The sequence below is a fragment of the Falco biarmicus genome, chromosome 9 (genome assembly GCF_023638135.1).
Source record: "Falco biarmicus isolate bFalBia1 chromosome 9, bFalBia1.pri, whole genome shotgun sequence".
NCBI lineage: Eukaryota > Metazoa > Chordata > Aves > Falconiformes > Falconidae > Falco > Falco biarmicus.
Window position 1 is genome coordinate 30,443,375 of NC_079296.1, and position 72,089 is coordinate 30,515,463.

The 72,089-nt window shown below is 39.7% G+C and overlaps 2 protein-coding genes across 3 annotated transcripts; one reads left to right on the forward strand and one right to left on the reverse strand.

Moving 5' to 3' along the window:
• Positions 1-4,031: 4,031 nt before the first annotated feature.
• Positions 4,032-36,794, reverse strand: TNKS2 (tankyrase 2). Its single transcript, XM_056351364.1, has 27 exons — positions 36,445-36,794; positions 30,673-30,897; positions 29,622-29,717; positions 29,287-29,323; positions 28,890-28,965; positions 27,459-27,553; positions 26,238-26,304; positions 24,188-24,374; positions 23,121-23,242; positions 22,508-22,599; positions 22,338-22,416; positions 21,122-21,293; positions 20,279-20,358; positions 19,709-19,854; positions 19,134-19,299; positions 18,610-18,829; positions 18,100-18,209; positions 17,187-17,375; positions 16,197-16,449; positions 15,500-15,582; positions 14,784-14,904; positions 12,217-12,314; positions 11,487-11,561; positions 10,332-10,437; positions 8,287-8,473; positions 6,565-6,721; positions 4,032-6,277 (listed from the first exon to the last, which is right to left on the reverse strand). The coding sequence occupies exons 1-27, from the start codon at positions 36,644-36,646 to the stop codon at positions 6,215-6,217; spliced, it is 3,504 nt and encodes a 1,167-aa protein (XP_056207339.1). The 5' UTR covers positions 36,647-36,794; the 3' UTR covers positions 4,032-6,214.
• A 24,266-nt stretch (positions 36,795-61,060) lies between these two features.
• PPP1R3C (protein phosphatase 1 regulatory subunit 3C) lies at positions 61,061-65,398 on the forward strand. 2 transcript variants are annotated; one of them, XM_056352565.1, is made up of 2 exons: positions 61,061-61,211; positions 62,856-65,398. In XM_056352565.1, exons 1-2 carry the CDS (start codon positions 61,198-61,200, stop codon positions 63,799-63,801), a joined length of 960 nt encoding a protein of 319 aa, XP_056208540.1. In that variant the 5' UTR covers positions 61,061-61,197; the 3' UTR covers positions 63,802-65,398. The 2 variants fall into 2 exon arrangements, with proteins under 2 accessions (XP_056208540.1, XP_056208541.1); XM_056352566.1 differs by lacking the exon at positions 61,061-61,211 and adding an exon at positions 61,768-62,130.
• Positions 65,399-72,089: the final 6,691 nt, after the last annotated feature.

Consider the following 72,089-nt stretch of genomic DNA (forward strand, 5'->3'; position numbering starts at 1 on the left):
AACGTGCTAGCACCATCTCATCATTCTGCCACTCTGCCTCATTACCAGTATGATTATACAAAGGCTCAGAAGCTTTTAAAGATATTTAAACTGTTTAGGTGGCACAGATAAATAGGACATTGGATAGAAGGTTCATTTTAAAAGCTTTTTATTTCAGGAATTCAGCAATCTGACTCCACCACAGGTATGACCAGCGCTTTTCTCTGGTTTTGTCTCCTTATCAAGACACTCGGTGCCTTTCATTCCAATTTTGCGTAGGCGATTTCAGATCTTCTGGTATACCACTGACCAGATTTTCTCTGTTAACGTGTCTGCTACATCTCTGAGATACCCAATCAATCCCTCCCATCCCCTTTTTTTAAGTCCATTATTTTCTTCAAGTGCTGTCCCTTTAGAAATCCATCTCACTAGCAACATGCTAACCCATTCACCATTTGTAGAGCTCTAGTCCAAACAGCAGAACATTTTCTTCTCTTAAAACCCATGTTTTTGCAGCTTCTAGTGAATTTTCATATTCCTAATCTTTTCAAATAAACTTAGCATTAGTCCCTTTATTTTGAAGTCAAATTTCTTTGTCTGATCACTGGTTTTAGAATCTTTGCATTAAATAGCATTTTCTATACTACCTGCTTCAGGGGCCTCCTTACTACCGGACTATGCTATCTGCAAAACTGCCCTTATTTATATCGTTCTTCAATTATTTATATATCTTTTAGTAACTTACTCTTATGTATGTTCTTTCCCTAAAGTAGTTCTTTCCACAGATCTTGAATTAGACTTTGTTTTATGAAAAGTGGCATTCTAATGATTATTTATTGTTCAAGGTGAAGCCCTTTAATACCAACCCAAAACTAATTTATTTTATTGCATATTTGCAATGCTTCAAAAAAATACTTCCAAATAGAGAACCACTATCTATCAGGCACTGGTCATCATATACAGATTTATTTATTTAAAGATGACATTTTTGGACTGTTTGGTAGTTCAGTCTATTGTTAATTATAACAATACTTAACGTAATGGCTGTCAGCTTCCAATTTGACTACTTCAATAATTAAAAACTATTAGAGACAATATCCCACTCAATTAGGTCACAAATACTATATACGGCTGATTGATTTACTGCTACTCATCTTCACAACAAAATTAACTTTTCTTTTGTTTCTATTTGTTTTACTTACATGGCAATCCTATTTACTCACTTCATTTATTTACCTGCTTGCTTTATTTACCCGCTTATTTATCAGACCAATAAGATCTTCTAGACATGTCTGTTGAGCTGTGACGCCCATTGCCTCAAAAAACTGAATAATTTTCTTGTTGTGAAATAAGCCTCCAAATATATTGCTGGACAATGTCACCTTTTTGAAGAGCACCTAGACAACACAAAACCACACACCAGCAGCCCAGAATCAAGTCCGTTTCTCTGGCTGTTCCTATTAGCTTAACGAATCAGTATTAATCCTTTCACACAGGTACCAACCTAGATCTGTAAAGTGTAGTATCAGCTGACATGAAGCTACTGTTCCAGCTATAAAAAGTGTCAATCCAATGTTCTGAGGCACTAGGGCATTTTCCTCTGCTCCTTAAACAACTTAAATCTATTTTAAATATTAAGTTTTCTAAATACTACTACTATGATCCTTTGAAAACTCTTCATGGTCCTAACTTCAAAACTTGGCACGCAAGCGCTCTCGCAGCCGTGTCACTGCACGCACATTGTGCAATGGCATCGTGCACACTGCGACTGTATCCTGTGAGAAACCACCCCGATTCCCTTCACCATCACCCATTAAGATCCCAGCTGAAACATACTTGAGTTGCAGCTGAATAAACTTAGCAGTTTTACCAAGATTACAGTTAGAGAGATGGATCTGACCTCTACTTCCTTACTTGAATTTTCTGGCTGCAACAAAACCCCCACAACCACCTCCCCATATACATCCTACCACTAGACGGAATCCAGGTAGATGATTTGATGTGACATACTTTAATTTACCGGTATGCTGTCTACTGTGGTTTTTCAGCTTGTTTCTGCTTCAAAACCAATGCTTTTACGAACTATTGTATAGGACGTTTGCCTTCAGTTTTTAAATCCCATTTCTTTTTCTTGCACACATCATTTGCCCGGGCTAACATTAATGTTTTGAATTGGCTGCAACTTCCACCTTCCCAACATGTCTGATGTTCTCAAAAGGAGCTATTCTGAAATCCCTGTAACTGGCTACACATCATGCTGTTTTAACTCAAACAGAAGTTGGGAAGTTGATGTATCATGATTATATTGGCCATCCCTAATAATTATATTAGGTATTTGTACCGTAACTTCTCAGTGCTTGTGGAACCTGCCTGCCTTTCTTTACAGGTTGTTATTAGCTCTCTTACCATCTCTCCCCTCCCATGTGTCTTCTCTCAGTTACCAACCTTGCCCATTTTTAGGGCAGAACATGTTAACTTCAAACCAGTCATCTACATGCTTTTTTTTTTTTTTTTTTTTTTTTTTTTTTTAAACTTGCATTCTGTTCTGGCTGCCTGCAGCTTTTTCTGATCTAGTGAGCCACAGGCAAAGGGAAGAAACCCTTCTGATACTCTCAGCCATACCACTGCTTATGCTTGCTGGAAAGGGGCAAAAAGAGGCACACGCCTCCCTCTACCTGCTCAGCTGTAGCGCTTCCCTTGCTGACACTACCTCTACCTCCTCCTGCAACTTCAGCGGGCGCAGGAAAAGCACAGCTCCAAGAACCGCAGAGGGGCAGACCTCAGTCTGATTTGCCAGTTCACTGAAGGTGAGAAAGCAGTCTTTGCTGTGTTGTTGCATTCGACGAGTACAAATCAAGCCTTTATATTTTTTTTACTGGAAGGCAGAACGCAAGCCACCCATGGGATTCTGTTGTTGTTTCTGCCAAAAGAGAAAAACCTGTTTCATTACATTAAGTTCAGGCGGTAGGCAGGAGAAGGGGAAATGGCTCCTAGGCTGCAGCACCCTAACTGACAATGGTGCTCTGCTGGAAAAGTCACTTTAACTTTTCCTCAGCTTCTTGGTAAATGGAGTGAGAGTGAGCAAGTGTGTGTGTAGCCATGTACACACACAGCGGGGTGTTTAACAAGCAAGTTCATGGTAGAAAAGGCAACAACTCCTTTTATACACAAGTTACTTCCATTAAAAATTAGTGCCCAGATACCTCTTGAACATACACTGTACAGATAATCTTAAGTTTTTAAGTTATATATGACAGAAGAGTCTGGTTAAATTACTAATTTCTAAGAACTAAGGTCTAAGTTATGACTAAAGTTTTTAAGAAGAAACCCTAACATTTTCAATTTGCTTAGTTGCAGCACGCACTTTTATACTAATTGCTTAGTTTAAAAAAAAATAATGCAAATTGAAAGTTAATTTTGATTTTTTACAACCCCAGATAGGTGGAATTTTCAGAAGCAACTTTATGGGAAATTGTAGTCCCAAGATACTTTAATGATTTTCATTATCCTTGATCTTACTAAACATTTGCTTTCCTGCCCTCTAGTGCTCATTTCTATTTAAATCTTGTATACTATACAAGTCTGGTTTTGGAAACCTCCTACCATACACGTGGGTCCTACCGAAATAAAATTATTTCCTTACTGCAATACTACAACTGATCTAAGCAGCACTTCTGTTGTTTCTCATGTATGTATCAAACCTATGCAGTTACCTGAAAGGTAAGACTTTTCAGGTTACTCTTCATTTTACAAAACCAACGTAAGGCAGTTTTCTTTTTCAGTTTTGGACCATATAGTGGAGTTTTAAATACATAAATCAAAGCTTACTTCTGGATTTATTATTAAAATATTTTCAGTGATAGCTAGAGCTGTTTGTTAGCCATGTACCAAACTACAAGTTTCCACAGTATTTACAGTTTTTAATCCACATTAAAAGCTTTTCTATTTAAAGCAATTAATGTTTCCTCTAATGATGTAGTTTGTTATATTATTGTGCATGCGTGCATTTAAAACAATGGGTTGATGTACTACATCTGCAATTACTCCCATGCTACTAGAAAACCAGTGAATTAAATTTATTTAGTGTTAAATGGATATGGAATGTCATACAGTACATGTAAAGACACTTCAAGATGAGTAAAGCAGAACTAATTGCACAAAAGATTAAAGGTTCATCTCAATAGTCAGTATTATCAAATCATTACAGCTTCCATCTTCAGAGTGCAAGGTATGTCATGCAAAAAAACAGCTCAAAAATCCCCAAACAGACAAAACCAGCATTGTGGTACCACTTAAAATGCTATCATACCACAATATTTTACAAGACATTAAGTGATCATTCATAGAGAATGAAGCATTTTAGCAATAACAAAAAAGTTTTAAACATACTTAACAGATTTTGCATGAACACCAATTCCAGCATTACTATACCTAAGGAACAGGCAACATGCTGGGAGAAATAGCTAAAAATCAAAGCCTTGTTTATTCGTAGCCAGTATTACTTTCTGCAAGAGTTATGCAATCCTACTCTTCAGATTCCCCACATAACTGGGTAAGGTTCAATACATTTTTACATAGAGCATAATCACATAACCACCACATCAGCAAGACAATTTCATTATCTTGACCAGTTACTACATTTAAAACCATGGTATGATAACATGCCCTGCAAATAAATTGTCTTCTGGGACAGTTTCCTGTATGTAGAAATAGAAAACAACTAAAATATACTCCTAACCACTTTAACCCCAAATGAACTATAATTTGTATTTACATATTTTTAAAATATGTAGGTAAAAACCGCAGATGGAAGAGAAACAAAATACACAAGAGAGGTATGATAGGGCTGACTGAACTGACCGGTGCATTCAGGAACCCTGAATGAGACTCGAATGGAGGGTTGTACCTTTTGTACTCTTCCCCCATCCAAGCAGACTTACCAGGGCTACCAAAGGCAGCTGCTGTTACGGAAGAGCTGCTCATCCCACTTCAACACTCCTTGCCCAGCTGGCTGAGCACAGGGAGCAGAACCTTGCACCCCAACCAGTTCCACTCAGCCAAAAGCACTGCAGATAAGCACACTTCTAGGCACCTGCTTCAACTACTGCTTGAACGTTAACATGGAAGAAACACAGGAGATGATAGGATGATTTTTAACATTTCCACCTTGCAATACTCATATCCTGAGGGCACCAACAGGTAGATTAATTTACCAAAATAAGCATATAAAAAAGGCCAGTTGTTTGCCCCCATATTAGGAATAAACTATTTAACTTCCTGGCTTAAATGTAAGCAAGAGGAACTCAAGAAAGACCTCCTTGAGGTTAATTTTCCAACTACATTCAAAGAAAATAATTTACTAAAACTGTAACTTACAAGGTCTACTAGCCTTGAAGTGAGGATACAGGTTAACTATACCTATAGTTAAATAACAATTTCAGAAGACATTTTACAGAAATAAAATATGGAACTCTAGAAAGTAGGTGGAAAAACACTTTAGTATTCAGCTGGAACGTTCTATTTTCATAGCCCATCATTCTCAGGAATGTATATTTCATAAATAAAAACACAGAACAAAAATTTGCGTATTCAGTCTGAAGTTGGCTATCTCTAAACCTCTTCAGATAAAATTTGCTTTCTCCCTCACAAAAGAGTGATAAACCCTGAAAGAAATTGGCTTTTCAAATCTGTCGTGCATGAGAAAACACAAATGAACAAACCAACATCTGGAAAAAACATTTTGTACAAGGTTGCAGTTCTAAAACACTTATATTACAAAGCAATGTAAATAAATACCAGGCTAGTACAAAAGCTCTTATTTACAGTTTTACAAATGAAAATGTTTTCAGTGTAAATGCAGTGTTTTAAAGAACACAATATTAGTAAAACGAGTTCCTGTATAGAGATTACAATTTCTGCTAAATTTCAATGCAGTATTGTATAAAACCATAGTTTCAAGTTAATTTTTGTTTATAATTTAGTACAGCCAAACCCCAGTTTATGCCTGGAATGGTATCTGTTAAAGTGCTGAAAAAGAGAACATTTCTGAAATTTTAGAAAAACATACTGTACATTATTAAAGCTTTAATCAAGTCAAATATGGTGTATTTTGTTCACATTTGCTACCACATCACCTGTAGATGAAATTTTTTTATCAACTCATTGTAATTAACAGGATGGCAGCCACTGGTATCTTCCTATCCAAAGTCTGATGGTTTCCCACAAGTAATTTGTCTTAAGCTTCAGTGGTAGCTTCAGGTTTCATGATCTGGTAAGTAATCAAGTATTCTGGATAAGCCTGAAAGAGCAACACACACTTTCTTTATTATGATTTCATTTTCTGGATAGATTCAGAGTGTTTGCTAGAGAGAGGAAAAAAAGCATTTATGCCAAAGAAGAAAAGGCAAAACATCAAAGGTAAATGCCTGGAGCATTCAGGAAACATGGATCCTTTCACCTGCAACCACAGCTGGAGTTTGTTTTAAGACAAAAGCAAGTCCTAGCACCCTGAATGTAAAAAAAAAACCCCAACACATTACATGCCTTCAAAACAAGTCTGAAAAACTAAACCAAAAAGCTATTTACCTGCTCCCCTCTGTAAATGACATATTCTGCCAATGCCAATCCATTTACACTGGGTCGCCCAGTAACTGAATGATGTCCGGGGGGAGAATGAGCCATTTTCATAGCACTGAACTGCAGGAAAGACTTGCCCAGCGTTACACGACAAAACAGCAATTGCCTGTGTTAAAAGGGAAAAAGGACCATGATTACACAATGCTTGTGAAGTTCCAGAAAGATTATCTTCATAATTTTAAACTTTTACTTGAGGAGAACAGAGAACTTTAAAGCCACTTCAGTCTCTCTTTTGTAGTTCACAAAATTCTAAAGTTCTGTTTTGACCAACAAAAGTTATGCTCCCTTCGGACAAGCTCTTTAGCCTGAGGAAGGGGTTGGAAGTAACATCAAAAAATATTTATTTTAATTACTAAAAACAGCATGCCTAACATACTTAAAGATTGTCACTACCTTTTCATGGTCTATTTATTTATTTATTTTTCTGAGGGTGTCGCCCCCATCACTCATACTAACATTGTAATTCACTGGTGTTCTAACACTAGATTCATATCCAACAGCCAAATCAGCATCAAGGCCAAGTGCAAACTCTAGGTCAACACAAAATACCTCATACTAGCATTTGTCAGTATGTTATGTTGTTTTCATTATAAAAAGACAGAACAAGGATACTTAATTCTTTACATATGTACTACTGCAATAGCAATGGAATCTCAGCATTTTTGTAGACTGATGTTATGTACCATTTTGCTCAGCCAAAACTTTTTCTTTCCTAATTCTTCATACAAGACAAATTTTTCAAAACCTCAGAAAGCATGAAAAGACTGACATCCTCTATAACTCTGGATGATTATTCTCTTTAAGAGTGTCAGAAAAGAGTAAACAATATGAAAAAGGGCAGAGGGTCAAGGAAGGATACTAGAAGAATGACCTTATCTATGTCATAGCAATGCAAAAAAAAAAAAAGCACAGAAACACACAAATCATTGTCATATTTGAAATGATGGCCACTACCACAATTAACTCTGTGAAGCAAGAATAACTCTATTCTGAACTGATGGTGTCAGTAAGATAAAAAAGGTGTTCTGCAGGAAAGTGGATTTAAGAACTCAATTAGTGGTGGAGTCTCCACAAATCCACAGCTATATTTCAGAGTGTGAAGCAGAAGGGACATGGGGGCTGACTGTCATAAAGTACGTTCTCCTCAAAGAAGTACAGCATCTGAATATCACTGAATTTCTCCTTTCTCTGTAATAGGCAATGGACTAAACCCTCACATTTCACAGAAGCATCTAGTGCCGGGGTCCTCAAACTTTTTAACCAGGCGCTTCGATGAAGTGGCAGGCAGCCATCTGCGGCTGCTTGGTTTCCCCCCGCTGGGGGTGGGGGGGTTCTGTAAATACCGGGGGCCGGATTGAGGACCCCGGGGGGCCGTATCCGGCCCACAGGCCTAGTTTGAGGACCCCTGATCTAGTGGAACCTCTTCACTCTCTGGCTACCCAAGTGACTTCTACAGTAAGTTAAGGGCAAAGGTTTGGTTGAGCACACTGAAGATGGTTAAAGGTTAAGACTTAAATATCAAAGTTTTCTGAAAGTCTCTTAAGCCCAGCATATAGAGTGCTGAGAAGGTTTGGTTACCAAGCAAATATTTCTTTAGAGAGAGGTTCTGCTTACTTGATGGTCTGTAACACAATGTACAAATGTAAAATCAGATTCTTTTGCAGAACTTACCTGTGGCAAACATAACAAGATCTATCTTTGTGAACTGGACATCCAGTGCCACCTCCAATTCCATACACATATTGATTGCTTTTGGAAGAATTTTCAGCAAAATAAATCCCAGCTCCAAACATGCCGCCTATATAGGCATGTCGCTCATCAAAGCCTTTGTGAATGATTGCATTCACAAATGGGGAGCCTAAGAGAAAGGAAGTAAAGCATAGAAAATACAGTATACAGAAATTTTTGTGTGTGTCACAATTCAATCATCCATTCCCAAATTTTTTTTATACATTTTTCTACACATACAAGGAAATCAATCTCCAGAAATTCTAACCTCAGAATTACACAGCTGATTTGTTAGAGGTATTAAGAAAGAACAGTAGCTGGAAAGTGTACAATTTTAGCAAAGATTTATAAAGGACAGTATCTGAGACAAGTCTTGCTGCAAGAGAAGGCTCTGTGAATCTGCACTCCCTTTGGCAGGGCTTCATTCTAACCAAGATTCACTGAATGCATCACTACGCAAATTCTGTCTTACTCCTAGCACTGAGTAGATTGCATTAAAAAAAGCAATAAATGTAAACCTTTATTTATTTGCACTGGTCATAAAGTTTGGCCTTAAAGAATAATCTGTTCACAGGAGTTGCATTCTGCATCTCAAGACACTTGATACCCATTAAATTTCAAAAAAAGCATGGGGTTTTTTAGGAAGGATTTTTATAATAGAACAAGTCCTATGAGGAATGGCTGAGGGAACCGGGGTTGTTTAATTTGGAGAAAAGGAGGCTGGAGGGAGACCTTATCACTCTCTAGAACTACCTGAAAGGCGGCTATAATGAGATGGGTGTTGGTTTCTTTTCCCCAGGTAAAAAGTGATAGGACAAGAGGAAACAGCTTCAAGTTGCACCAGGGGAGGTGTAGATTGGATGTGAGGAAAAATTTCTTCACTGAAGGGGTTGTCCAGCATTGTAACAGGCTGCCCAGGGAAGTGGCTGAGACCCCATCCTCTGAGGTATTTAAGAGACATGGTGCTTAGGGACATGGTTTAGTGGTGGACTTGGCAGTGTTAGGTTTACAAGTTGGACTTAATGATCTTAAAGGTCTTTTTCAACCTAAATGATTCTATGAAGCAGAAGATTCCAGATGAGGACAAAAAGATTGCTCTTCACCTTCTGCAAGTGGCGTATGTGGTTAAAGACATATGTTAATTCTTAAAAAAAGCTAGAAAAACTAAAGGTTTAAAAAAATAAATAGAAACGCATAAAGCATTAATTGTTTTGTTGCAGGAATAATTCTGTTATTATCTAACTAATTTAAGATTTTCCTTTAAAGACAGGTTATTCCATTAAGAGCCCGTTTCCTCTTACAGAGGTACAGACCACAGTCAAAACCCCAGGATTTAGGTATCTACAAGTTTGGGCAAGCAGTTAATTACAGTGTTAGGGCTGCTTCCAACAGTAGTGTACTACATTGGGAACTATGTAGCATTCATTGTAAGGATGTACTGTGAATTTGCTTCATTTGCTCATCAGGAAAAAACAAGTACCTGTGCACAGTAGAGCTTTCAATTGGCTATAATTTGCTAGTTATAAGCTATCTTTTCTGGAATGATTAACAAGAACTAACTTACCAAATTATAAAAACAAGAAAACAAAAAAATCCCACCCCAAAACAACCCATAGTAGAATAAAGTTTGACCCTTAATTATTTTGGTCATACAGCTGATAAAACAGAATTAGTAACTTAACAGAACTAGTAACTTAACCAAGGAGGAGGCCCACTCCTTAATCTCCATTCATAATTGCTAAAATGTCTTCACTTAGACCTCCGAAGTCTTCTTTGGGCAGAGACAAGGACATGCAAATTTCAGAAGAAAGATGCAGTGCAATATATATGCCATCGTGACATATACAAACACCTGCTCGTATAAAACTTACACAAAACCTAGAACCTATTTCTGCTGAGAAAATTTACTTTGAGCCAGTAGAAGCCCTCCAGTAAAGGTGAAGTTATGATGGTGAAATGAATTCATAAGGTGTATTTCAGTATCTCACCATGAAACAGCATCCTTTCATTAGCATGGTTATGATTCTCTTCAGAGACCTCTTTCCTCCTGTGAGTGTACCTTTCCCATAGTTTCTTGTTGCACACTTTCTGAATCTGAAACAGTCAATACGTAAGTTCCACCCTGAAACTGAAACCTTCCATTTGCTTTACTTGACAGATGTTTAACCTTAGCAGTTACACCGCAGTACATTTAAACTGCTACTTAAACATGAATATTTTCCTTAGAACTCAATGGAACACAAATTCTCTAATTTATCCTGCAGAAGCTGACTCTTGTAGCATAACTTAAGTAAATCATGATTACATGCTTAATTAAGAATCAATTAATTTTAAACATCTGTTGAGCAATACTCCTTAATTTAAATTTAGCAGGTTTAGTCACAATTCTACTTGAGCATCACTCCAAACATAGCTTGATGCCAAACCACTAGTAAAAAGATCATCTAGTAAATTAAGAAGTGTCTTCCATGAAGACTTTTAGAACACTTCTACAAGAAAGTAAATTATGTACTCTCTTCAGAGGTATGCTGGACATTGACAAAACCTTATGTGTGTAGATATATCAGTTCTACTGGGGAAACCAAAACGTCAATTCACAATAAAACTTCATAGTACTTACTTGCAAATCAAAACCTTTATCATTTTAATGAAAATGACCCATTTCTTCTGGGTGAAAAAAAAAAATAATGAATACAAACCAAAATTCCACTAAATTATTTAAAGCAAGGTTGTCTACTGCCTGGTGTTTTAAGCTTCTTTAGCATTATATCAAGCCAAAATAGGTACCCTTACTTCCATGCTTCAAGAGCTTTGCTTTTACTTCTTGATGTTTTTTCCTCTGCCATTCCCTCAACAGAAACCTTCTTTTGTTTCCTATAAAACTTTCTGCAGTTTTCTGTGAGGTCCTTCTATGTCAATTTCTCATGAAATTTCTTAACAACTATGAACCCATAAGCAGTTTTTCCATATAATCTTACTCTTTGAATTTCCCTGGAAGATAATCTTTTTCCTCTATGTCACAGAACAGCACATTTTATCACATCATGGAACTCAACAAACAAACGCAGAACATTTTGTGGACATTTTTAGTTTCAACCAAACTCTAAAGCTGTAACCATCGACCATAAAAATGCAACAGTTACCTTTAAGATGTTGTATCTATTGAACACTCCACCAGCATGCCCTCCGTCTCTGTGCTCTCGGACAGTACTCTGCATCTGAAGATTGAGAATTTTAAGAAGGATCACTTTGTTTCAGAACACATTCAAAACACATATCCTTCATTCAGTCAAATAATCAAAAGAACAACTCTTGTCTTAGAAATATAAAAAAAATAATAAAAAAATAAACTAAAAAAATCACACAAGAAGTTTTTAGGCAGTGACAGTATATTAAGTAAAGCCAAATTTTGTGGATGCACATGGACAGGTTTAATGATTTTTTTTTTTTTTTAAATATCTTGAGTAGTCTATGGTGAAGTTTTCAAATTGAGCAAGATTGTCACTAACCTATTTAGAATATTGTTTCTTCAGAATTTTGTCCTGTGTGATTATGACACTTCGGAAGAAGTGACTTAAAACTGTGTATAACAGACAAGCAACAGGTAGCATAGAATACACATTTTGTTACATTATGTGAAAGAGCTTTTCTATAGAGCAGAGGTTTTAAAAATACTACAAACAGTAATAACCTAAGTGAAAAGTTACGGACATCACCAGCACAGATTGTAAATGGTGCAATTAAAGTTGAAATCTGAAGTACCCTTAATGCAAGTTTTTATTAGGCTTAATGACGTTTATTGCACTATTAAATTGCCTAGCAATACTACTTCATCTTCTTCAGTAAAAATTACAAAAATACTGAGAGGCATACCTCTTCTTCTACTGATTGAAATTCCTTATCTTCAGTGGAAAGATCTATGAGAATAGTTCCACTACCAGAAGTATTTAGAGTCAGGTATGGGTTAAGTCCTGTGAATATAAAAACACAACAGCTTCAGAAACTGCTTTAAGACTGCAGATTTAGAATGTTAACCAGCAAGAGATTTTTCTTTTTAAAAGGACCATTTTCTGAAAACCTAGTTTACAAGATGAAGAGGTTAGCAGCTAAAGAAGGCAGAGATTACCAATTACTTTATTTGCCTCCCATCAGACACATTTTTGTAGATGTCAAAGTACGTTCCTTCAAATCATTTCATTAGTTTCAAGAATACTTTTTCAGCATCTCTGTTTATAACTCCTACCCATACATTACCATGCATACATGTAATATACATGTAATATAAATGAAAAGCACAGCAGTGGGGTCTGGATATGGATCAATCATTCTCTCAACAAGAATAAACATTCCAGACACAGTAACCTATTTGTCTGTGCTTAGCTCGGTATTTTAATGTACATCAGGGAAAGTTTAAGTAAGCAACTGCTTATCTATGAGTTCATTTCAAGTCTAGACAGTGAAACAGTGAGCAACCTGTCCAGTACAGGGTCCATGACTACTGATGGCAATGGCATCATGAACAAGAGAACTGACTTGGAAGTGCTAATTCAGTAGGAATGTTTTTTCCAATGGTCGTGCAGAAAGAGCTGACAAAAGAACTAAGATCATCCGGCAACCTCAAAGGCCTAGCCTGACATGGATAGAGAAGTTTCCTTTAAGTATTCATTCCAAATATGCAAAAAAAACCCCTTGGAATTTTATCAGAATCCATTGTCAATTTACACAAAGACTTCAATCACAACTGGCAAGAAATGGTAATGTAATTACTGGACATAAGAATACAAAGACTGTCTATCAGGTGTCTTTCTGTCCATGGCCTTCCCAGACAACTAGCAGGTGACCAGTTAGATGCTGGGTCTGTCTTAATTATTCTCTAGAAAGGAATAATGCGGGGAAAAGGGGAACTACATATTCATGCACAGTGAGGAGCCTCATATTAGCAGTGTGCAACTGTAACAGTGTCCAGGAACAGCAAACTCTGGCAAGAACGAACCACAATAAAGCTCCTTCACAAAAGCCTGACTAACCTTGAAATAAATGGCTATACTGTGTTCGGGAAAAGATGTCAAAATACCAACAAAACCATATTTGAGTGTATGAGCCCAAAAGGACATGATATAGAAAGTTGACCTAACAACCAAATGACAACAATCCTCCCCACCCCAAAACCACACCCTCGAAAAAAAAAAAAATCAGCTGTTGAAACATTCAGTTTAAGTATTTATGCTTGTGGTTAATGTAACAAATGAAAATGCCAGACTCTTGCTGTCTTGCCATAAAAGGCCTAGAAAGAATGGGGGTGGGAATGGTGAAGGATTTAGATGTTTGACATCCTGTCTATATACAGACTAACTAAAATATGTACAAATATACATATGTTCAAAAATACCTCAGGCCTACTTGGAAGGCAAAACCAGCATATGACTACTGGTTGTGTAAATTCAAGAGCTCAAACAAGACATGAGGCTGAAATGACACCTTGAAGTAACTTTTATTCAAAATACTTAATGAATCTGTCAAAAAAACATCTGACAATTAAGAGAAAACGATAAAGATTTACTTAAACACTTCGTTACTAGAAAAAGGATTATCTTAAGGGTTGGTTAATACTGTTTTAAGAAGCAAAAAATAATCTAAATCTTGGGATAGTGATCATCTCATCACTGTGGAGTGCAGATTTGAGTATGAGAATTTGCAGATGGCATCTCCAGATGGAAAAAAATCCTACCAATTCTAATGAATTTATTACCTTCCTATGAAAAACATCAAAACAATAATAAGTGATGTTTTAATGAGACAAGGAGGAAAAAAAAGTTTGATTTTTTTTTTTTTTGTCTCTTATGCAGTCATAGTTAAATGAAGCATACTGTTCCCAGAATTGTGGTGGTATCAACAGTGCTGCACAACTAGAGAGGCTTTAGCTTAAACTTTAAATACAAGTTGAAGCTGTTAAACAAAGCAATTATGTTAATTTGGCTTCACTGGAAGCACACCAACTGTATTTTTAAAGAAAAGCATAAAAAAAGATTTTCAGCTAGCTTCCCGAGAACATAGTATTCTTCTGCAGAACCCAATGGAAGAGGACATCACAGCCCCTAACCCATCAATAGAGAATGTGCCCTGCTCTCCAGAGTACTCCAAAGTAGATAAATCCTCCCTATCACAAAAAGCTTACTATCATTTTGCACTGTACCCAAGTAAACACGGAACAGTGAGCACAAAGAAAAAATTAGAGAACTGAAAGGCAAGATTCACAGTAATTCACAGCACAAATAAAAGCGCTCATGTTTCAAGTCAGAAGACATTCTTACAATTTGAAGTGCCATTTTCTAGGACAAGTTTAATTATCAGTTCTTTCTAATGAGACACCATTTTGAATAATCCAACATTCACAAAAATGGATTCTATAAAGACAGTGTTACGTAATCTCAAATATATACCTTGTTGTCCAGAAATGAGTCTTTCAACTCCTTTAATGATTTTATGCCTATGGCCATAAGCATTAATTCCAATTTCCTTCAATTCTTTATGTCCCATTTCAACCAATACATCCAGCGTTATCTATAATGAAAGCAACACCTTCTTTTTGTACAACACAGTAAACAAACCAGAACAGCTGTCAATGACAGTGAAAATATATCTCACAGTAGCCAAGATAAAAAGTCTGAAAAGAACATGAACACTGGAGACTTTAGCATTATTATTTGTGTACTTTGCTTCTACCCAGTTGTTTTCTTCAACCTTTTGTCTTCAAATGAATACACTACGAACTACAACTGTGTAACTTGTATTGCTTGCAAGGGTCATGTTTCTGATTGAGAAATACAATTTTCTAGATGTATTCAAGCCAACAGAAACAAAACCAGAAATTACCAATCAACAGTGACTACTTATTTACTCCACCCTTTTATACCACTGAAAGAAAACATACCTACACTCTCAAAGCAATATAGACATTATTGCCCCCAGTTTTTTATATATACTTGTATTTGAGCATTTATATTATATATCAATTTAAAAAATCCAGTTACCTTCCTTTCCTTCATTCCACTCACTTTGAATTTGCTCATTTTAAGTCTCATTACATTACTCTAAACACTCAGTATTTATTCCCTCGCTTTCTAGCAGAGTATGTGGAAATAAATGTAGTGCTTACCTGTTCTCTCTCAAATATGTCAATCAGATGTTCAAGGCCAAGGTTCCGTACAAACTGATTTATGCTAAAATCTACACCTGAAACTGTAAGAAAAACTCAAAATGAACATTCATACCTGTATTATAAAGTAAAGCACACACACCTCACACTGTCCGCGGCAACAAGAAGTGACAGAAATTCCTGGCCTTCTGAAGATGGGGAATTACTAACCAGTGGCAACTATTACTTAATGTACCCTAGTATTGTAAGATTTCCACATCCCCAAAAGCAGTCTTTGTGCTTCCACAAAATAACCAACTAGCTACCAGAAATGCATGTTCAAACAGAAGGTATTTTGACAACTAAAACATCATATAGAAGTAACCTTTTCAAGATCTGATCTAAGAATAGCCTCTTAGAAAAAAGTTTGTAGTAAAATACTGTTTGGTATGGAGCTGAATTTCATTTGACTTCTCTTTTAAAAAAAAAATTACCATCTTGGTTCTGTACACCAAAAAAGCAGTATTTTAAAGAATCTGTAAAGGGAAAGTACTAAGATCTTATACAAGACTTCTGTTTCTTGTTACTGCCAGCATAAGGAACAGGGATACTGCATATGTCATAGTAATTGTGTGCATGTGTGGGAAACTTTACATTTATGTATTCTTTTTACCATATGGTAGAAAATATTAGTCGTTCCTAACTGAGAACGTCTCACCTTCTTTTTTCTCCAGAACAGCAGCTCCCTCTGCACTGTTTGTACCAACAACAGAAGGAAGTTCAGAAAAACTACCAGACAAGTTGTCAAGACTACTTGCAGCAGACAGACTGGATGGACTGGATGGAACAGAAGACAGGGAATCAGCTGTAGAACCTGTAGTCTGGGACACACTTATAACCTGAGGTTTGTAGCAAGTTGGTAATGCAGAGGGAGGCATTGCTGCTGTCAATAATGCGCTGACGTCATCTGCCTAAAGAGCAGAAAACAACTTATTAAAACAGAGGAACACTTTTACATGTTCTTTCCTAGAATGCATCATCATTCTTCCAGACTTCTTAAGTATAATGCAAAATAGAATAAATGCATATTGGGAACATATGCATTTTACAATGCAGTTTACAAATGGCCTTTTGTGCCAACAGCATACATGAAACTAAAAAAAGTTTATAAATAAAAACTGTAATAAAAACAAAACCTAAAACCTCTGGGGGCAGTTAAACAGAATCCACTTCCTAGAAAAACAAACAAAAGCTTCTACTGGCAACAAGAATTTAGGAAACAGAACAGTTACTCTGAGTGTAGCTTTGAATTTTATTATGATACTTAGAAAAAAAAAAAAAACCACCCCAAAACTTTATGCTGCTATGAAGGCTGCTTACATTTTATTGCCACAGTTTTTGTCTTAGTCAAACTCTAAGTACTGAATTAAAAGCATCAAATTACAAGTCTGAATTCCTTTTGTTGGTGTGCGTTTTTTTCCACTCCATCTTGAAACAGGAAGTCTTGAGCAAGAAAATATTTCAAGAAGGTTTATAAAGGTTCTACTGACTTTCTTTACCAGACACATATAAACACCAGAGAAACCACAGTATTTTAATTTTTGCAGAAGTTGCTGTATTACTTTTTGTTTTTAAAGGATAGTTTTTAGATGAGCTGCCACAAATGGTAGGTAAACACAGATTTCCCAAGAAGAACCCCAACACTTACAGTGACCAGGTCCAATGGCGTTTGTCCTTCTTGGTTTTTCAGAGTAGGATCAGCCCCATGTGCCAGTAACAAGGCACAAAGCTGTGTCCTTCCTTTCTGGGCTGCTTCATGCAGAGGTGTGAAAGCCCATTTGTCTGTAGCATTCACACATGCATTATACTTTATAAGTAAAGCTGCTACATCAACGTGCTGGAAAATAAAAACACCCATTAAATTCCAGGGCACCACAATGTATTAAACTGAGAACTATTACTGATACTTGTCTGTAATCCCCATTCTGAATTTTCTTAAAACAATTTACTTCTTAATTATGATAAAAAAGTATTAAAACAAGGTGTTTTCTTCCTCACCTATAACATACCAGTAAAAAGTTAAGATTTCTTGTCTTGTGAAAAAAGGACAGACAACAACAGAATCCCAAATCCAGAGGAATCTGAAGGAAAAAAAGCCTGAATTTGAACTTCCAGTTTGGAAAGTACTCCAACTGTTTTGATTAAAGACTTGATCCAAGCACAAAGATCCAGAAAAGTTCACAAAAAAAGTTAGTGTCTCAACACTAGCCAAATCAGTGAAAATGAGATCTCACTGGTTAAATTTGACTGGCACAGGGCTGCTGACTTTTTATGCATTTGTGTTCAGAAAGCTCAATATGTTAAACTCCAACCATGATTTTATAAATTCAAGAGTCTTCGCATGTATCATGAGCTAACTATGATATCGTGGGGGTTTTTGTTTTGGTTGGGTTTTTTTGGTTTTTTTTGTTTTTTTACATTTTACAAATAACATTACAACTCAATGGCAAAGGCTTTCTAGAGGGTACTGGCTCACAATGCTGTCAATGAAATGTATCACATTTACTTACTTATTTTTTAAATTAATAAACAAAGCCTCAGAGAGTTTGGAAGAGATTTACCCCATAAGATGCCGCATTATGCAAAGGAATCAGCCCTCCTTTATCCTGTGCATTCACATCTGCTCCGTGCTGTAACAGGTACTCTGCAACCTCCAAATTGTTGTAACCAGCTGGAAGGTTGCAAAAGGACAGAATAAATAGAACACATTAAAAAAAGTCTGTAGAGAAGTAATTCCCTTAAATTACTTGAAAGTTAAGGTGTCAATCCCAGTGAAGACAGTGTATTACCTATTAGTGAGGACAGCTTCAACCTATTTAAGAGTCTTTGGTTTTAAAACCTCTGTCAATAAACAATAAAAGATCATCTTTGGCTAGAGACAGTAGGAAGTTAAATTCAGAGTTAACAGTTTAGAAGATAAGTATGTATAAAATACTGACTATTACTCTTTTTATTAAAAGAGAAAATATGGAATCCTCTAGTTGGGGCTATACTTTAAACTTGCTTAGACATAGAAAGTTCAGCCACAGTGTCTAGAGATTTTGAGCAAACCCGTTAGTTAAAACACCGACCTGCTAAATGCAATGGTGTTGAATGCCGTCCTTGTGTGTCCCGACAGTTGACATTGTCAGGTGAACACAGCTTTTTCACTCGGGCCAAACAGCCTTTCTTTGCAGCATCTAGTAGAGCTGCATCTCCTCTAAGAAGGTCTTGAATATCAGTATCACCATCTTTAACAAGGTCTAGAGGAGTATTTCCATCTCTGTTTTTCTTTGTAGGGTCAGCTCCATGCTGTGCACATAAAAAACAGGTGGTAGAGTATGTAAGTAGAATAAACACACTGCATCTCATGCATCTTATGCCTTATTGAGCAAATATTCTGACACTTATTAGAATCCTTCAGGGAGTGCCTTCCATTTACTGTGTGAGAAAGGACAATACAGTTGCTAATAGCATCTCTTTTACTGAAAACATACATTTAACCACGATAATTTAAAACCCACAAAACACAAATCAATTTCTCAAAGAAGTCCAATCACATTTCAAACTGAATAAGAAAGAAAAGAAAGTAACCTCTCTCCAGCATATGTAATACCTGTAACAGGAGTTTGCAAATCTCGTATTTTCCTTTTGCTGCAGCTTCATGCAAGGGAGTGAATTTCCACAAGTCAGCAACATTAACAACTGCACCATGTTTAACCAGCAGTTCTGCAACTTCATAGTGACCGTATGAACAAGCATTATGTAAAGGGACCAGTCCTCTGGAAACAATCAAAAAAAAAAAGAAAAATTCTCTTTTAAAAGTTGGGTCTTTTTTTCAAAGTGATATAAACTTAAAACCCAACCACCTTCAATAATCAAACCGTAACAAAGACTTTATATAGTAGGAATATCTACTGCCAAAGTGGTAAAAATGCCATCAGCAGTGGCACTGAAGAGAATTAAAAACACAGGGCCAGAGAAATTCTTGATGCTCTAGTTTCAAATGCTGCAGAATGCTTTTGTGGATATTCTGAACATTTTCGTTCTAACAGAACGTTCCATAAAAATAAAAAAAAAATAAAATTGAATGTCTGAAGAAAGCTGGGATGCTTATCAGCTAGCAATATTCAAGAGCTGACAGATATCAGCAATTGCAATTGCCAAGAAAATACACATTTGAGTATTTACCCCTTATCTTTTGCATGCACATCAGCTCCATGCTGAAGAAGATACTCGACAACAGATACCCTATTATATCCCGCTGCAAAATGAAGAGGTGTAGACTGACGTCCTTCAATATCTCTGCAGTTCACACTTTGAACTGTACATAGTTTCTGTAAAATCACCACAACAAAACATACATCACTATACACAGTGTTGGCACACTTAATTTAGTCATAGAATGTTGTTATACACATCTGATTTTGAAAAACTGCTTTCATTGAAGTTTTATTTCTTTAGTTATTTTCACATAAAATCTTTACTTTTCCCAGATTGTGTCCCAAGAAAAAAAATAATTAAATACACCCCCCCTCCCAAATCCACACCTCTGACTCATTTACACTTTTTGTGTAAGACAAACTTCTGGAGGTGGTGAACATTACATTTTGTCATCTGTAACATCTGTGCAATACAAAGGTTTTACGACAGGGATCACAATTCCAAAGCAGCCAGTGAAGGGCTGTTTGATTGCTTGTTTTGAGAAATTATAATTTGCGATAGAATTCTCTCTTATTTTTAGGACAAGTTTAAGCTTACTTTTACAGTATCCACATCTCCAGCCTTTGCAGCCTCCAGCAACTGTCTATCTGCATCAGAATTACCTAATGGGATACCTTCTGGAAAATAAATGAGGTTACATGACAGGTAAGTGCGTGCAGTTGAAAGAATTTGTCAAGACAGGAAATCATTTGAGTATTTCAAGGATGTCCCTTAAAAAAAGGGTAACCAATTACAGACAAGTTTTGTCTTTTCTTACTGTCTACAACTGTAGCTATTAGCTCCAACAGTGTTTGCAAAGTTGCCTTCAGCAACACGCTTCCTATCTATTTTGAAGTACTGTGGGACCAACTAAACATTCTTATTTGAGTTTCAGAATACATCACGAAGCTTACCAATCTGTATGATGTCCAAGCCATACTTTTGAAAATCCAGATACCGTGTTGTCTCTGCTCACAAATGCAAAGCAGCTATCTTTGCTTTTAAAACTAATTTTCTACTTAAAAGATTCCCCGCCCCTCCACATCAGGATTTTTCCAGAATTAGTCCAGATGGCTAAAAAGATTCCCCGCCCCTCCACATCAGGATTTTTCCAGAATTAGTCCAGATGGCTAACAGCATGAACGTTCCGAGCATCTCTGACAACCTGTGTAGCTGAACACTAGAAAGTAAATGATACTGTTAACTACACCTAGAGCAGGCACTCTCCTTGTGCATGTGGTTGAAGAGTAAGAATTGCACAACCCAGTACGGCCTTTTGTAGAAAGTACCTTTTTTTTTTTTTTGGACTTGTGTTCACTATTATTTCTTGACACCACTTGAAATAGCAAGTACAATGAAGCACATCACTTAAGAAGTGGATCTTGAATAAATCCGTTTTACCTTGCAGTAGCTGCTGCACACTTTCTGTCCCCATTTGTAAGGCTGTAAAGCCCTGCAGAGACACAATGGAAGGATCACATCCAGAACTCAACAGCAACCGGCAAGTCTGAAGATGACCACAATGTGCTGCTCTATGAAGAGAGGTCTGGCCAAGATTATCCAGCGCGTTAACCTAAAAATAATAACAACACAGACAAGAAACGCTACCATCAAAACTTAATATTAAAGCTGTTTTCATTGCTGACTGGGAGTATTTCACAAGTATTCTTACTTTCATTAAAACAAGATATTCAGCATGTTTCCCAAGGTCATGCCATTTCAAAAGACCAAATTTTAACAAAAGCAGTTCATAAAGTTGTAACTCCATTTACTGAGGAAGAATTGCCCCCTTTTAGAGGCATGTGAATAATCCAGCATAACAAACAAGTTACAGCAATTTTGCCACATACAGAAGCAGGCCATTACTTTGCTCATGGCAGCACAAACAGTGCCAACACATAGTACAGCTTCTACCTGCATTGACTTTTTGTGGTTTTTTGGATTGAGGAGTTCCTATGCGTTTCAGTCAAGGCGTATTTAATTTGTAACTCTGCACCCAAAGGTTATTTGTATTCCCTACTGCTCCGCTGGTTCTGATCACTGATTTGAAAACTTTACGGCAGTCAGGCTGTAAACAAATTTCCGCAAGAGAGAGAGATATGAAACTTTGAGTTTTGGAGGATTCAAGCATTACAGAGAGTATATCCTTTCCACTTTTTGTTTGGTGGAAATTCGAACTAAACACTGTGTAACGATTTAACATTTTGCCTTCATTGTAATTTTTACTGCATGGAAGATCACACAAAGTCTACCTGTTATATAGTTCATTCTAGCTTCCTGCTTTTTGTATATAACCCCTACTTTTTTTCCTTAAGCATTTCATTACTACTGCTGGGCAATGAAGCGCCAAATAAGACACGCTACAAGCTTTCAGTTAACCGCAAGAGGAGCTACGTCAACATTTCTTATAAAATAGGGCCAAAACAACAATGATGCCTCAATGTATAGGGCTGTACTGATGAATTGATGGCCTATGTCTTAAGTATATAAACCTACAACCTTCCAAAATGAATTAATATAGAAAAGTCTGTCTACTCAGCTGTTCATTCTCACAGCATGAAAACCTATATAGCAGGCAAAGCTCAACACACACAAAAGTATAAATAGTAACTCATACCTTAGCTTCATGTTTTACAACTACTTCAACAACATCATTATGAGCCTTTTCTGATGCCACATGCAGAGGAGTCAAGAAGCTTTAAAAAAAAAAAACCAAAAAACAAACTCACAATGTATTTTGCAAAATCTTCTAAACACTTAAAAGAGTATTCCTTTGTAACCACTTACTCTTTTGTTTTTTCATTGATGTTGGCTCCTTTCCTCAGCAGCAATTCACATACTTGTTTTCTCTTAGGATATGGAGATGCAGCAGCACAGTGCTGAGAATATTAAACATCGTAGCGTTAACAACTAGCTAGCAATATATACAGGTTTTGGTGCTTGCTAATCAGCTGGCAGTTAAGAGCTGATTGTGTGCAAAGCCCACAGGAAAAAGAAAAAAAACCACCTCACAAGTAGAAGATTATTAATTTGGGAGATTCCACATGGGCTTTTGGATTGGGCTCTGGTATCTTCCAGAGCTCCCTCTCCACTAATTGCTGGAAACCTTCAAGCTTTACAAACAAAGCTAACATATGTAGCTCGCTGTTGCTTAAAACTAGACTATCCTACAGAAAAACAGTCATATAGACAACCTAAATTAAACAAGTGATTTAGACTAGTCTTAACATAAACCTTAAGAACAAAATATTAGTGTTATTTGTTTAGCTAAAAACTGGATATTCCAGGCTGGTCTTAATTACACTGTTTGACACCGAAATTTTTAGTTCTAAAGTATTAGCTAGTAAGTTTAGGTCAGCCACAATATATGCAAAATAATGACAAAATCCTGAGATATTACCAATGCTGTCTCATGTGTTTGAGGATGTTTGAAGTTCACTGTCTCCAAAGAAAGGTGTTTCTTTATACGAGCCACATCTGATTCTCTTGCAGCCTGCAGCAGTGAGTGACCTTTGAATTCATCTTTAAAAATAAATAAATACATACCAGAAAGTTACACTCCTTCAGTTGAGAAGACGCAAGAGGATTGTTTCTTTCAGTTACATAAAAATACTCATTTTATTCAGTAGACCACGGTGCAGACATTTCCAACTCTGACTTAAGCTTTTACATCACTTGACAGAACTTTTTACCTAAGCCAAAACACTAAAGAAATACACTTTTGTTTCAAAACCAAAGCCAGAGACATCCAAACTGGTTGAAGACCTGTTTCACTCACCACTGTTCTAGGTTCCACTCCTCACGTATGAACCAATTCAAGTATATACACGTCTCTATTTCTGACCTCTTTAGTAAAACCATTTCTAGATGCTAGCATGAAGCCTAATGTAGTATTTACTGATAATTTTTGTACATATCCCAGAAAGTTATTGTTGGACCACTCAAGGTCAGAATTTGATGGCATTCTTTTCAACTACTTGAGTTTTCTGGACAAAAAAAAAAAAAAATCAAAGCCTTTCATTAATTTCTTTGAACTTTCAGCGACTATGGCATACTCAAACATACTCAGCATTCTAAACAGTTACGTTTTTTCTTTTCTTCAAACAAAATACAGCGGAATAAAAATGAGTATTTCAACAGTCTTGATGCAGTGACAGGAGCAAGTATGGAAAATGAAAGTGTACTGGCAAGGTTGTGAGGGAAAGCATGTCTATTTAGCAAAGAAAAGCTACAAAACCCATCACAACCACATGACTATAAAACTGACAATAAAATTATTTTAAATGCCTATATTCAGAAAAATTAGCAATCTCAAATTATAAACAGTGAAATGTACTGTCCAACATTGCACAATTGCTTGGAAAGTGTAAGCAATTTCCAAATCTGGCTTCTGGCAGGTCACTGTCTAGGGAACCTAAGCACACATTACAATCTATAACTGTAGAACTGATCTCACTTTATACTCACATGCTAATCGCTCTTTTAACTGGGGTGTTGGAGCCAAATCAATGGTGCTTTTGTTGTGACAGTTCAACAGTGTTGGGTCAGCACCATAACTTAACAAAAGTGAACATACTTCCACCCTGTTCTTAGAAGCTGCTTCATGCAGAGGGGTGAACTGCCACAGGTCCATCGCATTCACACATGCTCCATGCTTGAAAGGGAAAGCGGTAAAAAAAGTGCAATATCAAAACCAGATCATTAGAAAAAAGACTTCTGTCATTAGTTTCAATGCAGTAGACTTAAAATAATTAAAAAAAAAAAAATAAATCAATGCGTGTATGCAATCTGTATCCAAGACATTCTCTAGATGTTCATTTTCAATATAACACAACATTTCAGCACGCTGCAGTTTTTAATCCTCTAGCATCTCACAGGTACATTCAAAGAACCCAAAGGCCGGCTAGTCTCTTCAGGCTTTCCCCAGCATCTCTAAAAGGAGAGTAGCTCTGCTACAGGTCAGATCAGAGAAAGAGCCTAATTCATACACTCTGAATCACCTTTGATCAAGCTCCTGTTTCTTGTCACTCTAGAGAAAGTCTAGAGTTAACAGTTGCACTAAGATAAACACACGTTCTATCAACACTCTCCAAGATACGAATGCTAGAAAGAGACAGGCACGCAAAAGTTGACTTCAATTCAGAATATGTAATTACAAGGTTCTGCAAGTAATATTCTTGGATGATTAATATCTGCGTAATTATTCTCCAGTAACATTCTGTATGCATCTTGAGTTCTGTCTGTAAGCAATTCTGATAAGACATGCTCCTTCCCATTGCTCCTGTTAAATCCATAGTGCTTTGCAAAAAATAAGTCAAGGTTCACAGAAATATAACAGTTAAGATACACAGTAGTGTCTAGTCAAAAGGCAGAATTTCTTTTACCTAGTACCACAACTGTAAAGATTCACTTTACAATTGGCCTCTCAAGTAACAGAAAAAAAAATATTAACCCCCTGACTATTTATACTTACTATATATGCTTCTTCCAATGATTTTTAAATTTTTGCTAAACAAATAGACACATGGGATCAGTAGGGAGTGAGACATACAGGACAGAACAACAACAGCTATTCTCTGAACATCCAAACATCTAGAGCAGGGGTCCTCAAACTTTTTAAACAGGGGGCCGGCGCGTGGACGAAGTCATCTGCGGCTGCTTGGTTTCCCCCACGAACCCCCAGCGGGGTGTGTGTGTGTGTGTTCTGTAAATACTGGGGGCCAGACTGAGGACCCTGGGGGGCTGTATCTGGCCCGCGGGCCCTAAGTTTGAGGACCCCTGATCTAGAGTTACCTAACAGAACACCCTCAGCTGTTATAATGACCATGTTCTGCTGTAACAGCGGAGAATAGGCATAGTTCAAAAGTCCCCTGCTGCACAACACTCACAGATATATGCAGGCTACACCTTTGAGCCACTACCGTAATATGCATCATATTCTATCTTAAAGATTAACATAACCCAGGTAAGCCACTTCAGTTCTGTGAGTTCGCTTATGTTAGAAAAACTGACACATTTTTCTTTCTTTGGAGTTAAGGCTACAATTCAGGGCCAGAATTGATGTTGTAAAGTTCACTCCCTCAAAAGACTGATTACTCTTTCATTTTATAACATTTACAATCTTTACCAGCATTCTTTTCAAAAACCTTTTAATACGCTGTCTTCTGAAATGCTTTTCTATTGTCAAACTCACAATATTGCTGGTTTTGGTGGATTTTGGGTGAGGGGGGAAGGCTGAGATAAGAAGTACTTACTTGGCAATATAAAAACATTCAACTTTGGAGCAGAAAGAGTTAAAACCAGAAAGCACATTTATAAAGAAAAAGCTTCCTTGCAAGCAGAAGATTCTGTAGCTCCATCTTAATAATCATTAACCAAGATGTACAGCAAAAGCAATCTATCATTCTTTTAAGTTTTGTAATTTCAGTACAATATAAAAAAAATATGCCACTTGCATTACTCTATTATAAACTGTTCTTATTTAGTAATATGCAATTTAATCTCTTCAAAGACCAACCTTTACTAGAAGCTCTGTTACTTCATAATGACCATAGGAACAGGCATTGTGAAGTGGCACCAAATCTCTACATAGGAGAGAAAGGGGAAGAATGATTGTCTTAGTATGTGTATTTCAGTTCCAAATGCTTCTGCAACATTGCAAATGGTACTGTGCTGCACCTTGAACATTTTACACAAATAGTGTCAGAGATGTTCAAATTAAGTTGAGGGGAAACACTAAGCTGGAGAAGAACCCAGAAAATCCTGTCATCATTTTTCAGAACAGTGAATGTTTAAAATAATCGGAAGATGAGAAATTAACTGCACTTACTGCAACAAAATGGTTCCGCTCAGACTTGAAACCCTAAGCAGGAAGAACTATCTGCAGGGGATTTTCAGGACTGACAGTAATTATTTCCTTTTTCACAAGAACACTGCCATAAGATTATCTCCTCCCTTGGAAACTAAACAAGTCTTACTGGCTAATGGTTAAGTAACTGTAAGATATTCTACAGTAACAGCAGAGCTGCAGAGGTTTTAAAGCCAGCTTCATACTCTCTCAAACTTGGAACTTGGGAGCAAGCGAGAAATTGCCCCAAGTGAATTCTTTCACTGGGCTAGTAAGGGAGAAAAGACAAAAGTGAATTCCAACCCCAAGGGGACAATTAAAACTGTCTGATCAGGCAGCTATTTATGTAGCTGTGAAGTGATCCTAGGAAAAAGGAGGAGTAAGATTTTGCTTTCCATAATCTTTCATGTGCCTAAATACATATTTTAAAAATAGGGTTTTCATTATATTTTATGTAACTAAACAAACTTAGTGCATCTGTATTTCACTACACTTCCTGACATAATAACCAAATAAAACCTCTGGGAAACAGATCTTCATTTTTTATCACATTCTTTGCAACAGAAACTTAAAAGTAGAAAGAAAATTAAGACTGCTTCAATCATCAAAATAATGCTGACTTCACAGTGGTGTATGAACATACCTTATTAAACAAGAGATAATAATTTGGCTAGTGATACCTAAAAGGCACATGTTCTATGTTCAGCTCAATTTGGACTCACAAGTCTTAAGCCTTTACACTTTACATTTTTGTCCCAACGGAAAGGTTAAAGATGACGTAATTGTCTCAGGTTAGAAATTCTTCAGCATTAAAATAGTATTACTATCCTTTACTTCATCTCAATTTTAAACAAATTATGTTTATTCCAAACAAAGGAAAAATGAACCTACCCTTTATCCTTTGCATGTACATCAGCCCCATGTTGCAGCAAGAGCTGTACTATTTTTACACGGTTATACCCAGCTGCTAAATGTAAAGGAGTAGACTGAAATGACAGAATGTAGAAGTAATCAGTAACACAAAATCAAGGGTTGATTTTATTTTTTTTTTCAAAACTTGTTAATGGTACTAATTACTGAAATCCTTAAAACACTTGCAACATTAAAAGAGAGTGCTTGAACCAAACATTTGATAACTATGTTCATTGTTTACTGACTACTCTCACAATCATCATAAACACAAATCCTGAATTTACACCATCACCAATACATTCTGGCAACAAAGACCCTCTTAAAGGATTTTTGATGCCTGCAGTCCATTTTTGTCTTTTAGCTTACCATACCTATACTAGCATACTAGCATATTTTGCTAGGACAAACTATGTCCTTCGTGAAAGGGGAAATAAGATGGCTATTAGAAACAATGACTGCTAAATTATAAAGAGGTCTCCCTACCAATAAGTTAGGAAATTATCAAGAGAGATTGTTACGCACATCTGTGAGTGTAGTAAGTTAGTGGGGCATGGGGGAAACAATCTTCTAAATTCTCACACTCTACAGAGCAGTCAGATAATTGCTTTATGATCTTTTCTAGAAAACCCACTCCAGCATTCCCATCAGCAGCATCAAGAGCAGAGCTACAAATTAGTGAAGAGAAATCTTATCCTCTTCATTTAAAAACCCGTCAACTGAACCGGGTCTGTACAGTTCCTAGAGGATGAGTCTCAGAGCTAGAAGATAAGAAAACAGAAATGCATAGGTGTTTTGGAGATCCCAATATCTTACCACAAAATCCTGGACAGGGAAAGTAATTTGAAAAAGAAACTTAAGTGACTGAGTAAATATACTTAATGAGAACAACAAGGACACCACAAACTGATATTCAGTAATATGAACCTTTGGTAGGCTAGGGGCTGAACCCAGGAGACAATCATGATTTTTTAGAATAGAGATTTTGAATATTTTTCACATAGTTTTTTACCAATACTTATAGGAATGAATAGCTCATTCTTGAAACAGCTACGATAACTTGCCTAAGGTATATGGCAAATAAGGGGCCTGTGTGCACCTCTTTGCATTTGCAACAATAATCTATGAAAAGGCCTCCTTCTTCATCACTGCAGATATGAAGGTCAAGCATTAGATCCAACTGAAAAGGTGTCTGTTTATTGCTCCTAGATGGAAATACCTAATTAGTCCTTTTATGATTAAAAACAAACAAAAACCATCAGCCAGCTGCTAGAAAGCTACAATCTTATTTTCTCACATATATTAAAGAAAATAGATAGATTCTATGTTTAACATTCTTAAAAACTGGTCAAACAGTGACGGTAAAACATGTAAGAATGAACTCATTTTAAATGAGGTTTCAAACAAAAATACCTTTCTGCCATCACTTGCATGACAGTTAACATTTAATGGTGTAAGAAGAGACATCATCTTTTCTTCATTTCCACTCCTGAAAAACAAGATATGAAATAAGCAGAAATATTTTTATTCCAGTTTTTAGTAGCTTGTTATGTTTTTATATTTTTCCTTGCTATAATGTTCAGCAGATCTGAAGTAACACATTCACTTCCGTATTGCCAGCATTAAAGGGAAAGCAAAAATGCATTTATGTAACTGGTTTTGTAACTTTATTCACAGATAACAGCCAAAGCTTAGCATCTAGATGGAATGCCAGCTCAGAAGCCTATATATATATACACACACATATACACACATTACATACCATTCTGAAAATATAACTAAATTCCAGATATTTTCCAAACATGCATACCTGGCACTTTCTAAGAGTTCATCTTTCTTGTATTCACCTGGAAGACAAAAGGGAGTTGTTAAATGAGTACCTACATATGTAGTCTGCTACTTATGCTCCTCTTCTAAAATTTTAGAGAACATAAGTGTTAAAAATCTCACAGTCCATTACTGAACTAGCACAATAAACTATTTAATCAGAACACATCCCACAGCTGAGATGATGAAGGCCATATGGGAATTTCTATTTAGAATTACAAAAGACAGAAGCAATATCAGAAAGACAAAAACTAAAATAAAGTGTTACATTAATTTGACTGTTATTAGTCATAATGTAATCTAAAGATTATCGCTTACCAGTCAGCACTGCTTTTGCAGACGGGTCTGCTAAATCCAAAGCTGTTCTTCCATCTGTGTTCCGGATGGTTGGTTCAGCACCATGCTGCAGCAGTACTATAAAATGCCAAAGTTTTCCATGAGACAACAATTCTACAAGACAAGGCTTATGAAATGTATCATTACTGTAAATTGCAAGCAACAAAAGAAACATCCAGTTACTGATCCTAACTTCCCCTCTCAAATTTTTACTGTCAGAATTCCTTAATGTCACCTGCAAACAGTTTAACTAGTGAAACATGCCCAGACACATTTTACAAGAAAAAAGCAGAGCAGAAATCACAGACTGGCAGGAGGCAATCTCAATATCAGTTGAAAGACTGACAGACACTACAAAAACCAGTAGCTACTTCACATCAGCTTCAGAGCATGCTGCCTCAAACCCACGAGTGACTAAGCCCTGAACTGCACACAGCAGTAACAGGCCCTGCATTTTGCACTCATTTTGGGGCCAATCAGACAGTGCTACATATACAACTTTCCAGATCTGCTCCTTAAGAAAGGAGAGCAAACCACACAATCAAAAAATTATTCTTGACATATCTAACTTTCTGCCTTTTCCTAACTCTTAAGAAGTGTGTAGACAAAACAGGTGGTCAATATAATTAAGTTTAGCTCCTATCCTTAACTAATTTAACATGGCTCCTACACATAAAGACAGAATGAATCCATTACTGAAACCAGTTTTGTTCTTTCCACTACACTGTGAGTAGCGGCAGAAGGCAGCAGAAGAATCTAGGCTGAAGTAGAAGAGCATCTAGTTCCATCACATCACTCTAAAGCTCCTTCCTCATTATGTCAATATGAATCTTTATACTTGGGCAATTATCAAAACCAGATCTAAAACCTTGTTTCTTCTAAATCTGGCATATGAATTCAAGTTTATGAAAGATGTGTACATTTAATCCTTATACCAGCCATAGCTTCATAGAGTATAAATGGTCTTTAAAAAGTTTTTGATTTTTCACAGTGAGAAGAGATGTTGGTCACAGGATGAGTGGTAGAAAATTACCAATGCAGACATCTGTCTTGCCCTTAATGGCAGCTTCATGAAGGGGAGTGTAATTCCAGTTATCCCGAGCATTAGGATCTGCACCGTGCCGCAAGAGAAGATTGACAACTTCAGCATGACCAAAAGAGCAAGCATTGTGAAGGGGAATAAGGCCTCCATCATCTCGTGCGTGGACATTGGCACCACTTTGAAGTAAATATTCAACTACATCTTTCCGACCAAAACCTGGAAGAGATAAAGGAAGGAAAGGTGTCAGAGTGGGGTAAGAGAATTCCCTGTCCCACATACAGAGATTAAAACAACAAACTTCTCTTTTTTAGTAATTTTATATGGCTATTAGTCTGAACAATATTTTGTATGATACTCTGCCAACTCACAGCCAGTTTGTGGATGGACCAATAGATGATCCCTGGGAGGAGTAAGGATGAGACTGGCTACAAACCAATGCATATGCAATTTATGTCCTAAGCTTTTTAAAAAAGATTCACGGAACACAAATTGCCTTTTACAGAAACAAGTTGCTTGTTTTTTTACAAAAAAATCAAGTAAGCAGCACTGCTCTCAAGTTAAAACTAGAAGCATGGCTATTTGTTTTCTAAGGAATAATTAATGTAATACGCACACAGTTTCCACCTTTGAAATGTTCACTTAAGAAAACACTTAGGGACATAAGAAGTTTATCTGAAACCATTCTCTACTAAAGAAATTTATTATATGAGTATGCACAACCATAACGTAAAAGATATTCATAAAGCCTATTTTCAGTGATGCCTAAAATGATTATAAATATTTGATCACAACTGAAGCACAAAAATGCTCTTACATATTCTGTGGCACTTTTTTTAACAAACCTATCATTCAAGTTAGCAGACAGTTAAAAAATATGCCCACTTGTACATCTGGGGCTAGACATACCGTTAATAAGGCAACTGCTCTTATAAAACAATTATATAGCTACTATTATTTAATTTCAGCTGTATCTTGCACATTTTTACAACAGCAAATGAACCAGGACAACAAACTGTATCTGTGTTTTCTCCAATACCTTCACAAGGCCAGAATGACTTCAGACTTCTGCTTGTAGCCATGACGCCCTTATGTTCCAAAGGCCACTGCCCACGGAAATCCCTCAAGGGTTTCACGTAGGTCTCTTTGGGTCTCAGGGATTAGTAGGGCAGGTAAGACCCATGTGTTGGTATTTATCAGACTTGGGCCAAGTACCTTCTGGGAAATAACATGTGTGTGCAGGACTTGGCCTTCCTGGCTTGAAACATCTGAGTTGCAAACCACTTTGCTGAAGAGATCAAGAACTGGGCGGGGATGAAGTCTTGAACTTTTCCCTCAGACTGAATCATCCCACAGTAGTCAGCATCAGCCATACTCAGATGGTAGGAAATTTAAACTTAGTTACAAATCATCCATGGAACACCCCCAGGTAGGTATAAGTCCCTGCAACTGTAACCTAGAAATTATGTTTATTCCTGATAACTACCCAGCATCTGAGTGACCACAGCAGAAGTGTCAGCATTTTAGTTACAACTTTGTAGTTTTAGCTTAGTTGCAACTGAACTTTTTCACAGCATGTTCTGCACTAAACCCGACTGTTCAGTAAATCCCCCCAGCCTGACACCAACCGAAATCCTGAAGCAAACACTTTCACCTTCGCTATTTTTCAAAATTCAAAATTGAAAACTGCCATTATTAAGTAATTTCTGGATGCTACTTGCTGAGAAATCTCATATACAAGCTGTACATGCCAAAGATGAAGAGGCCAGGAAACTTACTCAGAAAAGCCTTTTTTCAAATTCTATCTTCCCTCAGAAGTCTGGTAAGGAACCACATTCCCCACAGATTTCTGATTATTATAAAAATAATTTTCTGTGAAACTTTTTAGTCCCAGAATGAACTTCAAGGTATTTGCAAGTAACAGCCACAAGACTATACTGGTGATGTATTTCAATTCTTCAAAATACATTACTAATAACAAATCTTGCTCGCTAGCACCTTGACTATGATAGAACCACATGCTGTACAGCAAATTCACTTTTGAGTCTCAGCATTAGTTACCCACCTTACAACTAAATAGAAGGCACTTTGCCTATCCTGACAGAGAACACGAACATCTCACACTTGAGATGAGAACTGGATCATATGTATTTATGTGTACAGACACAGTAAGCCATATTCACTGTGCATGCATATTTCTGCTGCCAAAAAAAAAAAACAAAACAGTACCCACCTACACAACATATACCCATGCAGCCATATTGTCTATATAGTAAATTACATGCAGCATATTTCTCATTCTTAAATAAATTTAGCTTTCATAACTATATATTATTAATAGTTATTTTTCTTCAATGTGGCCTCCTGATTTTTTCTTTCTTCTTCAAACTTTCAAAAATTTCTGCTTCTAGTTTGAATGTATACTCAAAATTTGCTAAATTCTTTGAGGATCTACTCAGATGACTCTTTTCACAAGTGCCACAGTCCTGCAAATGCATCAACAAAGCTGTTACTTGATGACAGGCTGTTTGGTATCTTCCAGTACCAAAAAATGTTTTCAAGAACTACATTAGTTATGTTAGAAAGCCTCTGACCAAATTCTCTGTCCAGAGGTTACAGGTCTGGTAGGTAAACCACTCATTCTTGTACATAATGCATTCCTGTCCCGCAAAGCTTTGATGTACAGCCCTGATTTTGAACGTAAACCACCAGCCTTAGCAGGAATCAATAGTGTAATTGGAAATCAGCTGTAGTAAACCTCATTATAGGTGTTAGAGGGCATCCAGGTGAATTCTGTTTATTACATAGGTTCAATCAGATAAAGTTCATGAACAACCCGTAGCTTCTCTCTGTGCAAAGCCTGCATCTGTTTGGAAAAGACCCTAAGTACAGCAACACCACTAAACTGTCTGTACTTATTTTAATGTTGAGCTCATTTGCATCACACCAGTTTTTGTAATTTCTCTTCACGCTGACTGCACAGCGGGGATTCCTTACTTCCTTGTGGAACCATGTGTAAAAGAGGGCACCATATATGAAAAGAAGTATTGTCTCATCATTTTTTTAAGGATGTATGTGTACCTAGAGTAACAGTTCCTCTTTGCTGTCAGTTCACTGCTGCAAAAACTATTCCAGCACCTTTAAAAAAACCACACATACCTGTCATTTTTAAGGGGTGGTGGGTTATTCTGGCTCTTGAGTTTCCACCAAAAGACCAACTAACTGGTATCACAGCTTGCAACTGTGCAAGGTAAAATGTCTCAACATCGTGAACATTTACTTCTTACAGCAAAGTAGAAGGGCTACTCGTGGCCTCCAGACTCTTCTATCATCTATGACAGATGAGCAGCTCACTATACTTGTTCCCCAAAAAGTCACAATCTTTCAGCTGACAAATCTTGAATATTAATCATAATAGAAACTTGTAACTGTGTATCTTTATTAAAAATATTTATTTCTTTACAGTCACTGTTGTATCATCATTGACCTTAACCTAATTTTGATGGGATAAAAAGCTAACAGAAACAACTGAGCTCCAATTCTTCCCCCCTACTCCGGGTGTTTGTATTTTCAAACAATTTTAGTTTGCAGGAAGGGCATTTTGGTTCCTGCCAAGTCCCTAAACCTTTGTGATATTTTCAAGTTTGACATACACTGTGATGAAAGGGATTGACTTGAGGAAGTATATGCAGCTTATGGTGAGAGAGGACTTAAGCTTCAGAACAACTTATACACACAAACATAACTGTGTACTACAAAATCCAAAGAACAACCTTTACCAAGATCCCAATATGTACTACTTCTGATAATAACACATGCCCAAGGAGAACATTCAGATCTTTGGGTTTTTTTTTTTAATATATTTAAATATATTTTAAAATCCACCTTTACAAAATGACACATGGAAAGACGGGAATTTTTTTATTTCTTTAAATTGCTAGGTAAGATCTGGGAAAAGACTTAAAAAATAGAACCCAAGTTCAGAACCCAGAATGCCACTAGAAAAAGAAGGGCAATATGAAACCTATCTTCATGTTTCGGCTCCACCTCTTCCATAAACAAGTCTTAAAACTGAATGAAACTAGTCAGAGAAGTTTTGTAATGTAATTTTCGAAGAGCACCTAGCCACCTAGGCTAAACAAAGCAAGAATACAACAGACTTTTGCTTTTACTTCCTGGAATGTAATACCTTTAGAGACAGAAGACAAAAGATGTTAGTATTACTCCAGTTGTGAATAATGGGGAAAAAGCAAAGCAAAACAAAACAAAAACCCCCAAATCCAGGAGTTAACTTATGTCCATCTTTCACACCACACCTATTGCAGGTAGGCTGACAGCAGCAGTTCTACCTGGAGCAGTGGAAGAATGTTAAATCAAGAAATTACACAAGTATTTTATGTCACATGTTAACCAGAAACTTGTGGCATCTCCTACAGTCTTGTGACAGGAACAATTAATTTCTCTGTATCAAGCCTGAATTAGATGTAAGCATGGCAATGGCCTCTCCCATTTACACACCAACCTGTTTAACATTAAAAGTCTAACAACTACATGAAGTTATTACTATGCATTTTTTTAAGAATAAGCTTTCTACAGATCAGGAGTCCTTTAAAGTCAAGATGGATCACTCCTGTCCACAGAGATAAACTAGATCACTACATCACACAAGGAGCTCAAGCACACACACAAAAAAACTAAAAAAAAAAAAAAAAAAAAAAAAAAGGAAAAAGAAGAAACCCCCTCACTCCTCCAACATGCTGTAAAATGTACTCATTTATTTAGAAGTTCAGAGTTTATTAGTGAACAGGCAGGACTGCTGCATGTAAAAAGACAGCTGCTATACTGTATTCCTCTGACAGGGTATTTTAAGTTGTCTCCAGGGCTCTCTTGTTAATGAAGTTTCTTAAATCTGTGAAATGCATCTGTCCTGAAGAGGCTTTCAAAAACTCAGACCTGTTAAGTCTACCGAATGCAAGGAAAGGACACCTTAAGTAGAAACCTCTTCCAAAACAAGTGAAGAAACAAAACATCTTTACTGATATCCATATTGTTTATCTGAAAAGAGGCTGCTGTCTTTTGCAGCTTGCCAGCCTTGGGGTCCTACATCTAACGTGGTAATGAAATCAAAACAACTGCCACAGTCAGGTCTTTGTCTGAAAAGGTGGGATACAATCCTCTGGCCTGCTGCCAGTGAGAGCAGTTGTTCTGCGATGTCAGTTGTTTGCGTATCTCAGTCCCGAATTAACAAAGTCTATTTGTCAAGTAAGGCAAAGAGCTTTGAGACGGTGTTATCTGACAGGCACCCTTCACGGGTGAAATTCTAAAAACAAGCAGGCCTGCCGACATCAACGGCAGCAAAACCTGGGCCCTCTGTCACCTGCCAGAGCTCACAGGCCACAACAGGGACAGCCCAAACCCCAGTCCCGAATGTCCTCCACACCAGCTGAGGTTTACTGAAACAAAACCCACAGCAACAAGACACCACCTGCACCGCTCGGCAGCAGCCACCGCCGCGTGGGTGACACCCACGCAGCCACGCCAGAGCGGGCGTCGCGCCCACAGGCGGCCCCAGCCGCGGGACGGGCGGCGGCGAAGCGCCCCGGGCCCCCCGCTGCGGCGGCCGCACACCCGGTGCTGCTCCGCGGCCCGGCCCTGCCCGCGCCCCGCGGGAGGCGGACGTACGCGGCCCGGCAGCGGGCGCGGCGCGGCTGCCCCCCGGCCTCCCCCTTCCCCACGGGCGCGGTAATGGCGGCCTCAGGCCCGTACCTGCGGCGAAGTGCAGCGGGCTGGACTTCCTGCCCGCCGTGTCCCGGCTGTTCACGTTCTCGGGCCGCACCAGCCGCTTGACCCGCTCCACGTCCCCGTTCCTGCAGGCCTCGAAGAGCTCCCGAGCCGGCTCCGCCGCCCCGCCGCAGCCCGGCGCCTCGGCCAAGGCGGCCGCCCCACCGGCACACCGCCGCCCCGCCATGCCGGCCGAGCAGCCCCCGCCGCCCCGCTCACAGGCCGCGGCCCGGCGCGGCGGCAGCCCTCACCACGCTCCGCTGGGCGGAGCGCTGGGCCCGGCGCATCGCGGCGGAGGGATCCGGGCGGAGCGCCCGCGGCGGCACCGCTGCCGGACTCGCTGCGCAGGCGCCCCCTCACAGGCTGGGCAGGCGCGGCGCGCGCAGGCGCGGCGGGCGCTCCCGGGCTGGTGGCGGCGGCGTGGCGCGGCCTCCGCCGCGGGCTGAGTGCGGGGGCCGAGGGGGCGGCGGGCCGTACGGCACTACCCGGCCGGCGCTGCTGGGCCCCGGGGCCCTTGAACCCAGGGAGCTCCCGCTCTGGCGGCCATTTCCAGTGCACGAAACTTGTCTCGCAGTGCTGCCTTTCTTCTCCGCCCCCAAGGCGCTTGCTACTGAGGAAACGGCCTGAAACTGGATTTTTCTTAAAGCGAAACAGTTTCTCAGTACACTTTTCAGTGTGCTTGTTTCAAAGCTGGGGAGGAAGGACGACGAGATACTACATTGTAACCTGCAGCCAACTTATTTTTAAGGGAAGATGTGTAACACAAAAACTCAAATGCAGTGATAGTGATTTGTCCCGGAAGAATAGAACTGTTCCTTTAGTGCTTACAGTAATCAAATGTAGATTAGGAGGTGGCAACTACTGAGGGATTTGCCCCCACCCCCCACCCCATGTAAGAAGACTGCATCTTGGTGCTAACGACTTCATGATCTTTACATAGCAAAATATGTCACTTAAAAGGAAGTGCTTGCATAATACCTATAAAATGAAACTTAAGCAATATAATTTACATAGTTTGCTTTCTCAGTCTCACAAAACTGATATTAGAAAATACTATTAGTTGACCTAGCCGGTTCAGGGGTTTGGAGGAGAAGGCATCTCTTTTCCCCTTGTGAGCCCAACAAGTGCGATGGGGAAGCTTGAGCTTAGATGGGACTAACTAGAAATAATTTTGAAAAGGGGTTTCCCACTCATGCCATAATAAAACACTTAAATTTGGAAAAGGTAGTTGAATAGGGTCAGTGGCTTCCTGTTCCAAAGGCAGGAAGTGCCTCCAAACTCAATTGAACTCGCAGACTACTGTTACACCAGTAAATTAAATGGCCTAAGAACCAGGAAAGAGATCTGGCTGCTAATTTGTACAGTTTAGTTCCTCTTGCCTCTGAAACAAGGCAGTTACATCCAAGTTGCCTGTCCCCGGTCCATGCTAATGCCTAAACTGTACCTAGGTGTTTTTTGGTTTTTTTTTTGCGGGGGAGACTACTAGCTGTAGTAGGCTAAAACCATGCTACAGTAAGGGGTCAAGGTCCAATGCCTTTGCCTATGTCCTCACACTGTTTCATTTACTAATTTACACTAATCCACAGTAGAAGTTTAACAGAAGAATGCAGCCAGCACAGGGAAACCACATGCTTTGACACCCACGCAATGCCTTGGTCACATCCATTTTCTGTAATCCCACTGGCTTTTCTCCCCATCACCACTTAAATGACAAGCTGTGGTTGGCAGGCAGGCAAAAGCCAGGCTACAACCAGAGTCCCTCTATCCATCAGCTTTGTCACACACAACTAGTTCATCCACTGCTTTGCATTTGGCTGTAACGTTCTGGCATAAACTTGTCATGGGATGTGGCTCATAGGCCTGCAGCCATCTCAGACCTTCCCACTTCTCCCAAGTACACACGATGAAAACCACCCTTTCTACGTGCGGGCTCCTCAGACTGAAAACAAGACCTGCAGTGCTGCCATCTGTATCTTTTATTAGCCCCATTAGCATAGCTGGCAAAAGTATACAAGCTTTCCAGTTTGTAAACCTTTCTTCAGGCCTACAGCAGAAGTAGCAAATGCATTAACATGGCTGCTTCCATTTTAAAACTCAGTAAAAGAATGTGTATCTAAAAGTCTGTGGAAGTGTAAATATCTGTGTACGTAAAACACATCTTGCTCCCCAGGTCGTCTAAAGAAGTTTAAACTAGAAAAATTCTTCACTAGTTTACTATAAACTCTGTATTTCTTTCCTTGGCAAAAGCAATTATCAAATGCCAATAAAAAAAAAATAACCGAGTGAGAAAAAAAGCAGGGTGACAAACTCCCAGTTCTTTCCATGTAATTATATCAAAAAGATACTATTATTCTAAATTACCTACGGCCTGACTTCCTTTTCCAGTATGGCTTCCTGATAGCTTGAATGTGAAATAGTGGCACATTCACAGATCTCTTTGAAGGAAAACAACTTTTTAAAAATATTATACTGTATGGGCAGGATTCAATTAACCTTGAATTCAATGAGTCACAAACTCAGCATATTTTAGCATTGATGTATTAATAGCCTTCACACTGACTTTTGAGATTCATGCCACATAAAATGAATCTACTTTTTTTTTTTAATATGTTTAATTATTTTATGAGAAAATAATCTGTAAAAGCTAGTGCTTTCATTCAGTCTTCTGTACCATAGTATGGTTAGAAAACCATAGCTGAAATATATGCCAAATCCCAACTAAGATATGTGTAAGGGATTTTTCAAGAGGAAGCAGAGGGGCTATAACCTACCTGTTACTAGCACCACTTGAGAGACTCAGCTATTAACAGCTTGGAAACATTTGACTGCTACTTTTTTTTTAAGTGTAAATTGTGATATATCAATAACCTCTACCTTTGCAGCATATTTATGTTAGTGGCATGACCTGCCCTAAGGGATACTTAGAAGTATTTTTGGAGTGCTTGAACACTCTATTTAGAAACATGCTTAGTTGGTCGCTAGAGGGCAGAAAGGAAAAGAAAAAAGAAAAAAAGGAATAAGAGGGACTGTTGGGTATGGACACACTGAGGCAGCCTTAAAACTAAACCCTTTTCCTTTCTGCTTCGGAGATTAAAGTTTGTTTATGGGCAGAGACATCATCCATGCCAATCTACAAGGCAGCCCATCAGATTTAGGATATTCAGCTGCCAGTCCTTCATTTCGTGAGGATTTCTTAACTCTTTCTAATTTGTCCTTGCAGTGGTTTGCCTTGCTCTTGGAAGTAAAATGCCAGAATTAATAGGACATTGCAAGTGTTCAGAAATTTAGGTTATTCCAAAAGGATAATTATTTAAAATTTATTCCATTTGAGGTATTTCCAGATGAGACTTGAGGGGGGGGGGGGAACCCCAACCAACAATAATTAATGCTGTACATCAGAAAATAATAAAGCATGCCTATAAAGAAAAAAAATAATTTTGGAGAGCAACAGAAGCAGTCTATTGTTTAGTTACTAAATTTTTAAAACTATAAACAGAAACTCGCAGTGCAAGCTATTCTTCTAAATGAAAAGAGAGGCTGATCAATTTAAGAAATAAGAGCTCACTGCAAAATTGAAGCAGCACAAGTTGTACAACAGTGAATGTGTGTACAACTGGATCTTTAAAAGAACTTAATTTCTACCTTCCCTTTCCCCTTCTTATTCCATCTACCAAGTACTTTGGCCACTCATCTTGAACAAGCAGGAGCTAGTTCCTTTTCTCTGCCAGTCGCTCACCGATAATTAGTGGCGTATTACATGTGCCAGCTTTGTTTTACCAGCAGATGGGGGTAAAGTGAAATAAATATAAAATGTTGTTCTGGAATAATAAAGGGATTTTTAAAAAATTGACAAAAATGAAAGGGAACTTGGAGACAGTGAAACACTGAGAGACTGAGCATTGCAGAGAGAAGCAAACACAGAGCCAAGTGGTCCCTCTAGAAGATGGGGATACACTCTGAATTGTTGACAAGCTGTAATGGTAAGCGACTGAGTTATCAAAATACTGTATCTGTGTATGCAGCAACCAAGATAACTGTTCAGCAGCTTGGTGACTGGCTGTGGAGATGGCAGTTCACATGATACATTTCGAGAAGATTCTTTTTAGTGGTAGGGAGAAGCTTGTGATCCTGACAGCAGAAGCACAGATAAGTGTACAAGAGTTCATGGAAACTAGATTACACAGAAAAAAGCCTTTAGTCCAGGACCCTTGTGATTTCTTTAAAATTATTCCAGTTTCCATGTCAAAGACTGCTAGACAGAAACATGTCTAGAGGGCTTAAAGAGAGCCTCTGTTTGTTTTCCTGTAGTGCCTGGAGCATGTCTGGGAGGACAGAGAGTTTTTTTTAAAAGCATAGACTCCACAAATGCAAAGCAGAATTATGTGGGCTACCATTATGGGAACATGACAGATGCCTGGGAAATTGTTATTTCTTATTAGGAAGAAATAGCAGAGGAGCAGTAGGGCCAAAGGTCAGCATTGACTAGGGATGCCAGCAAAACAGATTAATTGTATCTTAAACAGGTACAATAATATGAAAAAGCTGAAAGCAAATAAATGCAAACTGGAATGTCTGTACAGCCATGACATATTCAGCTTTTCTGAAGCTGACTGATTAAAAAAAAAAAAAAAGTGGGCTACTTAGGTTATAATCTGTCTAGAACTGACTGAGATGGGAAACAATAATTATCTTGGGAAAATCATCTTAGAGGGAGAAAATTTCAGAAGAGCAATAACTAGTGAGAGACTCACCATAGACTCACCGTGCATTTAAATTGCAGTTCAAGTGACATTACTTAAACAAATTTCAGTATTAGTGTCCTGTCCCAGTTGGGGTGGGGGTGGGGTTCGGGGTGGGGGGGAGCTTTGGGGAGGTCCAGGCATCTTCACAATCTATCCTGGGTATTTAACAGAAGCATCCAGGTCCTCTGAGTAATTAACAAAGCAGGCAGGTTTCTCATCGATGCACTCTTAATTGCCCTCTGAAGCACTTCACCTCTTTCCATTGATGGTGTAAGAAGCCTGTGCTTCTAATTTGGATAAATTGGTTGTCTATAGTATGGAATGTAAATACCATACAGAGTACACAGTGTAAAGGAAAGCAAAAAAGCAAGTAAATGTAATGTGTTTTTTTTTAAAAAAAGTGGTAGTGTACTACCCCAACTACTTGCACAGATTGGCAAGATGTTATTTCAGGACAGACCTTTGAGAGGCAATTTCTCAACAATTCAAATGATGGCCTCCTGGAACAGCTAGTTCCACAGTCTAGGGGAGAGGGGGCCAGGAAAGAACAGGCTATTCTTGACTTAAGCCTAAGAAACAGTTACTTGGTTTCAGAAGTAATTATAGTTTCCCCATGAAGTAACGATGATCAAATTAAATGAATTTTGATATTTCTAATGGAAGGCTCCTACTGAAAAATAGTCCATGGCACTGATTCAGAAGAGGAATTCTGATGAAAAGAAGGAATGTCATTACAGTGATATTAAAATCAGACATGAAAACATTAAAATTCTAAGACTTACTGTGAAGAATATATTTAAGCAGATTTTTAGCTGAGTGACAGAAAGTAGAAAACAGGTTCAAAAAGTTATTGAAGTCACAATGTAAAGTCACAAATTCTCAATAAAAGCAATACAAATAAAAAGCATTTTTTTTTTAAAAAAAAGGAGGATTATGAGAAGTGAACACAGTTACATTTATGTCCTGCTAAGCATAAGGAATCACGGAGCTAAACCAACACATGACAACCAGAAACGTCTCCTTTGGGATGGTTTTCCCAGTGTCTTGCAATACACTGTGACCAGTAATAATATCTCAAGAAAGGTAGAGTATATTTTGTGAGGGATATTCTTTGAGAAAAAAACTTTTGCGATCCATTAAAACAATTTTTGTGTTCCTGCAAGCAAGGTTTAAAATCTCCATCCAAAGATACTGCTCAGTGTCACAGATAAATCTCCAAAGTCTCAGACATTTGGCAGGGTAAACATATTTGCATTCTTACTGAATGGAGAGTAGGCAGCCACACTGCATTTGAGGGACTAATCCTCACTTAAAGGACATCTTCTGTTTCATTTATTTGTTCCATGAGCAAATTGACGAAGAGCTGTATTTATCAGACCTGTCAGATCAAAGCAAAGCAACACGGCAGCTGGTTATACCTTAAATGTAATGTAGAATTGAGCCTAAGAAAACTTGGAGAACTTTGGGTGGTCAAAAACTTCTAAAATAATTGTATGTTTGAACTGTATTAAGAGCAAACTAAATTGCAAAACTGAATTAAAAGTCATTAATTTGGCTTCATTTCTGCCATATAGGTCTCTACTTTTGTATGTATTACCCTGGCTAAATGTGTGCAAGAAAAAAACCCTTCCGTTAGCTTCACTGATTCTGTACAAAGGATTTATTGGATTTTACACTAGAGTATATCACTAAAAAGATTCAGTGACTATTTGGCATAAGGATAGCAACTGAAAGACAATAGCAGACTAACTCCTTATCTATAGCAGGGATTTTTGTATTGTGTCTACACAGACTATAACAAAAGAATCATCCTTATTTTCCATTCATTCATTGACAGATTATTAATGTTATGTTCAAAGAGGTCTTCCCTGCTACAAATGCTAATAACATTACCAAAGTTCAAACTGTTTCACTGTTGTGATCTTTATATTTTCTCTTGGGTTACCTTTTACATGCTGGTTCATAGAATTATCAAATAGACAAGTGAATTACTTCCCTTTCAACTGCTTACTAAAAATAGCTATTAAAACATTTTAAAAGTAAAATGTCTTGGGTGTCAGTGTGACACACACAAAAACCATGTGTAAAGCAATTTATAAATTGATTTCTTAATTGAAAGAAGAGTTAGTATATTGGTAGGCTTTGTTTATTGCCAATACTATACATTTAAAGGATGGGAAACTATTAACAAATTAAATATTGTTGCTTTCTACCATAGTTGAGTGATATAAACAAATAGCAATGTGCCATTCCATTTATGTACGTACAAAACCTTTTTCTGGATTTTGTATTTTCTAGCAAGAGAGGGAAAATTTTAAGCACTTTATTCAAACAGTTTGTTTTAGGATAATTTCTGTGATGCACTTGTTTCTGTAATTCTTTATAAGCAACTGAAACAGTAATTTATGTCTTTATTGATCCATGGAAAAGAATTTTTCCATTCTTTCAAGAAAATTACTGGTTTTCTTCTTGTATCAAACATACCTTGATTGTTGAAATTTTGCCTTATGGTCACTGTCAAGATCATGATTACACAGTGATATAATCCAGCTGCCTAAAAATAGTAAATAGTAGTGCTTGTATTTCACCTGGGACTGATTATTTTGCATAGCATGTACCCGCTGTGTACTTGGCCAGGACAGCCAGTGCCTAACACCTGATAAATTCCTCTTTAGATGGCAACATTTTTGAGTGTATAGGGTAATCCTGTGTTGTGGGGTTTTTTTTAGTTATCCAGAAAATATATTTAAAAGTTATCCTTCTTGTATTTTAGCAGTGACCATATCCATTTCTATGAAATTAAAAAATAGGCTCTTTTTACTTTATAGAGTTACATAAATGCTAACTATGGCTGTTAAGATGAAGTTACACAGGATGTCATTTCAAGAACAAGGTTACTTGGGGTTAAAACTAAATATATCTCAAGTTCTATCATTCTGGAGTCCCTCCAGGAGAGTGAATGGTTGTCCTTCTCGCTTTCCTTTTCACTTCTTTGCCTCATCTGGCCAGGCCTTCTGGTCTTCAAGATGGGGTCTCGAAGTACTTAGCTGAAGGAGTCTCCTACCTCACACTTCACCAGTACGTGCCCACTGGGAGCCTATTTTCTTTCCAGATCTATCTTGTAACTTGAACAATTCCCAAACTGGAAACAGAACAGCTGAATGGAAGATTAGATTGGTGTGGAGGTAGTGGACATGATTAGGATCTTAAAACCTTAAAGACTTCTGAAATACTATCACTGCACACAGTATACACGCACACAAAATAAATGCCCCATAGGCACGTAACAGTGAAATAGCTTTCTCCTGGTAGGTTAGTAACTGTTGGGTTTTTTTTTCAGAAATAATTTCACTGATGATCCTTTCTTTGTTGTCTGGACAGCTCATGCAGCAGAGCTACTGCTGTCTTTCTTGGTAACTGTTGTGTACAGAAACTCTTCAGTGTGGACCAGAATAGCTCTTGCAGTGTAGATGAGGACATAGCACCCAGCCATTTTTGTGTCCCTCAGCTTGTAAACAAAAGTCCTATGGAACAGATAAGTACTGTACAGAAGTTGGCCTCATTTGTATTTATTTCAAGATATGTGATATTTGAGAAAAATATATGGAATGCATGCTAGTTACTAGGGGTCTTTAATTGTAGGCAAACAAATTCTTTTTATCATTTGAATTAATTTGACACAACCAGAAAAGCCCCTAACGTCAGCTACATATTCAAAGGGATGCAGAGCACTGTAGAATTTATGACAGTATATTCAGGAGAGTACATGAATGACTCGGGGACTTTCTTCTCTATTCAGGCACTTTAGACTGGAACCGTATCTAATAATTTTATTAGGAATATTGATTTCCCATTTTACAGCTAGATCGAGTGATCTGAAAGCAGTCTGCTTGCTCTACCCGAGATCTGAATGACCAAAGTGTGGACTTTCCTTACCAGAACATCTGATACATGCCTGCCCTCAATGCTACTGGCATTTTGTCAGAAACAGAGCAATCACAGTAAGGAAACATCAGGAGGTCTTAGGAATCCTGCAACTTAGCCAAAAAAGCTTTTAGCAAAACAAACTTGGAACTAAATAAAATCATACTTTTTTTGAGCTAGGCTCATTTGGCATCTGCTCAGCAGAGAGGGCAGCTCTGGAAAGCTGAATTCATCTTACAGAGTATGAAGTAGAAACTGTCCCTTGCATCCAACAGCACAGCAACACCAACTTCTGGGGGAGAATTGCTTTGCTTTTAGTAGAGACCTCATGGAGTCCTGTAGGTGTAGCCCACCTTGGCTAAAATCTAGATCAGTTGTTTTTTTCCCCAGGTGGCCTTGCTCTGGTTAGCAAAGTATTGTAATATTTGAGTAGTCATGTTGACTTACATAGAGAGACCTGGGTATGGGAAGTTCAGTAACATACCAGAATGCTTTGTTAAATAAGCAAGCCAGCTGCCAGTCCCTTTAGGATAGGAAAGGAAACTGCAGGCTTTGCTTCTGGGCCAGGCAGTTTTTCTGGGGGAGGCCTGAAGTTCTGCACTGGCAGAAGGGATGGAGAAATAAATAAATCTTACTATAGATTCCCTTAGCTACCATTCCTCAATACTGTTTTATTTATCTATGGACAGATTTGTAATGTTCTTTGATGCTAAGCTCATAACACTCTTAAAAGGAATATTCAATAAGCCCCTGAAGAGAAGAACCAGTTCTTATATGAAATTGGAGACATTATGCTTCAATAGAATAAGAAATCAAGCAAGTATTCATGCTACGTACATTGCTGGAAAAAGCTATGGGAAACCATATTGTCTAAACCTAAATCATGCATCAATGGCTGCCCGGAGACCACTCTCTAAAGCACCAGTCTTGTCAGTCAGATGCCAACTTGGAAGCACAGGCTAAGAGGTGGCATAAGCTGGCCCCTCACAGTGCTGAGACTGCAGCACCTCAGGCCACCAAGGCTGCAAGCAACTTGTGAGGCAGCAGGATAGATGGAAGGTGGACGGGGAGTATGGCACTGCTGTGTGGACTCTTTCAAAGCAGCATATTTACAGCTGTTTGGGCTTTTTTTATGGAGGTGGTTCACCAGCAGAGGTGGTAGAAGAGTTCTCTGTAGATATGGTAAAAGAGTTAACTCAAGAATGAAAGAGGGGTTAAGTAAAAGCAGGTGTGCTGCAAAGCGATACTAGAACCACCCAAACAGTTACGCTGGCAGAATGGAGTAGTCACAACCTTGCTGTTATTATTGGTCTGAGCATCAGGAATGCATGAACTCCAAGCTATGCTCTCACGCAGGCCAAGCTCATAGTGTTAGTCAGGCTGGAGATCTGTATGTATGGACAGAGTCAGCTGGGGACAACACTGAAAGTCATAATTTAGGAAAGAGAAGCCCAAGTAACCAGATGTGACCTTTAGTTACTGAACTACTTCAGAAGCATATATCATCTTTACAAAGAAACAAGGAATCCGAGATTGTCTATGTTTGTATTTTGAAATTGCCCGGTTACTGATTTTTTTAATTTTTAAGTTACACTTTGGCCAAATACTTTAGACAGAGGATTTATTGGCAGTTATTTTTTCTTAGGCAAACTGCCATTGTCCTCTTTTAACCTGCTGCTTCTGCTGCAGCTGATCCCAGCACAAATGTGAAGGCTTAGGTGACTTCATACTCCCCAGACAGAGCTTCCAAACTTACATTGTGTAAAAGCCTGATATAGCACCTCTGTATCTATATTGAGAGGAGTTGTGTAAAGCAGTTAGATAGGTGGTTATTGTGAGTACTGGCAAATTCTACTCTTTTTTTACTTCTGATGCCAAGCATTCTGATATATCTTGGAACACAGTCGGTGCCATTTGGAAACCCTGCCTTCTGCCCACTGTTCAGGGAAAACAAAGCTGTGTGAAGAGAAACCACCATGAACATGATATGCATTATGTGTCAAAAAAATCTCAAACCAGAAATTTAAAAGCCGTGAAAGACCTTCAGCTTTCAAGGCCAAAATGGTGCTTTCATTTTGATAACAGCTACCTTAGAAACATGGCTAACAAATTACCTTATAATTCTACACACAGGCTATTTTGTACCTTGATCTTTTGCAAAACACTGGGACACGTAAAATTAATGGATGGAAACATTAGCATAAATGTTAACCAAGAATCACAAACAATAAAAAACAGTGAATATATAAAGTCTCAGAATTATGGGGTTTTTTGGGGGTAGGGGGGTAATATTTTCACCATCGTGTGAAAATTACCTGCACTTTGTGGCTGATTAATACAAAAATTTACATTGCTTCTCTTACAAGAAAAAAGGATGTTCGTAAAATGACAATAAAACCTTTTCCAGGGACTAATCACAGAAAAGAGAAAGACCTTCCATAATTTCTTGGTATCTTGACTGGTATTCATTTCAAGTTCTGCCTTTCAATTCAGGGATCTCTAAACAGCTTATTAACAAGCAATTTTTCCATTGGCTATCAGAAGGCTTTAAATCATCAAGTGATTTACAAAGAAAAATAGGACAGAACAGGGGAACTGGCTTTTGCAGCTTAGTTTGGGCAGGTTGTGTTGTGCTGCATTCAAACAGTGACTTGACTTAGCATTGACATTCCAGGCTAAACCCAGAAGGAATTCAAAGCAAGGGCACAGTGACCTGCAGGGACTTAATTGTATGTCCTTTTCCTTTGCTATGTACCTTTTACCACCTTATATCACTTTCCCATGTTTATCTATGTGAAACTAACACCCTCCTATTTTAAAATTGCTTCTGAATGTAATCTAGACCCTTCCCTTTAAAAGACATGCTCATGACTGTGCATTTGAGCTGCTGAATTGGAGCTTGGTCACAGCAGACCCACTGACATGCAAACCTTGTTTTTGCATTTGTCATGTTAGCATATTTTAAGTCTAATAGCACAGTTACAGTGAGGCACCACTTTCGAGCTGACAGGCTGATAACTTTAAGCTGCCTTTCAGCTGTAACTGAGAACATAACAGCTCTTAGTCATTTTTCAGGGCAAAGAAATTCATCTGCAGTCCTGCTGTGGCTTCATCAAACCTCTTTGACGTGACCCAAAATGAATTGGAAAGAATCATTGAATCAATTCTTGGCTGCTTTCTGTTATCTATGAGTGAGAGGAGGCAAAGATGGATCTGATCCCATCACATCCTCAGGGCAAGAATGGCAGGCTGAGTCCCCTGTTATATTCCCTCCAGCAACCCGCTTTGCCTCAATGCAGCAATGAGTTTCCCACTGTGGAATGTTTGTTGTGGGAATGTGTGAGCCCAGCCCTGGGGCTAGCACCCACAGCAGCCAGACACACTGGGAACTGGCACAGTTCCTCTAACTGCAAGCACAAAAAAAAGAGCAGCAGGAGGAGGAGGAATGGGATGGCAGGAAAATGTGCCTCTTAAAACATCACACACCATTTTAGCTGTCACCTTTTCCTAACATTTGTGTTGCACCATTTGAGGCCCAGGGTAAAGGGAACAAAGCAAAGGAAAGGCAGTGGCCAACACCATCTCTAATTTAGGGCCCTTATGCTTAGTGCTGCTCAAGGGCACTTTTTAAAAAATAAAACCCAAGAGGGAATTTCTGCCAGCATAGTGATGTTTGGATAAAATCAGATATGCCTACAAAATGCTTACCTACAGTGAAAATACAGAATTTATGGAGACATAACATTTCCCTTCATATTTAGGCACTGTATCTAAGTAAAAAAATTTTTACTTCTTTCTTTGCACGTTACATTAAATTATGACATATGTGATGGGAGAAAAATGACCAACGTGAACGAGCAGTGCTCTCTTCCTGCTCCCCTTTGAGGAAAGTGTAGGACACCATAGCAAAGTGCCACATCAGTACCCATTCTGGGACACTGCTCAGAAACAGAACAAAGCCTCTGAGATATGGAGCCTCTAACTCATTTCCTTGTCTGGCATCCATTTTTTCCATCACCATTTCCTCCTGCTCTTTGTATCCTGCTCCCTGTTAGACCCAATTTAATAAATAATTCAAGACACTTCTCTTCAAAAGTGTCCCCTAGCAGGAAGTCATCGCCCCATTTTTCAGGTGGGGGTGTGGGGGGAAGCAAACTAAGCATTTTCTCAGAATGTGTGCTCATATCTCTCTTATCCACTCTGAATCCATGCATACAATTTTTGCATCAGCCATCCTAACACCTGCCTTCTGAGCCAGGCTACCACAGACAAATTTAAGATGGATGAGTAGTCAACTTTTCTGCAAGAATGAATTCTCAGTGAATAATTGAACTCATCTACTCATAAGACTTAAAAAGGAAGAAAACTGGTTTTAGGTATGATGTTATGTATCAGCAATGGAGTCTAACACATTTCTTACCCTGTAGTCTTACCCTGCTAAAAGTATGCTGACTCAACAGTTAAAATATTGTAGGATGTAACAGTGGCTCAAAGAATACTGCAATAGTTTGGCTATAGGTTGTTGGAGTGTATATAGTATGGTATATCTGTCAGTCTCCGTTCCATCCTGTTAGAAAGTCTTGCTCTGGTTCCTTGTTTCAGATCTTTGACTTTATGACTCTTTTGCTAATGCATGAAAACATCATCATTCAGCTGTGAAACTTATACCAATATTAATCTGCAGGGAAAGTAGGGTATTTGCTCAGCTAGTCTGCTGAACCACTTCTTCCATAAACAATACAGACAGATGAAATAGATATTAGGCAACACTTCTTGAAACTATCACAGCTTTTTTTACAGTGTTTCTTTTCAGCATTGCAACAGATTGGTGTTGGTTATCACCATTCAAGCGGATTGAATTATACTGGCGCTGAAGTACAGAAACCCATGTATTCAAAGGAACCTCATACTCCGTTAAATTTGTGCAAACTATTGTGGCCGTGGGGATGATACGTCGTGAAAGTAGAATTCTGCCAAAACTCAGAGCACACCCCATTGCATGGCTTTCTAAGCATCTCCTTGCCCCACCAAGAAAAGACTGGCAGTAGGAGTTTCAAGGGAGTTTCCACCCTCGTTGTTACTTGCACTGTAAGAGTTACCCACTGAGTGTGGTAATACTGTTCAGGGAAAGATCTTCAGGAGTGTAATTACTCTTTCCAATTCATATGGATAAAGAAAGGAAATGATCCTAAGAACAGAGGACCTCAAAGACCCACAAAAGCAAGAGGAGTATCTTTGTTGACTTAGCTGAGAAAAATCAGCTGGAGAATCATGCCAGAGACCACCTGCATTTAAGTGGTAACAAGTTATTCGTCACTTCACACTAGTTTGATGTGCTTACACTGGAGTAGGTCTCACATTTCTCAGAAAATCTGCAGTTTCATAAGGCACAGTTGTTTCTAATTAACAATGCACCTGAGACTAATAGGTTTAAACAAAATAGAGATTAATGCCTAATTTTGATAAAAATGCTAGAAAGAAGGTTTTACTTATTTCAACAAACTATATATATATTAAAAAAAAAAAAAAAAAAAAAAAAGAAGTCTGAGTCCAGGAAGCTCCCTGCCTTGGACAGAACAACCTTTACCTTCAAGAGGGATTGATTTGCCTTCATTTTTATATATGGTTATTATAAAACACCAGGGCACAAGCATGAGCCTGGAATGCAATTTACAAAAGCTGTAGTGTGCTGTAGACTATATTACATATTTTTAAAGTTCTGCATGCTACTTGAAACCACAGAGGACAAAACTGATGCTGTATTACCTGTAAAGCTTATAACAAGGGATGCTAGAAGTAGGACATACTAAAAGAGACATTACATACCAGTGAGTCTAAGGCTGATCTAGACCTTTTGATTTAGGAACAAGATTAATGACAGGAAGCATGGGCACGCTCCTGTGCACAGCATCTTTTTATAGAGATTTGACAATAGTCAAGAATACGTTTAGACTTGTGAAGCTTTAGGATGTAGCATATGAATCAGCAATCTTGGTTTTTGGATGAACAGATAATGAATCATCATTTCTCTTCCTCTATCTGTACTTACATTGTGTTACATAAAAAAGCCATGTACACTATTTTATTTTCTGGTATTATACCTGCAGGGAATTCATAACCTGATTTGGGAGCTAGAAGCCTTGATCATAAGGTGTCATTTCTAAAACAGGCATTCCATTGACCAACACCCCATCCTGCTTTCAACACTGCTGTGCTATGACTAGCAGAGAAGTTTCCCCTTAAATACCTTCTTTGGGGGATATTCAAATACAGACTGTATGAATTATGAATATGGCTATTATCCAATGAAGCCAAATGTGTAATGGATGATGGCAGTAATAAAATAGATACATAATTTCTCTGCTACCGTTTTTATATAGAACTAGAGTTTATTTTCTTTCATTCTCAATGTCTTTATGACTACCCTGAGGAAAAAAACAAACAACTACAAGTGGAGCAACTTTCCTTTCCCTTGGGGACGGACAGTTTGAAAAAGTTGACATTCTGGGTTGGATGGAAACAGATTCATTAAGTTTCACTTTGTAAATATTTTACTTCCCTCCATTCCCTCCCTTGCTCCCAAAGGACAGAATCCCAGCTTCCTCTCCCATAACAGCCAGTTGGTATGGCCAGGCACTTGCTGGCTCAGGAGACAGCCTGCTCCTGCCCTATGGGTAGCCCGCAAACTGCCTGTACTGGAATCTGTCTCTCTCAGCTTCTCTGTTAGAGCTAAGAAACTTTGCATACATAGAGGTACTGCAGAGAAATATGTATCAAGGATCAGGATATTTAGGATGGGTTTTCCCTAGCCCAGGCAAGGACGTGGATACCATGCCATACATTGCCTGTGTTATTTTGTGTCCCACCTCATTCTCTGGGAAGGAGTCCCTGGTAGAACTCCTTGCTAAAGGCAAAAAGAAAGGCTGTTGTGTTTTTTGGTGTGTGTTTTTTTTTTTTTTTTTTTTTTTTAAAAACTGTTAGGTTTCCAAGAAGCACTCTGATTTACATTTTTTCCTCTAAACTTTGCAATTTTGTAACAAATAAAAATTTCTAACTACCCCTGGTTAAGAGAAGCTTTCTCCTTTTTACTGGTCTGGGAATAAAAGCAGAATTCCTTTTCCCCTCCAACACATTCAGTGCTTTCTCCTTCAGGCAGAAGTCCTCAAATAACTCCTCACACCCTTAAACAGTACATTGTGACTAGCAAATGTATGTCAGTGTCACCGAGGTGAGATCTACACTTTTGCAGTAGAATGCAAGTTAGATGAAGTTAGCGCATGAGCTGCATTTTGCTCAATGAATAAAGTCCAGCCAGTTGCTTGGTTAACACAAGGTGACTAAAAAGAACTAACCAGGAAGGATATGTATGGGTTAGATGAGCATTTGAGCAACCTTATGTGGTTTGAAGCAAATTTTTGTAGGAACAGCATGGTGAAAGAGCAGCTGTGATTTTTTTGCATTAGATGCCTTTTTAATGGGCTTCAGAAAGAAAAACTGAAAGGTTGCCAGTGAGTGAGATGAAGTAAAGTAGTAATGAAAATCTTAGTGGCTTTTGCTAAGCTAACAGGGCAATAAGCCTTGGGTAATAGATTAAGGAAGATAAAGGGGAAATGTGGTGAACCAGACTTGGAGACAGAAGGGATGAGAAGGTCAAATGCGAATCCTCAGCATGAGAAGTCACAGAACCAAAATAAATTAGAAGAAGAGATACGAAAATGGAAGCGGCAACATGTGCAGAAATAGAGATGTGGAAGATCTTAAGATGTAGTGTCAGAGCAAAAGTCTCCAAAGAGGTTTGAAGTTGGCCTGTCCATAACAGCAAGCAAAGCAAATGGTTTGTGTTTCAGCATTCTGGGGGAAACTTTTTTTTCAGTTTTACAGATAAGCATGAACAGGTGTCATCTGGAAATGGAGGCAGATGTTAAATCAAAAGCCCTGGAGGCTTGAGAGAAAGATTGCAATAGTCTGTTTACAGAAATGTAATATCCCCTCCATAGATGACTGAAATCATATATGAGAGAATGATTTCCAAAACTGCCAGATTTGGAACCAAGAGTGATAAAAAGAGAATCCCCCAATGCGCAAATAAAATGTAACTTACTGTATGCTTAAATACCAGCGAGATAACTGCTCTTTCCCAAACAAACCAAACAGCCCTGAAGAAGTTGCACAAGTTTCTGTATACCAACCTGTACCGAGGCTTTGCCACAGCAAACAAACAAGTTCTGCTTGTGTTCCATGTATGAGAGAACACCATTGATCTTGTTTAAAATCTTGAAATAAAGGCCAAGGGAAATTATTATTCTCCTCTGTGGGGTACTTGTGAGGTTGCATCTGGAGAACTGTGTCCAGTTTTGGGTCCCTCAATAAGAAAGCCACATGGACCAGCTGGGGTGAAAGTAGTGGAGGGTCACCAAGGTGGTTGGTGAGGCTGTGGGACCTGAGTTTGCTTAACTTGCAGAAAAGAAGGCTAACTAACAGTAGGTCAGCATGCAGCCTCCCACTACTGAACGAGGGAGCAGAGAGAAGATAAAACCAGACTTTCCCCCAAGATGTACAGCAAAAGGAAAAGAGGCAGCAGCATTCGCATGTTGCAGCAAAGGAATTCCAGATAAGTACATGGAAAAAATTACAAGAGTGGTTAACCACTGGCACAGGTTGCCTAGAGAAGCTGTAGACTCTCTGCCCTTGGAGGTATTAAAAGATCATCTGGACAAGCAAGGTCTAACTTAGTCCAGTTCTGAGGAGGAGACTGGATTAGACAGCCTCAAAAGGCCTCTTGCAACCGGTTATTCTATAACTGTAATTCTCCAGATAAGCATGCAAGATTTTTCTCACTGATTAAACCCATTTTAAAGATTGCAAAACTTACTGTAAGTGTTATTGCATATATGGAGCAAGTACATTTTGACAGTAAAGTCTATGTGTTCTGGGAAGCAGCATCCAAGAATAAACTAAGGAAACTAATTTGCAAATATGGTATTTAGGCCACAGATCTTTCTACACTCAGGGCCCTAACTACTTTCTGCCCCACTCAGGATGAAACAAGACTGATGCTGTTACAGCGTTTGGATTTAGGAGCCTCATTCTTTCCAGGAAATCTGAAACTGAAATGAATCTCTGCAGGAAGTCTGACCCTGTGAAGAAGGGGAAATACATACACACACACATATATATATATATGTTGTGCATTCAAAAAGGATAACTAGGTCAGATCCTAGGAAACTCCTATTTAACGGCTGAAGCGATTAGAAATTAGACTAAATCAGAAACAGAAAAGGTTCATTCATCTCTTAGACCTATGCCATAGAGGAGCTTTTTCCCCCCACATAGCAAATCCAAGAAAAACTTGACACAGAATTTGACTGTACTGATTTCCAAACCCTGTTCCTCCCTTGTGATACACAAGACAAAAAGAACCTTGTAGAGAACCTTAAATACAGGAATGGATCGTGTCTCTTGGGTGGTAGAACAAGAAAAGGAGCATTATTCAGACCTGTCAAAGGCTTCTAAATGCTGGGTGAACATATTGCAAGTGTTAGCTGGGCTGCTGTCAGATACAGAAATGCTCATTCAGGATGAAGGTTTTCATTCAACGCAAGTCGTATGGGAATGGTAATCACATTGAAAAATCATGTGGCTCCTGCAAGGCTGTAAGGAATTGTTCACATGTGGATAAAGAAATAGTTTTTTCTTGAAAGACTGCGAAGAACAAAAATACTTCCCACGTACCTGATGGAAGTGTCTACTCAACCAACATTTGCTTGGTCACACAGGATTAAACATAAACCCAATTGCACAAAGCAGCATTTCACTTACTGTTTTCTTTGGAGAAGACTACTTATCAGCAGAGGTAATTCCTCCACCTGGGCCTAGGAAAAAGAATAGAGAATAAAGACTGATTATCTATACACAGCAACTTGATTTATATTTTTGAAACACTTGGTCACAGAATCTCAAGTTTCAACCTTCTTGGGTGCATGGTTAAAAAACAACACAAAAATTGAGAAAAAAAAGTAGTTTCAAATAATACTGAAATATTATATTTCTTTTAAACATCTAGAAGGGCCTTTGCATTCTCAAAAACCGGTCTGTATTCATAAGCCAGATTTATATTGCTGTATAAAATATATGTATGCGTTTTGTTTTCTGCACTCTTATGAATCCTTCATCAGAAGTTCAGATTATTCCAGTGCCTACATTCATGTTCTTCCTTCTTTCAGTTTCTTTCCCTTTTAACTCTAAGTAGCAGCAATTTATAAGTAACATGGCGTTGTCTCTATTTCATGCTGCTTGCTACATACAACCAAAGCAATTATACAAAATGTAGCCTTTTAAAAGTATAAAAGCTGTTTAAGGGAATCTTGCTTGAAATACCAAATATAATGTAATCACAGTACACAAAACATTTGAGCAGCCTCAGATATACTTTTGTGCTTTTTCTGTGTCAGTTGTTTCAGAAATCAACGCACATCTCTTGCACTACTAATTTCCAAAGCAATGACTCATCTACCATTGACTAATCTGTCATTAATCAGTCTTAATAAGATTAGAAATTTGAAATCAATTTCTAGCTTCTAATTCAGTCCCAAGCTTTCAGTTTCTAGGAATTTAAATGCCTTAAATTTAAATGCCTTTGAATTTAACCTTACAAAGTTCTGAGACCCAATATTGGCAAGAACTTTTGCTATTGACTTAAAAAGACCCAGACCTAGATCTCCTGTCACTGCTTAAATAGTTAGGCCTAAATCGTATCCTGGTGAGACTGATTATTGTACAGTTGCTGCACCATCCATCTTTGCATAATTTCTTGCTGAGTTTGGCTGCATGTTGCTTGACCCTTTGTGTAGGGAATGGGTGCATTCTGCTGGGCAGATCTGCAAAAAGGCCGGATTGCTCCAAGCAAGCTGCGGCGGGGTGGGAAACGGATTCACTGTCCTGGCAAAATCTGAGTTTTTTAACATTGTCTAATAATGTAATATCTAGAAAAGTTAAATATTCCTGAGAAATTACTATTCCCATCCCCAGCTTTATGTCATTTTGTCTTTTTGAAATGTTTCATTTGATTTTTTTACCTTCTTTCTTCCAAAATTTAAAGTTTATTCCAAAAGCAGAATATTCCAAATAAGCAAGGTTTAGCAGCAATTTCATCCTGAATGATATCAACAAAAAATGCTCTTGGTGTCTCCCAAAGCATAGCAGTATCATCACGAGAAAAAGGAGTTTTATGGGCACTGGAATACTTTTTTTCCAGATTTTCTGTGATTTGTCTGTTAACAAGTGGTCACAGGTTACTGGTGCCCTCTTGATGAGGGGTTTCCAAAGGCTGAAGCATGCTAGGTCTGGTTGAACCATGAGGAACAGAGTAAGAAAAACAGAAAAGATCAAAACCTTACTTATTCCTCATATGGACTGTGCCAGCACTGAAGAAATCCTTGAAACAATGGTGTTTCCCAGGACAAGTTTCCTCAGTATATATTCATAACCATTAGGAATTTTCAAAGTTCACCAAAGGGCTCTGAGAAGCAAGTAAAGAAAATAACCTTCTATTAAGACTAAATAAGACTTCTGCTCACTGTTTCATTGGATAGATCACCAATTCTAAATTTTCAAAGCCACACAGGCTCAACTCAGTTTGGACTTGAATAATTACTTGGAATTGAATCATTATGCACCTGAATAATCACTATTTGCAACTCAGCCACTTTCATAAAAACCTGCTGCCCAGCTTCAGAGATAATACACAAAGATTAGTCTTAGTAGCAAGAGCAGATATTGAACAGAAGACCTCAATGCAAGGGGGTAAAAAAAAAAAGAAAAAAGGCTGTTGTACAGCTTGTGTGACATCACTGTCCCCTGAACTAATGGGACATGTCTCTCCGTGTCACAGTTACTCTTTCATTAAAGCTCTGCTGCATTTACAGGTGCTGGGTGGTGCTGCAGGAACCAAATATATGCCAGCCAAAAGAAGGTGGATGTTTTCTGTTTTCTAGTAATCTCAGTATTTTGCCTTTGGCCTAGCAATTGATTTTAGTCTCAAGCCCAAAATAAAATCAAAAACTTCCCAGTTAAAATTGCACATTATAACTGCAATGAGCTCTCTCACCATGCAAACAGCAACAATTTTTCAAGTGGTGCATTACTATGCAAGTGAAATGGAGATTATATTTTTTTCCTTGCTAGACTTTTTTTCCCTATAAATATGGTCATGACTTAACTTTGCTCTAAGGAAATGCTTATCTTTGCTTCATAAGGCTTCAATTAAATGCCAAAGGCCATTGAACCCTTTCTATATCCTCAGCTGCAACATACTCGCTTTCCTCCCTCCTGGAGCTGTGGGGGAGGATGGCAGAGAAGCACAGCGACCTGAAAGTAATAAAGTCACAGTAAACCACAGAACCCTTGTTTAATTACTCAATTTCAGAACACAGAGTGGAAAAAACAGCTCTTTCATTCTACTCTGCCATAAAATGACCAGAGCCAACAAACAAATGACCGCAGCAGCCCATTGCTGCTCAACAGTTGACAGAAATGCACAATCACTCATTATCTGCTCTCAGAGCTGCTGATTGAAAAGTGTTGGTTAGTTCAGACAGGTGAAGAACAGTGAGACCCGGAGGGCTGTCAGCATATAAAAGCATTCACTGTGGAGCTAATACCCTGTATTTGTCTTTGAACAGAACAGCGTGAACCCAATTGCCTGCTTGTCACTGAGCAACCTCAGTAAACTCCTTGCAAAGTAAGCCTGTGCCTTACATTTCCTCTGGATCATCTAGGCTGCAAACTAGTTTTAAAAACATACATTTAAATTTTACTGAAACTACGGTGACGATACTAAAACCATGTTTACTACAGCTAACTTACTGCAATTAGCTTCTCACATTTAAAGTGCAATGTTTTCAGAAAAAGGCAAAGAACGAGTCTAGGTGATCCATTTGGCTTTCCGTGTTACAGAAGCAGTCGGAAGGTACAGCACCCTATGATGAGCCTTGATTTCATAATCAACCCTGCCTCTTCCAGGATTGTATTTCTGCCATTGCTAATATATGTACCTACAAACATCAGGAAAGCTGACACGCCACAAAGTGCTGTCAAATGCACAGTAAGACAATGATTTTTTTTCCCTCTGGTGCTCCCATTTTAGCAGTCCTATTTGAAACGCAAGATAAATGGGTAGATCTACATTTTAAGCTGCTGATGACAGGTGAGCTGCCCAACCAAAATAACTGGAAATCTGAGTCCTCTATAAAAAAATGCAGCTAGGGAACCATCATTGACAGTGCAAACTGGTGTGCTACCTGAGATAACCCTGTCAGTTTGCCTCGATGCAGAGACATCTCCTCGGATGAGGAAAGAGTCACCCTGGCCCTGCACAATGCTCTCTGCTTGTATTGGCAACTGCAAATTGGGGCACCAGTCCATGGCCATGAATGTGCTCCAGGTTACCAAGTAGGCATGAAGTTGCTGTATCCAGTCCATATTTACTGACTTGGGCAATGATCTGCCCATGAAAGCCTCTGTATCTCACTACTGCTTTTTTGCTAAGCATATCACCTTAAATAATCTTTCCTGATGTTTTCTAAGTTGGGCAAAACAGATATTAACACAACGGGAACAAAATGTTTTATAGCGGCAAACAGCGCAATGAGCTAGTACATAGTAGCAGAAATGTCTGTAGCAAAGCCTTGAGGTGACTCCTTTTGTGCAAGCTTCAAGCATAGAATAAAATAATTTCCCAGGTCTTATTTAATGCCTGCACATAGGCAGTGTGATACAGCAGCCCCAGCTGTTGTACATGCTCCCCAATAACGCAGCAGCTCAGCTAAGTGGTGCTGTGGGGGATGCTGTGTGGGCAAAGATTCAAGTAGCACAGGGTCATAAAACTTCACCATAGTTGTTCACTCTTTTTTATAATGGGTATATAGAGGAGATTTGGTAAATGCCAGCCATGTGCCTGGCCCTCCCTTATGCCTGCAGGGGATGTTGGGCTTACTGCTGCCAGGCAGGTGGCTAGGGCTGAAAGTGTTTGTCTCTCTTCCTAAAGAGAAATAAAACCCTTGCAACTAACAAGGCTTCCAGAGCACAGGTACTGTTTTCTAGCATTTTCCCTGGGCAAACGATGAGAAAATATCATCTACCTTTGAGAGGGAGCTGGCAGTCACCAAGACATAAGGAAGACGGAGAAAGGAAAGGAGAGGAAGATGATGTGAGTGGCAGGGATGTGACTTGAGAAGCAGAGAACCAAGGAAGGTCATCCTGAATAACTGGTGCCAGGGAACAGAGCAGTACTTTCCAAAATCTTGTCTGCCTTGCTAGTACTGCTTCAGGCTTCATCTGTGTGACACATACTGGCGCAAAAGGCAGGAACTTCAGTCACCAAGGGTCTGAGCTAAGCAACCAAAGTCTTACTCTCCTATGAATACTCCCATTATAAGTACAGAGACAGCGTACTGATCGGTGTGCCATGCATCAGTCAGCAGAAGCCTTCCCTCTTGAGCCCTTTCATGACTCTTTCTCTCTCTGCTTCTATGTAGCTTGAATCTAAAACAGAGGTGTCGTCACCACCCGCCACGCTCACGCACTGTCTCCTAATAAACTCTCGCACATAGCAGAGGAACCTTTCATTATTTTTTTTTCCTCACAAGCCAAGAAAGGAAAAATAATTTGCGTGAGCCAGAAAAATCCTGTATCATCTGTTCATCACAGTAAGCCCCCTTTACTTCATGCAGAGCACAGGACTTCCTGCTGTTCATTTGTGCATGGTCTCATCTACCAGTAAAAATTATGAACTCAGAAAATCACAGTTCACAGACTGTATCACATCTTGTAGGGTGAGTGCAAGTCATTTGTTGCCCTTGGGAAAGAGCAGATGGGCCAGCAAGTAGGTGACAGTGAAACTGCCGAGCCACAGAAGACCCCCAGAGCCGCTTAGCAGCCAAGGCACAGCCTCTGAGCCGCAGTAACTTGGGGATGGACTTTCTCTGGGCGCCTCGCAGCCTGCAGAAGACAGCACGCCGTCACCCCCGGGGCTGCCTCCCTCCAGCATCTGCGAGGGCTCATCAGCCTCGCGGGTCCCGGGGCCTCCCGGGAGGCAGCAGGTAAGCAGTAAGGGAGCATCGCCGCGGCTCATGCTGCGGGGCCATGTTCCGCTCATTTTTGTCCTTTTGCTCCAGAAACAGGTAAGAACTACAGCAGGGCCTGTCACGTCCTCAGGTGGTGCACAGATCCCCACGCGTGGGAAGTGAACAGCCATCAGCACCAAATTAAATGTCTGAAAGTACTTTTTCACCTAGGATACGGACAGCTGTATTCCAGGACGACACATTTCTGGCTCTGGCAACATTCTCCTACAAGGTAGGGCTCCAGCTCCTTTTCAACAAGGCTGACAGTCTGTAATTTCAACTGCTTATTATTTTTGTTCTGCTAGGACTGTAGTCCTTCAGCAGTGACTTGGAGCAGCCCTGCTGTGACACGTGAAACAATATCCACTTCCCACGGAAATCTCGTGTAGCAAACCTGTTTGCTTCCCGGCTGGCTGCAGGGGAAGGGGCTGGAGCGAGCCCCATCAGACACTCCTGGTGCCCTGCAGCTGCCTTGCAGGAGCCTCGCCTCTTGCCCTGCCGCAGGGGCACGGGAGGGCCGGGCACACCGCGGAGCAGGCTCCTGCCCTGCCGCAGCCCCGCCACCCCATGCCGGACAGAGCGATACCTGCCCGGGAGGCTCTGCCCGGCCGCCCCCTCGGGGCACCGGCAGCAGGAGCTACGAACCGTGCCAGCGGGGACAGCGCGCGCCCTGGGCCACCAGCGCGCAGCACAGCGGGGCACGGAGCCCTGGGGGGGAAGGGGCGGGGAACGGCGGCCGCCCCTGCGCAGGGGGCCCACGGCGCCGCACCGCCGCCACACGTGAAGCCGCCGCCCCCCGCCGCGGGCCCGGGGCACGCCGAGCCCCGCCGCGCCGCCCCCCCCGGGCCGGGGCCGCCCCTTGGCCGCCCGCCGCGGGCAGGGCCCCATAAAGGCGGCGGCGCGGGCGAGGCGGGGAGCAGCCCGGGAGCAGCAGGCGGCTGCGCGGCCCCATGCACTGCAGCAGGTAAGCGCCGCCCGCCCCGGCACCCCCGCTCCCTGCGTCTGGCTGCGCCCCGCCGGGACGGCGGCCGTCGGGCTCCAGCCCCCGGACTCGCGCTCCGCTCCCCGCCGCCGCTTGCACAGGTCCCGCAAACGCGCCCCGGTGCTGCCGCAGTGCCTGTTCCAGTGGCCGAACCCACCCCTCCATTACTGGCCGTTCAGTGTAGCCTCTTCTAGCAGCCCGCCCTGCTCAGCTTGTGTTGTTGGGTTTCGTTGGTTCGTTGGGTTTTTTGTTGTTTCGGGTGTCTAGGTTTTTTTCCTCCCTCTCGTGTGGGTTTTTTTTTGTGTGCTGCAAAAACCTGGGACCAGCTGCCCCAGGAGCTGGCCATCAAAGTTGCACGGAGAGCATTTTCGAAGCCTCAGCTCTTTCCCTATTAAAGCAAAGCAACGCTTGATTAATTTGATGCTGGTACTCTCCTTGTCTTACTTATTATGGCTAGTACTGCCACAGTAAAAAAAAAAAAGCAAGGAGAATTAAGAGGCCAGCACTGATGCTGCTTTTTTTTTGGCAGGGCTCTGGAATACCAGTGAGAACCCTGGGAAGGAGAAAGCCATTTTTTTTAAGCGACAAAGCAAATGCTCTGGCTTCCCATGACTCACCAAAAATCCGTATTTCTATCAAGGACTGCATCATTCTCAGAAGGGCTGTGCTGCAGTTGAAGCCCCTTCTCACAAATATTCAAGCTACCTGGCTTTGAATGGGCCACATTCCTGCACAGGAATTGTGATTATCATCTGAGAGGGAGGGTTATGAATAAGTCTTTACAAATAAAGCTGTAGCATTCTCTTTGAAGACTTGCAGTAGGCTTTTAGCATAGACTTTGGCCATTATAAAAAGATGTTTTTAAGCCAGTTCTTGAAGCACAACGAGGTGAAAAAATAAGGTGTGTCACTCCCCCATGGTGGTTTTTTTTCCCCCTATTCATTCAGCAGTCAGTGTTAACAGTGCCAAAAAGCTCTTTAACCTAGACTTGGGCTAATACCTCAGAAACAAATATTTCCAGAGGTACTTCAGCATTTTTATTCATCTGAATTAATCAAAACCAGAGTGTCTAGTAAATGCACTTGCAGTTATTCAGAGCCACAGTGTGATGGTTCTGCATCAAGGTATGTAGTGTCCCATTTGATGCTCCGATGGGATAGGCTACTTGCCTAATATAGTGCTGTCTCTGATCAAAGATGAAGCAGCTGATCCAGCTTGCTGGAATTCTAAGACCTGGCTCAGAGTCTCTAAAAGGGAAGCTAAAGTGGATGAACGCTTCCACTGTAACTGGATTTATTTTACTGGCTATTAGGATGTTCTTTTCTGTATTTTTGAAGGAAATGTCTTTCATTAGCTGTTACAAAAATACATTTTTCAGAGGTTTGGAAAGAGCAAATTAAACTACATTTAAACTGAAAGCATTCAGAATTAGCAAGAAATGACTGAATAGTCTCACCCTAGTTCCTTAGCTTGAACTGTCAGTTTTAATTTAGGCTGCATTATTTAAAGCTGTGCAAAGATGAAGCCATGAATAATTAAGACAACAGATGAAGCAAATATGCATTCTTTAGAAGCTTCTTACCTGATGTAACAAATAATAACATCCTGCCTTTCTGCTCCTTTCAGAATGATACAGATCTTGGACCCGAGACCCTTGCCAAGCTCCATCATGCCTGTGGATGTGGCCATGAGAATTTGCTTAGCCCATTCTCCACCACTGCAGAGTTTTCTCAGCCCCCTTGAGGACTGCCAAAGAAACAACTTTGTGAACAGATTCAAACCTCTCAGACCATGTCTTCATGTGAAACGTGACTCTGAAGCTCAGAAGAGCGACTGGAACCACTCGGCAGCCCGAGCCAAGAAGCGAGTGGTGTTCGCGGACTCGAAGGGGCTGTCCCTGACTGCGATACACACCTTCTCCGAGTTCCAGGAGCACCCTGGGTGGGATCTTCAGTTTGACCTCTTAGGCATTGAAAATATAACATCTGGCTTAAAGTTACATGAGGAGAAAAACTTGATTCTGGGTTTCCCTCGGCCCTCAGCTGACTACCTGGACTTCAGGAATCGCCTGCAGAAGAACTTGGTCTGCCTGGAGAACTGCACCCTGCAAGAGAAGGTGCTGTCAGGTACTGTGAAAGTGAAGAACGTGAGTTTTGAAAAAAAGGTTCAGGTTCGAATCACCTTTGATACATGGAAGACCTACACAGACATTGAGTGTGTATACATGAACAATGTTTACAGTGATTCTGAAAATGATACCTTCTCATTTACCATTGACTTTCCTCCTGCCCTTTCCTCTGAGGAGAAGATAGAGTTTTGCATTTCTTACCAAAGTGGAGAACATACCTTCTGGGACAATAATGAGGGTCAGAATTACAAGATTTTCCATGCAGAGTGGAAGTCTGATGGTGTTCAGATACCGTCTGCCAAGAAAGACTGTGTAGATCTTCAGACTCCAAGGAGAGGACAAGAGAGAGAGCCTGATCAACTAGGTAGTCCGAGGCTGTCCAGTGGTCTCTTTCCCCAGTGGCAGAGCTTGGGTCGGATTGAAAATTCGTCACCATATTGGTGATCAGTACTAGTGAGGAAGCATTGTTCCATTTGACGACAGAACACTGTTAGTTTTCTGGTTCACATACTATGTGACAAAACCACCTGGCAGGTTTTGTAGGCTGGCTGAACAAATCCAAATTCACTAGTCCGTGAGACTTGTTAAACCATATTATGCTACTGAAATTCTTAGCCAGACCTTATCCTTGGAAGGAAAGAAAACTAAGATAAAACCCATGCGTATGCTACCTACTATAGAAATGGCATGCCCTTACATTAAGTATATGCTGCTTTCTTTCTGCTGTTGACTCTGAGTCACTAGGAGAGAGGCTCTTGCAAGGAAGTATGGAAGGCGATGGTATCTTAGCAAGCTGTAGTAACTGCATGTGTGAGAGTACGTGTGTACACACAGGGACATTATGTGAACAGAACATCACAATTTTGCACCAGTAGGGATGAGGTGATGTGGTCAGGACAGAGGCTTGCTATAACCCTTTATGGGCTTGTAGCAGAGGCAGGTAGGAATGCGTGGCTAGGATTTGTGGCTACAGTACTGTAAGAAACTTGGAGAGGATAATGGATGAGTGGGAAAAGGAATGAGGTTGGATGTGCTGTATGATTTGGAGACAAAATGCTCTAATTTAATCTTTCCAAAACTAGTCTTCAAAAATCCCAGAAAAAGTTCTATGGGATAAGAGGGAAAATACAGAAGACTATGCACACTGAGTGGTGGAAGTGACTGCTGCTCTGGGAAGACATCTCTGTCCTGGTTGGCTTTGTGAATAATCCATGTCTTGCATTTGAGAACAAATGTAGCCTTTGCTTCATCATCCTATTTATTCAACAGGCAGATGGTTACTTTATAACATTAGAAGGAAAAATGTGCCTTTAAAAAAAAATTAAGAACCACCCTACATGCCAAAAATAACCTTAGGTGACAAAACAAAGCAATTTCTAAGTTTCCTAGTCTGTAGCAGCATCAGATGATTTGACTCATCACCTGATCTAATCTTACAGCATCTGATGGTCAAGTATCCTGCTTCCTATTGCAAAGTCAGCAATGACTTTTCACAAGTGTGTAACATAGGCAAGGTCCTTCATATTGAAGACAGTGAATTAGTTGCACTCTGTGAAAGCTGATTTCTTTAGAAGAGCAGGGTTGCTACTATGTGGTTTTCCTAGACTGAATATAGGCTTGCACATAAATAGAAAACGGCTCTGGTTTATTTTACCTCATTTTTTGAAGTTTTTTTTTTTTAAGACTTCAGTAAACTCTAATGTATATTTTATATCTCTATGCTTATAATTTAGCTTTCTGAGACGTCAAACTGAAGGCAATCTGTGTTTCATGCAAGATGTGTGTGAGACATTTTCAGCAGGCATGAATACTGGTACACCTTTTAACTGCACAGAAACGGCGTTAACGTCAAAATATAAACACATTTTTGCCCATTGCTAAGAAATAATATCCTGAGTCTGAAGCTACTTGCAGTACAGCAAGGCAGTAAATACTAAGGTGAAATAAGTCTCCTTCACTAATTGCACCTTTTCCCTATGTAACCTTTGCTGTTATGTGTAAACTGGCCATTTTAAGAATAAATTTTATTTTGATACACCCAGTTCTTACTGCATCAGCTCAACCTGTCTGATTTCTCAGCTTCTTTAAACAGCTGCATTTGTGACATAAGGTAAACCAGTTTCTTCTGTGCCATGGGGTGATGCTAAAGCTGGCTATGGCATGGTCTCAGGTCAGGAGCTGGCATTACTCCGAAGGTGAAATCCAAGCTCTTCACTAAATGAGAGATCCTTAAAAGTATTGCCTTATGAGTTGTGCCATCTGAAAAAAAAACCCTCCGTATCTCACCAAATTTAACTGGAATATTTTGGTTTGATAGATTCTGTCAGGGATACTGCTGTGCCATGGATGAGTCTGTCTGGCAGCAGTCTGTCTTAACCCAGTGGCCAGCCTTACCTGCCAAGGTATAGCATGTGATGCTTGTATGGGTGCGTATAGACAGTGGTTCTTGATGTCTTCTGGCTCACTTTTATCTGGTACTTAGCTCATTACACTGCTTCCCGCAGCTATACTGCTCTTTGGGGCACTGGAAGGTTGGGTTTTCTCCCCCTATACACAAGAATCCAGCTGACCTGCCAACAGTATTGAACAGCTCCCTGCAAAATAAAGTGTCTGTCTGCACCAGCAGTTCACCTTTGATGCTGCAGTGTGGACCTACCCTTGCAGTTACTTGGAATGGAGGAAATGGTGGATTGTTTCTCAAGGTCCCTAGTCTCTGGGGGCCAGAAGGTTTTGGTAGACCCCTGCTTCTCACAGGCAGCAATTTAGGCCAGCACAGAGTAAGAAAAGGCTGGCCAGCACCAGTTGCACACCAGGTGACAAGATGCAGTTTAGTTCAATCCATTACCCACAAAGTCAAGGGTTTCCCAGCAAGAAATCTAGTTTTAATTATGAAAAAGCAATTGCCAAAAGGCAATAGACAACACGGCGCTAACAGAATGTTTCTGACCTGGGGAATGAATTTAGAACTTCGACATTGCAAAGCCTGCACTGGACACAAAGCCCTCCTTTCCCCCAACACCATCCACCAACCTCAGACTACTAAATACTACGCTATGTCTTACTGTGTAGGAGCTCTTATGATACACACTGCGCTGCCAGCTCCCTGCTCTAGAAAAAGAAGTGAACTGAAGAGAGATTTTTAACTTCAGTGGCTTGAAGGCTCCTCTGCCTCAACGTGGGACTTTGCTTCAGCAAACCAGATGCAGGGCTGCTAGGTAGAGCTCAAGCCATCCAGCATGAGGAAAAGTAGCATTTCTTAACCTCCAGCCAAGTTTTCTCACCAGCCATTGCAACTGAAAATGCTTACTTGGCCTCCTCTTGACTGAGACATAAATCAATTGAAAATACCCAAAGACAGATTCCATTGACCAAGCTTTGGTTTCCAGCCAGTTTCTTTGCAAAGATGCCTTGCAAGATCTTTGCCCAGCGGAGAGGCAATGCGGTGCTGCAGTGTTGCTCAGCAGCTCCAAAGTCCTGCCTCAGTTGAGGGGGCAAAAGATTTCTCCTTTTTCCACTCCCTGCCAAAGCAATGCAGTTTCACTCCTTCCTCTTAAAAGCAGAACTCGTGTGTAACACTAAAGTTTGCATCCATCAAAAAGGTACCTTCCTCTAGGAGCCCTGTTAGCAACACTAAGGTATAGCAAGTGGAAAAAACTAATCTTACAAATGTGTTTATCAGACACTGAGAAAAACAGTGTCACCTCTGGAAAACTGTCTTAGCCCAGGGGATTCCAACATACATCTTAGATGCTGCTCTGTCAGATGCACCCTACTCAAAAACTTAAAGCAGATGCAGTCCTTGAAACAGAGCTTGCAAACCTATGGCATCACCTCGTTCCCTTAGGAAGTCACTCTTCCAGCTGCATTGTAGATTTGTATTTCCACCAGTACGGTGGCTGAGCGGATCATTGGATTCATTCCTATCGCTCTGTAGATCCAAGGTGTACGACTTTCAGTTATAGCCTAGGGGTCGCACAGTACTTACAGGCTTCATTCTTCAAACATAAGTGTTTTGAGTTGGGTTCCTAATAACCATACTGGCTTTTGTGAAGCTAGGCCTCATCTTACCATGTAACATTACACTGACATTTACTGGTGTTTCCTATCAACAAAGATCTGCCACCCCAGAAGATCAGCATCTGAACATTTACTGAGAACATAACTAGAATTTTCACAGGCAATTAGTGAATGTCTTTTTCTGTAATTACATAGATCTAAACAAATTATCACAATTTATATGGTAAGTTAATGGTAATATGGTAGATGTTGTTGCTTTATATATATGTAAATACTGTAACTTCTGTCCCACTCAGACACTCTGAGCTTTAAAATGAAATGTAATCAACAATAAAATGTTTCAGTGAGGCTGAAATAGAAGAAAGTGAGGCTGCACTGAATCCTCTCTCGAGGGGCCTCTCCTTGGGTTTCAAGAATCACCTGTACTTCAGCCGTTCCCGACTGGCATTCACTTAACCTGTTCCTACAGCCCTCCAGTGATGGAGGCTCCTCAGGCTTTCCAATTATTCTTTCCTTTTCTTACCTTAAGATAAGCTCCTGAGATCTTAGCCTAATTAAAATTAAGCTCCTAATTACTTGTTTTATTCTGCATAGACAAAAAGAGAGAACTACTGCTTTCTTTTTGCGATAGTCTGCAAGTGCTTGAGAGCAAAGAACAGCTTTCCCTCCTCTCCCTCATCCCTTCTCTAGGCTGTGCAATACTTCATTTCATGAAAAGTGTATGTTTTGGCTTTTCATCCTTGTTTGGAAAGGAACCTGTTAGACCTTTGGATTTTCCTTAAGGCAGAAATACCACCCTCTGCCAGGTCTGGCAAAAGCCTTGTAGTGTGGACCTCAACCTCACCAGTGAAAACTTCACACAGCTCAGCACCCATCTTTCATTGCTCAACTGACTTCATCAGTCTCATACAGTAGGGCCTCAGGAACGTATATATCATTTATATAGTGCTCAACAGACTGTCTGTGATGCTTCTAACAGCTGGGCAGATTGCATCAGTGATGCATTTAATTGAATTTATTCTAATGAATAAATTATTTTATTATTAAATATATTATCCATTAAAACCGTTCATCTTTCTCCTTCTCCTCTTCCCTATAGAAGCTGTGTGTAATAACGCTCCAGCCTTTGTTTATCTCCTTTCTGGCCTATTCTTTAAGGTGGTCAGCTTCCATTTCTTCCATGTGAAGAACCAGTGTTTTCTGCTTCAGTGACAAGATTCATGCAAGCTTGATCGGATTTGTGCAGAAAAGGCAGACTGACTTTTGGTTTTGCAGTCTTCACTGCAGGTGGCCCAGTGTTGATCTCTGTAAGTGCATCTTTCAGGCAGTAAGGTAGAAAATAGCCAGGGTTAATTTTAGTGAGGCAAAGCATGAACTCAGCACTGTGGGTCTGCTCAGTTGCTGATAATTTTGTAAGACGCTTCAGGCACTGCAGTGCACTGAACATACAGCAGTCACATACCCACATTTCATCCTCAGCTTTCTTTCAGCACAAAGGAAAAAAAAATAAGGCTGCTCAACAGCTAGAGACTGGGCTTTCTGACAGGAGTGACTGTCAGTAAGGTTATGGTTACAACACATTAGCAACCAGAAGCTATTCAGGGGAAAGGAGTAAGTATTGAGCAAGCAATCAAATATAGTATACCAGAAACTGGAAGTCTGCAAGAGAAGAAATTGTTCTACACTTAATGTACTGTAAAAGAAATAAACGGGGAAGAATAAAATAAGTTACTTGCTTCAAAGGTGTTATTGGGGGAAATACCTCTGCCATCTCTGTATTTCAGGTCATCGTAGTACTTGATATGCTTTTGGACTTACAGCATCTTGCACCTTGCTTTTAGGAACAAGAGGGAAGTGACTGTCACTACACAGTTGACTAGGTAGGAATGGGACTGATATGGCAAATTCCCTTTCGTGCAGAAATGATAAAACAAAACACTTAGCACAACTCCTGCCCTAAATTGTCCCCTCCTCCACCAGTCACACAAACAACTGTAGTTAACCATGAAGTCAAATCTGTGAAATTGTAGTATCAAAAGCAAATATCCAAATTATTTATTTTTGAAAGAATGTCTTACTGATATTCCTTTGAGAAAATACTGTTTTAACAGACAAATTCATAGCATTCAGCAAGTATCATTAACTGAAATCAGGGAAAGCTCAGAGTGAAGTGGTAATGTGTGCTTTTTTTTTTTTTTTTTTTTTAAAAAAAGAGGGTTTTCTTTGCAAGGCTTTGTTTTTGTCTCCTGCCTCCCCACTCATAGTCTCCCACCAGCTTCCTGTGCCTGGAGCTAATTCAGCATCTAACCAGGAGACAGATAGATTCTGAAAGCATCCAGCTATCTTACTTTAAACCAGCAGTTACAATAGAATTTATATATATTTACAAACTGCACATCCCCCACCCCCCCCCAACCCTCAAACACAAGGCCACAACACACTATACAAACAAGCAAAACCCCTAGTTCTATTCCTCAGTTTACACCTAATTACATACTACAGGTCCATCAGGTTAGGTCAAGAATATTATGGTGCAGCACAGACCTCTGACTTGGCTCTGGGCACCACAGCAAATCTGCTGACCCCAGGAAAACAAGAGCCACCCATAAACTGAGCACAGCCACAACCATTATTATTCTCTCCTCTTCTATCCATAAAAAGCTCAGGCCACACACTGATACAGTGCAGAAACACCCAGGAGCTGCAGAGTTGGATGGGTACAAATAAAAATGATTCTGTATTTAGGTGACAATCATACGTCCAATACTGATAGCCTTCAAATGCTCCATCTAGCAAAGACAAGTGATGTAAGGACTCCTAACATTTTCTGCTCCACTTTATTATTCCCTTGGACGAGTCCCACCCTTCCTTTTGCCCTCAAAGATGCAGAATCAAGACCAGCACGTACCCTCTGTGCCTGTAACTATCACCTCAGCATCTGCACCAGCAAAAGCATTCACCCTTTCTTTAGGAAGTCAGGAAACGTTAACTTCCAAACCATTCTCCCCAGCCCTAGAGCTTCTTTTTTCTACCAGATTGTAGGATCCTTCTTTTCTTACCTGGCATAATCTCCTGACAGACCATGAGCACCTGAAATGCTGGACAAAATAACTTTCAGAAGTCTGTCGTTGTCTTTGTTCAGGAAAGACACCAGGGACAGCACGTAATCCCAGTGCACAGAAGCAGTCTGCTGGTAGAGAGGAGACACCAGCAACTGAGATAGGAAGAATAAGGATTACTCATGGGTCCTCAGGACAAGAGCTAAGAACCACCACCAGGAGATGGAAATGATGCTTTCAGGACAGGTGTTACTGCTGAAGGGTCTTCTGTAGGCCTGATGTCACCTGAGACCAGTGGGTTGGTGCTGAGTGCTGCATTAGCAGCAGCTGAGAGGATGGGAGGAGCTGATGCTGACTGTATGGCACGCATGGTGGTTATTTGCCAAATAATTGAATAGCACTAATTCCCCTCCAAATGAAACCTTTACTGTGTGGGAGAAAAACAAAATGGGTGTTTTACAGGCCCCTATCTCAGCATCCTAGTTGTACTGGGACCAGTCACACAACTTTTTACGTTGGCTTATGTGAAAGCGTAAGGTCAAAGCACCACTGAAAAAACACCTGGGCCTGTGCTGAATGCAGTGTGGACCTTGTTAGAGTAAGGGTTGTGGGTACGAGGTGTCCCTGCTCAGCTGGAGGAGAGAATGACAGGGCAAAACACCCTGTGTGAGTATGAGTGAAGACGCTGCTCTTCTTTTTCAAAATCTATGAGCAGCTGAATATTGAAGAACTCTACTCTGATATTCATTCTAGCTAGTAATTAGAAAAACAGTATTTTGGTATTTTCACTGGACTGCAAGTGTCAAATATTATGTTCTTATTCTTAAGATCAGTTACATAAATAGCATTGCATTTTCTATCCAGTGAAAAATATGCTGCTTCTTAAGTACAAAATGTCATACAAATGTGTACATTCTGGGCAAGTGCAGGTTAAAGTGTCACGTAGTCATAGCCCCCGGCAGCAAACTCTCAGTGGGGTTGTGCTGGGCTTTTCCTCCTCGTGCTTCAGTCATTGTTCAACGAGGGGAAAAGAGAGAGATGAATTCTGTTTCAGAGATCACATCTTGCTAGCTAGTTATTAGAGCTCCCTAATAACCAGGAGGTTGCCTGGGGCACACACCTGAGCTGGGTTGGGGGTCACAGTGGCTGCGAAGCTGGTTGCCCTGGCAGGTGTAGTCTTTCTTGTCTCGTGTCATAACACAGGAAAGAATTGCTTTGTGTCTGTGTGGCGGTGATAGGCAAAGAGAGGCCTGTGCAGACATTGTAAATAACCCGTTACCTTGCCTGGGCTAAAAGCACCTCAGAGAAGGCACAATTTTACCCTTCAGGACCTGTAGTTCACAGGTATGTACTAACGCCTTCCCCAGCCACCGGTGAGCATATGGCAGCAATGCCTTTACAAGGAACGATTAGCCAGAGACATACATCTATAGCTAATTGTCATGTTAGGGCAGCAAGAGCAAAGCAGAGTGAATTCCAAATGCAAAATACTGCCTCCTCCTCCTTTTCCATGTGGATTATATTAGCCCCTCTTGTGTTTGCTCGTCCCTTCTGGGAGCCTTTTCAAAGCATTCTCAGCTCTGGGATTTAATGTCCGGCATTGCTGACGTGCAAAATTAAAAATGTAAAGCACATTTACCACCTTCTGGTTTTAGA

Bases quoted from the DNA above. Each gene is read 5' to 3' on its own strand.
- TNKS2 (XM_056351364.1), bottom strand. From the start codon at position 36,646: ATGGCGGGGCGGCGGTGTGCCGGTGGGGCGGCCGCCTTGGCCGAGGCG. The intron at 14,905-15,499 runs GTAAGCACTACA...CTTTCATTATAG, and splicing joins ACATATTTGAGAGAGAACAG to ATAACGCTGGATGTATTGGT. The intron at 8,474-10,331 runs GTGAGATACTGA...CCTTTCTCTTAG, and splicing joins TGAAAGGATGCTGTTTCATG to GCTCCCCATTTGTGAATGCA.